The sequence below is a fragment of the Saccopteryx leptura genome, chromosome 2 (assembly GCF_036850995.1).
Source record: "Saccopteryx leptura isolate mSacLep1 chromosome 2, mSacLep1_pri_phased_curated, whole genome shotgun sequence".
Classification (NCBI taxonomy): domain Eukaryota; kingdom Metazoa; phylum Chordata; class Mammalia; order Chiroptera; family Emballonuridae; genus Saccopteryx; species Saccopteryx leptura.
In genome coordinates, this window is record NC_089504.1 from 291,581,956 (window position 1) to 291,643,136 (window position 61,181).

The window sequence follows — 61,181 nt, forward strand, 5'->3', positions numbered from 1 at the left end:
GTTTTGTGATTTACACTAAAAAAAATTAATGCAAATGTTGCTCATCAATACATTGGTATAATATAAAATTTTTTTACTTCATATGAAATGAATATTGTTATTCTAAGAAGACATGCCATGTTCTTCACTTACCCTGGCACACTACTAATTTATCTTGATTTAGAATAGACCAATATTTTTAGATCTAGAACAAAAAGCAACAAAAGCTTACTAAAATTATCACTTACTTTACTTTAAATTCATATTTATAAAACACTGTGCAGTCATCACACAAGATAACTGCCTAGTCAGTTTAGTTTTTTATTTTTATTTATTTATTTTCCTCTAGGAAACAAATGGTATTTTATTCCTTGTTGTTGAGGATAATCACAGTAGACAGCAATCCTGTCACACATTTGGTTAGTTGCCATGACAACACCATGGATGGGAAGGGCAGGGTCTGGATTGGCTTTTCTGCTCTTTATGACCTCTGACCTAAATTAATCAAAATGGTTTTTGTGTATAATATTTAAAAAACCTGGTGCTTACAGTATAATTTTCAATTACAAATCAGCTTTTATCTAAGTAATATTTCATTAAAAATATAAATTACTGAGGAGGACAAGATGGCGATGGAGTAGGCAGACATACCAACTTTCACCTCCCAGAACCAAAGTGGATTACAACTTAATTTTAAGAACCATCATCTGTAAAAGCAATGTTGGACTAAACTAAGAGTACTCTTCAACCAAGGAACACTAAAGAAGCCACACTGAGACTGGTAGGAAAAGCGGAAACATGGAGGGGGTTGCCCAGCTCCCTGGAGCAAACGGCAGTCCGGAGAGACTCATGTGGTGGGAAGTGAGTTTAGCAGAGAGGGGAGGGTCCTGAGCCCCAGGAACAAAGCCCCAGCCTGCAGCCCCAGAGCCTAGAAGAGGAATATGGACAGTATTTAGCTGGAAACAAGTCAGGATACTGTTTGTGAGAAAGAGACTGATTTCTCAGACCCAGAGCAGAGTCATTTAGAAGGAGGGAGCATTCGGGACTATAGTATTGCGCGTTAGGGTCTGAACTGTGGTGCCCCCACCCACACGGCTGAGGGCTCACCCGAGGGTGGGTGGCGGCGGGACGGGGAAGCGTGGTTCCGTTGGCAAGGGCGGAAGCTGGCTGGACATAATTGAGGCCCAGTCGTGAGCTCAGTCTTGCCAGACTGGGGCGTAGGGGAAGCAAGAAAGTGGTCAAGCCCAGCTGCGGGCTGCCTGCAATCCAGCCTGCGGGGGAAGGGCAGGAGCCCCGCCCTTGAGCAAGGGCGCAGGAGTGCAGCCTCGCCCAGCCAGTGAAAACTGAGGCTTGTGGCCTGACGCAGGAGCCAGCTCCTCTCGTGGGGATGGAGTGAAAGCCCAGAACAGGCAGTGTCCCACGACTGAGCGAGGGCACACAGCCCTGCCTGGCCAGTGGAGCCAAGGCTTGCAGCCCTCCCAGGAGCGGGCTCCTCCCGCAGGAGCGGGGCAAAAGCCCAGAATCAGGCAGAGACCTGCACCTGAACAAAGGTGCTCACCCCTTCCCTCAGGGCCAAGGTTTGCAGCTGGGCGCAGCGCATAACCCCACCCGCAGGGGCGGAACAAAGGCCAAGGCCACCAAGGCTTGTGCACCCGAGCACGTAATCACAGCCCCTCCTGTGAAGTAGAGGCAGAAACCACAGCAACAGCCCCAGTGGGCTGGCACCAGCAACCCCCATACCCAAATGCCTCAGGCAGCAGCAGCAGAGTGGGTGGTGGGCCTGCAGACAGACCACACCTAGGGAACACAGAGGCCACACCCAGTGGACTCCAGTGGCCAAAACCTTCTTTTACACAGACAGAATGGGAAGGCAGAGAAATGCAATGAAAAATAAATCAAGAGAAATCCCCAGAAAAGGATCTGAATGAATCAGATATAACCAAATTACCAGATGCAGAGTTTAAAATAATGATTGTTAGGATGCTCAAAGATCTTAGAACAATAGATGGTCACTACGAACACCTAAATAAAAAGATAGTAAATATAAAAAAGGACACTGAAATCATAAAAAAGAATCAGTCAGAAATGACAAATACAATATCAGAAATAAAGAACAAAATGGTAGGAATTAAAAGTAGGATAGATGAAGCTGAGAATTGAATTAGTGAGTTAGAGGACAAGATAAATGAAGGCATGGAAGCAGAGCAGAAAAAAGAAAAGACACTCAAAAAGTCTGAGGAAACTCTAAGAGAGTTCTGTGACAACATGAAGAGAAATAACATCTGCATCATAGGGGTTCCTGAAGAAGAGAAAGAAGAAGGGATAGAGACTTTGTTCAAACATATCATAGCTGAAAACTTCCCTAAATTAAGGCAGGAAAACATCTCACAAGCTCAAGAAGCACAGAGAACTCCATTAAAGAGAAACCCAAGGAAATCTACACCAAGACACATCATAATTAAAATGCCAAAGCTAAGTGATGAGAAAATATTAAAAGTTGCTAGAGAAAAAAAGGCTATCACCTACAAAGGAGTCCCCATAAGGATGACTTCCAACTTCTCAACAGAAACACTTGAGGCTAGAGGCGAATGGCAAGAAATATTCAAAGTAATGCAGAACAAGAGCCTACAACCAAGACTACTTTATCCAGCAAGGCTATCATTTAAAATTGAAGGAGAAATAAAAGGCTTTCCAGACCAAAAAAAAAACAAAAAAAAAAAAACCTCAAGGAATTCACTACAACCAAACCAATACTGCAGGAAATGCTAAGGGGCCTGTTGGAAACAGATCGAAGGGGAAAAAGAATATAGCAAAAGAGGAATACAGTTTTAAAGAATAAAATGGCAATAAACAACTATATATTAATAATAACCTTAAATATAAATGGATTAAATGATCCGATCAAAAGACATAGGGAGCTGTGTGGATAAGAAAACAGGACCCATAAATATGCTGTCTACAAGAGACACACCTTAAAACAAAAGATGCACAGAGACGGAAGATAAAAGGATGGAAAAAAAATATTTTACGCAAATGGAAATGAAAAAAAAAGCTGGGGTAGCAATACTCATATCAGACAAAATGGACTTTAAAAGAAAGGCTATAGGTAAGAGATAAAGAAGGTCATTATATAATGATAAAGGGAACAATCCAACAGGAAGATATAAACCTTTATAAATATCTACACACCTAAATATATAAAACAGACTTTGATGGATTTAAAGGGCAAGATCAACAGCAATACTCTAATAGTAGGGGATTTCAGTACCCCACTAACATCACTAGATAGATCCTCAAGAAAAAAAATTAACAGAGAAACAGCAGACTTAAAGGACACACTAGATCAACTCGATTTAATAGATATCTTCAGAACCTTTCACCCCGAAGCAGCAGAATATACATTCTTTTCAAGTGCTCATGGCACATTCTCTAGGATAGACCACATGTTAGGGCACAAAAGCGGTCCCAACAAATTGAAGAAGATTGAAATCATATTGAGCACTTTCTCTGATCACAATGGCATGAAACTAGAATGAAACCACAACAGAAAAACTGAAAAATACTCAAACACTTGGAAACTAAATAGCATGTTATTAAATAACAAATGGGTTAACAATGAGATCAAAGAAGAAATAAAAGAAATTCCTAGAAACAAATGATAATGAGCATACATCAACTCAAAATTTATGGGACAAAGCAAAAGCAGTCCTGAGAGGGAAATTTATAGCATTATAGGCATACCTTAAGAAGCAAGAAAAAGCTCAAATAAACAACTTGACCCTGCATCTAAAAGAACTAGAAAAAGAACAGCAAGTAAAGCCCAGAGGTAGTAGAAGGAAGGAAATAATAAAGATCAGAGAGAAAATAAATGACACAGAGGCTAAAGAAACAATACAGAGGATCAATGAAACCAGGAGCTGGTACTTTGAAAAGGTAAACAAGATTGATGAACCTTTAACCGGACTCACCAAGAAAAAAAGAGAGAGGACTCAAATAAATAAAATGAGAAATCAGAGTGGAGAAATAACTGACACAACAGAAATACAAAATATTGTAAGAAAATATTATGAAGAACTGTATGCCAAAAAACTAGACAACCTAGATGAAATGGACAAGTTCCTTGATACATATAATGTTCCAAAAATTAATCTGGAAGAATCAGAAAACTTAAACCAACCGATTACAACAAATGAGATCGAAACAGTTATCAAAAAACTCCCCCTCCCCAAAAAAAGTCCTGGGCCTGATGGCTTCACAAGTGAATTCTACCAAATATTCAAAGAAGAACTAACTCCTATCCTTCTAAAGCTATTTCAAAACATTCAAAGAGGAAGGAAGACTTCCAAGCTCCTTTTATGAGGCGACCATAATTCTGATTCCAAAACCAGGCAAAGACAACACAAAGAAAGAAAATTATAGGCCAATATCCCTGATGAATTTAGATGCGAAAATCCTCAACAAATTATTAGCGAACCAGATCCAGCAATATATGAAAAAAATCATACACCATGATCAAGTGGGATTTATTCTTGGGAGGCAAGGCTGGTATAATATTCACAAATCAATCAATGTGATTCATCACATAAACAAAAAGGAAGGAGAAAAACCACATGATAATTTCAACAGATGTAGAAAAAGCATTTGATAAAATCCAGCACCCATTCATTATCAAAACTCTCAGCAAAGTGGGAATACAGGGAACATATCTCAACATGATAAAAGCCATCTATGAGTAACCCACAGCCAACATCATACTCAATGGGCAAAAATTAAAAGCAATCCCCTTAAGATCAGGAACAAGGCAAGGGTGCCCCTTTCACCATTCTTATTCAACATAGTTCTGGAAGTCCTAGCCACAGCAATCAGACAAGAAAAAGAAATAAAAGGCATCCAAATTGGAAAAGAAGAAGTAAAACTATCATTATTTTCAGATGATATGATATTGTATTATAGAAAACCCTAAAGTCTCAGTCAAAAACTACTGGACCTGATAAATGAATTCAGCAAGGTGGCAGGATATAAAATTAATACTCAGAAATCAGAGGCATTTTTATACACTAACAGTGAACTGTCAGAAAGAGAAATTAAAAGAAGCAATCCCCTTCACCATTGCAACCAAAAAAATAAAGTACCTAGGAATAAATTTAACCAGGGAGCTTAAAGACTTGTACTCCGAAAGTTATAAAGGAAGAATAAAGTGGGAGGTATCACACTTTTGGATATCAAGGTATAGTACAAGGCCATTGTACTCAAAACAGCTTGGTACTGGCATAAGAACAGGCATATAGATCAATGGAACAGCACAGAAAACCCAGAAATAAACCCACACCTTTATGGACAACTGATATTTGACAAAGGAGGTAAGAGCATACAATGGAGTAAAGACAGCCTCTTCAACAAACGGTGTTGGGAAAATTGGACAGCTACCTGCAAAAAAATGAAATTAGACCACCAACTTACACCATTCACAAAAATAAACTCAAAATGGATAAAAGATTTAAATGTAAGCCATAAAACCATAAGCATCTTAGAAGAAAACATAGGCAGTAAGCTCTCTGACATCTCTCACAGCAGTATATTTGCCAATTTATCTCCACAGGCAAGTGAAATAAAAGATAGGATAAACAAATGGGACTATATCAAACTAAAAAGCTTTTGCGCAGCTAAAGACAATAAGAACAGAATAAAAAGACAAACTACACAATGGGAGAACATATGTGACAATGTGTCTGATAAAAGGTTAATAACCAAAATTTATAAAGAACTTGTAAAATTCAATACCAAGAAGACAAACAATCCAATCAAAAATTGGGTGAAAGAAATGAATATACACTTCTCCAAAGAGGACATACAGATGGCCAAGAGGCATATGAAAAAATGCTCAACATCACTAATCATTAGAGAAATGCAAATTAAAACCACAATGAGATATCACCTCACACCAGTCAGAAAGGCACTCATCAACAAAACAACACAGAATAAGTGCTGGTGAGAATGTGTAGAAAAGAGAACCCTCCTGCACTGCTGGTGGGAATGCAGAATGGTGCAGCCACTGTGGAAAACAGTATGGAGATTCCTCAAAAAATTAAAATTGAACTGCCTTTTGACCCAGCTATCCCACTGTTAGGAATATACCCCAAGAACACCATAGCACTGTTTCAAATGGGAAAATGCACCCCCATGTTTATGGCAGCATTGTTCACAATAGCGAAGATCTGGAAACAGCCCAAGTGTCCATCAGTGGATGAGTGGATTAAAAAGCTTTGGTACATATATACTATGGAATACTACTCAGCTATAAGAAATGATGACATCGGATCATTTACAACAACATGGATGGACCTTGATAATATTATACTGAGCGAAATAAGGAAATCAGAAAAAACTAAGAACTATATGATTTTATAGATAGGTGGGACATAAAAATGAGACTCAGAGACATGGACAAGAGTGTGGTGGTTACAGGGGGGGGTGAGGAGAGGAGGAGGTTGGGGGGAGGGGAGGGGCACAAAGAAAACCAGTTAGAAGGTGACAGAAGACAAATGGACTTTGGGTGATGGGAAAGCAGCATAATCAAATGTCAGAATAACCTAGAGATGTTTTCTCTCAACATATGTACCCTGATTTATCAATGTCACCCCATTAAAATTAATTTAAAAAATATATAAATTACTTTTATGAACTGAGTAATTGTTCAGAATTACTGCTTAAATGTCATTGTTTCATACTTTGTATGTATGTATTCCAACTTGTGAATAGAGAAGATACTAAAAAAAAAAGACATTTGTAGTGTCCCTATCTTGTCCTGAATATGCTTATGTTTATGGGCCATTTTTTATTCTGATTTTAAAATCTAACTGGCATTATTCATAGCTAAATTCCTTCTTTGTTCATCAGATTTTCTTTCAATAATTTCCATTTGTAATAAATCTCCAATCTATACATTTCTAATGAATAAATCAATTAAAGATTCAATCTTAATCATATTTTTGTAGTCACCACAAAGAGCCCCCCTTTTTTTGTTGTCAACAGCTTTGTTTTTATTCAAACTTGATTCATTTTTTCCTCACTGATCTTGATGCTACTCTTTAACTACAAATGTGAAGTTTTTTTCCTATTACTGACTCTGTAACAGTATTTAGTAATTATTAACTGAATGAGGATCTTTAGTTAGTATCTTCTTCAAATTTTAAAGAAAACATGGTAATTTACAATCAAGTTATTTCCAATCCCTGCTTAGGATTCTAAGTTCATTCACTCAGGCAAAAATATATTTAAATATCTCCTATTCTGGTAATTGTGTACCAGAAATACTGAGATATGTAAGCCTCTGCCCAAAATAGATGCCAGTCTAGTAGTTTCCAAAAGAGACATTTAAATATACAGATATAAGTCCTTTGAACATTTTCTATGAAATATACCTAATCACACTCTTAAAATCAAAATCATTTTCTTCTAGCATACATAATATTACCTACCTGTGGAAAGGTAATGCAGAACATTACTTTAAAAGACACTAAGCTCTAAATGTGAAAGAATACATATTTAAGCCACAAAATACAAATACAGTTGCAAATGAATCCTAATAAATATCTCATTCAAAAAATCTATGCATTAAATATAAATGCATTTTAATTAACAATATAATCTTTTCAAAGTATGGAACTTATGAAAACACTGGTCTGAAAAAAGGCCTTTTCTGTATACTTGTATTTATTAAGAAGAGCAAGATAGAAACTATGCAAAGATAAATCCAAGTGTCCCAAGGAGAAAGAGTTGAGCCAAAGTAAACTAAAACAAAAGCATAACTGAAATTCAGTTATAGAAAGAGAAAGAACTTGAAATCTTCATTTACTACTTGACAATGTACCATATTTTTTGCTCCATAAGATGTACTCCCGCCCCCCAAAAGTGGAGAGGAAAATGCCCATGCATCTTATGGAGCAAAAAATACGGTTTTTACAGAGACAAAGAGAGAGTCAGAGAGAGGGACAGATAGGGACAGACAGGAATGGAAAGAGATGAGAAGCATCAATTATTAGTTTTTCGTTGCGACACCTTAGTTGTTCATTGATTGCTTGCTCATATATGCCTTGATCGTGGGCCTTCAGCAGACTGAGTGACCCCTTGCTTGAGCCAGTGACCTTGGGTCCAAGCTGGTGAGCTTCTGCTCAAACCAGATGAGCCCGTGCTCAAGCTGGCGACTTCGGGGTCTTGAACCTGGGTCCTTCCGTATCCCAGTCCGATGCTCTATCCACTGCGCCACCACCTGGTCAGGCATGGTACATTTTTTAAAAAGATGTTTTTAGAAGGTAGTGCTTTTGTGGTTTTAGCAAGGTATCATGTAACAAAACAAATTAAGTAAACATTATGAGAGTTTTGCCCTAAAATAATTCCTATTACTTCAAGTAACTCCATCCTAAATATATGACATATAAAATGAAAGCTATAAGTCAGATCTGTTTTTTAATCTTTAGGTAAAAGTAACCAATAAATTTATCCTTCCATAGTATTCTTTCTATAAACTATCAGTTATTGACTGTTTTAAAACTGGCAGCTTAATTTAGGGTACGATCTCCGAAGACTCACTTACAGTGTTTTTGTTTGTTTGGGTAGAAGAATTCATGAAAGTGGAGAGATGTTGCCTGATGTTTTGGTTAATAAATTGGATCAAGTCACATTTTTAGCCCAGAATTTTTGTGGTTCATACTTTCAGAGAAAACATGCCAAAACATAAGTTTTGCGGTTATAAAAGTATTTACTACATTTTGAATATAATTTTTAGTACTATCTTAATACTAGATATAGAATGCAGAATATGCCTTTACATTTGACTTTCTTAAAAGAGATATGCTTTAGTAATGCTTAATTTGCTCAATATTGGCTCAGAAATTTAAAAGGGGATTTTACTTAACGTTAATTGTTTTTGTAACTATAAGCTCATAATTTCAACATTTGGCTTTTCTGTTATACTATTTCTGAATAGTAACAAAACACTATACTATTTCATTTGGATGATACTGATATACTTAACCAAGAAAATTTCAAATCAACCCACTACCAACCATGAACTCAAATGCATAGGCATTTTTTGATGATCACTTGTATTATACTAAAATACTCAATAACTGTTACTTGCACATTACATGAAAATTTAATTTTTAACAAAACTTTATTTAAAGCATTAGGAAAATCATATTCAAAACACAGAAACAATCAGACTGTAACAATGCTGCATAGATACAAGTTCCCTGATGCTTAGTGACCTCTTCCTAAAACTTCGGTTTTCAAGTCACCAGAGAGAAAGTGGTAGAGAAATTATTTCATCTCTCTGAGGTTGGAATAATGGCTTTAATGGTGGGAAGTGACACCATTTAAACAAAGATTAGGTTATTCCCCAATTTAATTATATTCCCTTCTTATTTCCCACAGATAAAAATTCAGGATGTAAGGATTACCAGAAGGAAATAGGAGGTATATTACCTCTTAGAAAATACCGTGGTCAGTGCTTGCTTTCATCATATAAAACACTGAATTAAGTTTTAAAAATTACAACCACACCATTATGCTTAAAATTAATATGAATACATTTTTACATAATACATGTATACAAGAAAAAAAGATGACCTGTTTCCAATCCTTTCACCTTCAGTTAAAAAAAAACTGTTAACGGAGATTTGAAAAATAATGTTCATTGTGGAACTTTAGAACTTGAACATTATAGAGATTAAAATAATTTCTGAATACTGAAAATAGTCTAATTCAAGAAATTGCCAAATTTACAAGATTGCTTTTCTTTTTTATTTTACTTAAGTGAGAAGCAGGAAATAGGTAGATTCCGCATGTGCCCTGACCAGGATCCACCCGGCAAGTCCCCCTATGGAGCAATGCTCTCTCTACCCATCTGGGGCTTTTGCTCCATTGCTCAGCACTGGAGGAGGAAGACACGGAGCCATCCTCAGTGCCTGGGGCCAACTTGCTCCAACGAGCCATGGCTGGGGGTGAGGGGGAGATAGAGGAGGAAGAGGGGGATGGGTGGAGAAGCAGATGGCCGCTTCTCCTGTGTGCCCTGACTGGAAATTGAACCCGGGGCATCCACACACTGGGTCAATGCTGAGCAAACCAGCCAGGGCCAAGATTACTGTTCAAAAGGGAAGAAAATTTATTTGGAAGAAATTTGTAGCTGAAAACATTGTTCATTAAAAAAAAAAAGTTACCCTGAGACTTTTATATTGCCAGTACTAACAATTCAAGGCCCCTAACAATTCAAGAAGGAGCAACTTTTAGGTTCTAGCCTCATATCGTTACCTGCAGTAAAAAAGTTTTGACCTAAACAGTGATTTGGGCTTCTCTGCTATATTGGTAACAGGTCACAACCAAGACATCTGCATATGAAGGACTATAAGCAAATTCTGCATTCATTTCAGGTAGACTTCTTTATTTCTCTCTTAAAAGAGAGTCTGTAATTCTTCAAATAGTCTTGGACTCAAACCTACTGTTCACAAAAATAATCTTCTGTAAGCAAATTCGTAGTTTTCTTACAATAGTAAACAAATTGGTCTACATCCTCTAATCTATGCCTTGAAAATAAGGCATAAAAAATTCTTCACTGGTTATACTGCAGAGCACAAATATTTTCTTTCTAATGCAAACATTTCTCAAAGTGCACTGTTATTTTAACATCTCTTACGCTTTTACAGTCAGAATTTTTGAATCTCTAGATACTTTTAGTATAAAAGAATAGTTATTCCAAACACCATACATACCATAATTACTTGAGAAAAGACAAAGTTAGAGCAGCTACAGAAGTAGCAGGATATTTTTCACAAATAAAAATGTACAAAAAAAAAAAAGAAAAAGCAAAAGCAAATTAGTGGTAACTGGTAGTATGAACTCTCAATAATATTCTACTTTGGCTTCCAAATTATGATTTGACAAGTTTGAAGCCTTGTCCTGTGTCCAGCACAGTAGGAAGAAACCAACTCATTTTTAATCTCTTCAAGCACCTAAAACAACTTTGGCAGATCCAAAAAAGGTTCAGACCACACAACCAATTTGCCAAATGTACTAGTGGATATGTAATACGAGGAAAGTGTAACATCCAGTGCTTGGCCACATCACTTCCCGTTGGCAAGTGCAGAGTGTAGTCACTCCACTGTTTTGATACACCATATACTGCTTTCACTGTGCGTCCCTTCTCAGTCCAGCAGATGTTATTATTGGAGTTGCAGTTATATTCTACCCAGTCTTTTGTAAAGTCACCCAGCTGTGGTGGGTCAGCTTCTTCAATATCTATTGTCTTAATCATCTCTGCTCCTTGTACTGCTATGTATTGGTCATTGATTTTTCTTACTTCTTTCACCCAAGGGGTTGAATTCTCAGAGTCTAATACAATAATAAGTCGGGAACAGAAGGAACCATTCTTTTCTCTCCACCATTCTAAAAGTGTGTCAAGGCGTAGGATGTCTCCACCTATAAACAAATGAAAAAATTCAATAGAGTAATAATTTCTGAAGCCTCTCAATAAGAATACCCTTTTGTCTTAAGTGTATTTTCTTTAAATTCTTGGAATTAAATGTGTTAATAGAAAAATAGAGCCTTCCTTTCAAAATATCTTTTCAGAAGGTTTTTAATAAAACAAACTTTCAACTTCAGGTAAATAGAATATAACAAAACCAATTAACCTTGGTACTCACAAAAAATGAGGTATATTGCCCTGACCAGTTGGCTTAGCAGTACCATCGACTAGCGTGTGGCGTGTGGAAATCCTGGTTCAATTCCCAGTCAGGGCACATAGGATAAGTGACCATCCGCTTCTCCATGATTTCCCCACCTCTCCCCCCCGCAGCCATGGCTCATTCGAGCAAGTTGGCCCCTGGCGCTAAGGATGGCACCTGGCCTTGCCTCAGGCGCTAAAATGGCTCAGTTGCCGAGCAAGAGTGCAACACCCCAAATGGGCAAATATCACCCCCTAGTGGGGCTTGCTGGGTGGATACTGGACAGAAAGTATGCAGGAGTCTCTCCACCTCTCCACCTCTCACTTAAAAAAGAAAAAAGATACTATAATAAATTAAAATAGTTTTATATGCTTAAATTTGATGAAACAAAATTATGAAGGAAAGCTTATATTTTACATCAAAAGTAGCAAATATGGCTGATGGTCTAAGTCCAGCCCATTACCTATTATAGTATAGACTGAAAGCTGATAATTGAAGTTACATTTTTACATGGTTGAAAAACATTTTAAAAAGATATTTTGTGATATGAGAAATTACCATATTTTTTGCTCCATAAGATGCACCCCCCCCCCCAAAGTGGAGAGGAAAAATGCCTGTGTGTCTTATGGAGTGAAAAATATGGTATTTTATTAAATATTTTAACACACCATTGGTTCAGAATATTTTGTTTTCTTATTTTCCTCCTTAAAACCCTAGGTGTGTCTTATGATGAGGTGCGTCTTATGGAGCGAAAAATATGGTATATGAAATTTTATTTCATATCATTGTTTCCATAAATAACACTCATTTGCATTGTCTATGGCTGCTTTCAACTACATTGGCAGAGCTGAGTAGTTGCAACAGGGACATTATGGCCCACAGAGTGAAAATGCCTGGTCCTTTACAGAGGGTCTGTCAACCCTGTTGTACACCACTCGTATATAGATAGCTACTAAGTGTAAAAGAAACTCTTTTTTGCTAAGAATGAGTTTACAATAAATTTATTTTTAAATCAGTTTTATCCCTGAAAAACAACAAAGAATTAAAAATAGTTTACTGAAAAAGGTGTAAAGTAAATAAATTTAACCTTAAAACCTGTCTTATAGCTAAGAGGCTTTCCATCTGGTTCTTTGTGGGTAGTTTTTGCATTAATTTTAATTTTTAAATATGCTACATTAAAATATTATCTTGATTATTTGATTTTTGGTAAGTGGACGAGACAAGTGCCATCACCTCACCCCAGTCGTGGCTCTGTCTCAATGGTACACTGTATCAATTGTCCCAATTCTAGATATTTATCCTAAGGAAAGAGCAAATATTGGGGCAAAAAATTACATAGAAAGATCTTTTCTCTGCTAAGAGAGTATAAAATCTGAAACAATCAGTTAACAAACAATAAATTATGGTAAAACCTTATGAAGGAGCTTTATAGTATAGTGATATTTATAAAGAAATTTTAATAATAAGAGAATTATTTATGAAATGAGGAACAAGTATGACATAGAAGTGTTAAAAATAACAACTGGTTATTGCTGAGTGTTTAGATTTCAGGTGGTTTTTATATTTTCCAAGTTTTTTAAATTGAGTATGTTACTTTTAGAATTAGGAAAACATTTTAATATGCTACAATTTACTAGCACAAGATCCAAAACTTAACTTCAAAACATACATTTATAACAAGAGCAACCATCCTCTTTTCTAAACTATCAAAATGACAATACTAGAGTGAGAAAGAATCCTTTATAGTTCACATCCTATTAGTAATATAACCTCTGAAGCCAGGGTATATTACATTCTTTATGAATAATTAATTTTTTTATTCATTAGCTCTGACAATGAAAAACTTGCTTTATGAGTTGGTCTTACACATGCATATCATTTCAGAGACATTATTTCAACACATGGCCTCCACACATTACTAGTGTTTTGCATCACAGATACTTTCTGATATTTACCTTTGCAAAAATGGTGACATAACTTCATTATTGCCAATTCTATTACATTTCTCTAGAGATCAGAGGATGACATAAATTACATCTATTATACAAATTCCATCTACCACAAAACATCACTACCTAACTTGCCTTCTACAACTATTTGAATAAATATTCTTCAGCATATTCTACACTAATTATCTCATATATATGCTCTTCAGATATTATCAAGACTTAAAGCAGCATTAAAACCTTTTAATTTATCTTCTCTTATTTTGTTTTGCTCTGCTTTCTCCTATGAACTGGAGAAAATTCATTTTTGGCCCAGATACAACGTACTACATTTACCTTAGGTAACAGCCATTTCATGCAGTTCAAGTAATTGAGATTGCATTTTAAAGGCTTTGTTAGTCTGTGATAAAGTGCTTTACAGATTGTCTACATATTTTTCATTTACAAAGTGGGGCACAAGTACGTTTTCAGTTGTTCCTATGGAAAATAATACAATAATTAAGAAAATAATAAAAGAATAAACTTTTTTGTGTATTCACAACTGTAAACCTACTTTTGTCCCACGCTGTATTTCTCTCATCATTACCTCAAAAAAAGAGTAAAAAATACCAGATTCCATATTATAAAACCCCACAAATGTAAGAAGACTACTACATATTCTAAGTAGTACTATTAGTAAAGGTATGGGATAAAGGGCCAATAGAGATTCTCTTTCTCACAGTGATATTTAGCTCTGGACCTGCTCCTAATTTGTTAACTCAAGAAAAATCCAGTGATGATATTTCTTGTTTTAAAGATTTTTAGAAAGGTAACTATTAAAAAATTCTTAGACCTTAGCTGGACCAGTCGAGCACTGACCTGGGGCACTGAGGTCCCAGGTTAAAAAACCCGAGATCGGGCCCTGGCCGGTTGACTCAGTGGTAGAGCGTTGGCCTGGAGTGTGGAAGTCCTGTGTTCGATTCCCGGTCAGGGCACACAGGAGAAGTGCCCATCTGCTTCTCCACCCTTCCCCCTCTATCTCTCTCTTCCCCTCCCACAGCCAAGGCTCCATTGGATCAAAGTTGGCCCGGGCGCTGAGGACGGCTCCATGGCCTCCGCCTCAGGTGCTAGAATGGCTCCGGCCGCAATGGAGCAATGCCCCAGATGGGCAGAGCATCACCCCCTGGTGGGCATGCCAGGTGGATCCTGGTCAGGTGCATGCAGGAGTCTGACTGCCTCCCTGCTTCTAACTTCAGAGAAATACAAAAAAAAAAAAAAACCCCAATAAATAAAACAACAGAAAACCTGAGATTGCCTGGCTTGAGCACAGGCTTATCTGGCTTAAGTGTGGGGTTGGCAGCTTGAGTGTGGGATCATAGACATGACCCCATGGTCACTGGCTGAAGCCGAAGGTCACCAGCTTGAGCCCAAGGTCGCTGGCTCGAGCAAGCAGTCACTGGCTCCACTGGAGCCTCCCATCAAGGTATACATGAGAAGCAATTAATGAACAACTAAAGTGATGCAACTACGGGTTGATGCTTCTCACCTCTCTCCTGTCCTGTCTCTAAAAAAAAAAAAAATTCTCAGAGCTTAGAGCTCTTTGTCACTTGCTTTATAATGGATTAAAGCATCTTCTTCAGAGAACGGGTATCCAATATTATATCTGAGGTAGAATCAGCCATTGAGGGCTATGTCTGGAGCAGGCTAGGGCAAGAACTGAATGCACAGAGCGCTCAGCCTCTAGGCCTGGTGCAACCTAATTACCAGCAAGTGGGCCAGATGCCTCAAGCTGTGAGAGTATGCAGTTGCTGAATTCTGGACAAAACCTACCCCTCTTTAGGGCTGTGTCAAGCCATGTCTCTCCATTGTTACCCTTTCTTTTTTGCTTTTGATAATAAAGTCTCTGACATGCAGAGTAATACATGTAGGAATAAATCTTCTTGGCTAACAGGGGAAATCCATAATGGAAAACTTAGTGGTGATATACTTCAAAAAAATTATAAAGATAATGTTCCAGAATGTAATTGCTAGACAGTTACTTAAAATAAACCCCTACATTAGAGTTCTTAAGTTTTCACAAATTACTCCTGATAGTGAATAAAAATTTAACAAGATCGATATACCATATTTCCCCATGTATAAGACACACCTTTTCCCAAAAAAATTCAGGGTCTAACAACTGGGTATGTCTTATACAGTGGTTGTAGATTTTGTTACTTGCACTTCCCGCTTTTTTGTGTGGATGAGGAATTGTATGAATTTTACGATGAATAAAACTTGAGTTCAATAACTTTATGTAATTAATTTTTTTTTTAAATTTTGGGCCCCAAAATTAAGGTGCGTCTTATACATGGGGAAATACGGTATACAGTATTTATTTTGGTGTCTATTTACTTTTCCTAGAAAAAAAGTTGATATAAGTAACTAGGGTCTGGCCTAGTGGCTCAGTTAATAAAGTGTTGTCCAGTACACTGATGTTGCAGGTTTGATCCCTGTTCAGGGCACATAGGAGAAACAATCAATGGGTGTACAGCTAAGTGGAGCTAGGTGAAACAGCCAGTTGATGCTTCTCTCTCCCTTTTCCTGCTTCTCTTCCTCTATCAATTAAAAAATTAAAAATATATATATATTAGTAAAATGATCATCTAAAATTTATTTCTGAAGTCATCTTTTTTCTATTCTTTTTTTAAGAGAGAGGAGGGGAGATAGTGAGATGGACTCCCGTATGCGCCCTGACTGGAATCCACCTGGCAACCTGTCTGGGGATCAATCCATCTGGGGTTGATGCTGAAATCAACTAACCTATTTTTAGTGTCTGAGGCTGACTTGCTGGGATCAACCACCAACCAAGCTATCCTCAGTGCCCTGGGGTGATGCTCGAACCAATTGAGCCCACTGGCTGCAGGATGGGAAGAGGTAGAGAAGGGAGAGATGATGGGGTATAGAAGCAAATGATTGCTTCTCTTGTGTGATCTGACTGGAAATCAAACCTAAGACGTCCATATGTCGGGCCGATGCTCTATCCACTAGGCGACCAGCCAGCGCCTCAAGCAGTTTTTAAGTTGACTACCTTCTACATTCTAATGTTTTGAAAACAGATCAATCATGCTAACAAAAACATCTACAAGCCAGAATATGCCATTTCCCTATCTTCATGTTTTTTGCCTTTGGAGGCAACTTGGTACACTGGGGAAAAAATACACTTTAGGAGTCAGGCTTATCTGAGCTTGAATCATGGTTCCTCACTAGCAGTAGTATGAGCAATAGATAAGTGATGTAACCACTTTCAGCTTTCATTTTCTCCTTTGAAAAATGGGAATGACAGAGCTGACAGTATTTACCTCAAAGGATATCAGGTAAAGATTAACTCTAGTGTGTACAAAATACCAAGGACAGTAGCTGTGCTACATTAAAATATTATCTTGATTATTTGAGGGACAAATACATATATATGGTGACAGAAAATGATTTGACTTTGGGTGACGGGTATACAACATTATCAACAGTTCAAATGCTATAGAAACTGAGTTACCGCTGAGCTACCTGAAACCTATGCACTTTTTTTTTTTACAGAGACAGAGTCAGAGAGAGGGACAGACAGGGACAGACAGATAGGAACAGACAGACAGGAATGGAGATGAGAAGCATCAATCATCAGTTTTTCGTTGTGACACCTTAGCTGTTCATTGATTACTTTCTAATATGTGCCTTGACCGTGGGGCTACAGCAGACCGAGTAACCCCTTGCTCAAGCCAGTGACCTTGGGTCCAAGCTGGTGAGCTTTGCTCAAACCGGATGAGCCTGCGCTCAAGCTGGCGACCTCGGGGTCTCGAACCTGGGTCCTCCGCATCCCAGTCTGACGCTCTATCCACTGCGCCACCACCTGGTCAGGCCCTATGTACTCTTATTGATCAATGTCACCCTGTTAATTTTCTAAATTAAGAAAAAAAAAGTAGCTGTGCTTTAAATGTGCCCAGTAAACGTTAGCTCACCGTCATTCCTAATCAGCCATTAATTTGTTCAATATTTACTCACAGAAACAATATATTACAAAAATATTTTTCTTTATTATAAAGCCCTGGTTACACATCTGGCATGAAATTACTAAGACCATGGTTGTTTAAAATCATGTCTACATAACCATAAAGTTTATTTCCTTCCTTCTGGAACTTGTATATTGGCAACTCTGCCTCTGTCCTTCTCTACTTCTGTTTATATTTTTCTTATCTGAATATCTATTTCTACTATTTTATGTTTTGTATGTGTCCTTGGTATAAATGTAAGATTTTATGAAAAAAAGCAAGATATAATTATACCAAAAAGATGTATTTCTAATTTAAAATAAGAAAATTACCCTTTTTAATGATTCATCTGATGATTTTATCCATCTACTAATTATTTATGGGTCCTCTACTATGTGCCAGACTCTGTTCTAGGTGCTAAGCAAGTAATTAATAAACAAAGCCCTTAACTTACAGAATGTCTTATTCTAGTTGATGAGAGCAACACATTTACATATAATATACAGAGAGATCTCATTTCTCCCTTGGGAGGTGGCTTTAACATTACCCCTTCATTTTACAGAAGAGAGAACTGAAGCCAAGAAAAGTTAACTTGCCTAAAATAACACTATTGTTACAAATTAGGACCCAAACCAAGGTCTCCTGACCTAAGTGTTTATCATATTACATCATCTTCTGTTTAAAATTCTGTTGAGGGCCCTGGCCGGTTGGCTCAATGGTAGAGCATCGGCCAGGTGTATGAACGTCACAGGTTCGATTCCTAGCCAGGGCACACAGGAGAAGCACCCACCTGCTTCTCCACCCTTTTCCCTCTCCTTTCTCTCTGTCTCTCTCTTCCCTTCCCACAGCCAAAGCTCCACTGGAGCAAAGTTGGCCTGGGTGCTGAGGATAGCTCCATGGCCACTGCCTCAGGCACTAAAGGCACTAGAATGGCTCCGATTGCAGTCCCAGACGGGCAGAACATCACCCCCAGTGGGCTTGCCGGGTGTCCTGGTTGGGCACATGTGGGAGTCTGTCTCTCTGCCTCCCTGCTTCTCACTTCAGCAAATACAAATAAACAAATTTCTGTTGAGCATTCTAAATTAAATAAAATTGAATGTGTAAAATACTATTAAAGTCAGCATCTATAACACTGAAGGACTTAAAAGCACTAGTCAAATTAATCAGCTTCTGAAAACTGTTACTGTATTTAATAATTCTGAAAATACTTTAAAGGGAAAATGATTATCAAAGTCTAAAATCAGTTCAATTTTTTTCTTTCAATAAATATAAGACATAATTCTCAAAACCTTTGGAGATTACTAAAATTATGCTATATAGGTAAGCTAGAGCAGTGGTCCCCAACCTTTTTTTGGCCACAGACCGGTTTAATGTTAGAAAATATTTTCATGGACTGGCCTTTAGGGTGGGATGGATAAATGTATCACGTGACTGAGACAAGCGTCAAGAATGAGTCCTAGACGGATGTAACAGAGGGAATCTGGTCATTTTTTAAAAATAAAACATCGTTCAGACTTAAATATATATAAATAAAACCAAAATAATGTAAATTATTTATTTTTTCTCTGCGGACTGGTACCAAATGGCCCACAGACCAGTACCGGTCCCCGGCCCAAGGTTTGGGGACCACTGAGCTAGAGAAAAGAAAAAAAGTCATATGTATACTTGGTGAACATAAAGTAGAAAATTGAGAACTTTGACAATTTAATGTTTCAGTGTGGACAGATTTCTATATCAAGTGCATTTTCACAACTTTGAAATTGCCAAGAAGTGACTTTACCTGCAAGAGCCCACTCTCCAGTGCTATGGGTGTGCCCACTGTAATACAGAACATAAGTATCATGTCTAGGTCCATCCACAGTCCGAAGTTCAAGAAAAGCTTTCAGTTTGGAATGTAGAGTATCAAAAGACAGTCCACTTGTGGAATAGTCACATCCATAGGTCTCAATCATATGATACGCGAAAAATCTTTGGATAGCATTGAGCATGCCAGTAGACCTCAAATTTAACTCCTGTACATGTTCCGGCGGAAGAAGTGTTGGCTGGCCATCAGGACTGAAGAAAGAGAAAAAAAGATTATTTTGGGATTTAAGAAGTATTCATTTTTTCTCATATTGATAATTACTTAAAAATCCTAATAGTTGCTAACTAAATGGCAGCATTTTGAGAAAAAGCCATCTTTTCTGAAATTCTGGATGCTAAGAACTAAGCTTTCAAAATCAAAGCCTAGTTTCTAAAAATTATATTTCTTATCAATAAAGCAATAAACAAACATAAAGGTAGGAGAATAGTATCTCCAAATGCAGTCAAGAAACTCTATGTTCTTTACTCAGATATTCTCATCAAAAAATTAGTATTGAGCCCTGGCCGGTTGGCTCAGCGGTAGAGCGTCGGCCTAGCGTGCGGAGGACTCGGGTTCGATTCCCGGCCAGGGCACACAGGAGAAGCGCCCATTTGCTTCTCTTTCCCTCTCTGTCTCTCTCTTCCCCTCCCGCAGCCAAGGCTCCATTGGAGCAAAGATGGCCCGGGCGCTGGGGATGGCTCTGTGGCCTCTGCCTCAGGCGCTAGAGTGGCTCTGGTCGCAACATGGCGATGCCCAGGATGGGCAGAGCATCGCCCCCTGGTGGGCAGAGCGTCGCCCCTGGTGGGCGTGCCGGGTGGATCCCGGTCGGGTGCATGCGGGAGTCTGTCTGACTGTCTCTCCCTGTTTCCAGCTTCAGAAAAATGAAAAAAAAAAAAAAATTAGTATTGAACAAGACATTTTAAAAACAAAATTATACTGCCCTGGCCAGTTAGCTCCGTCGTTAGAGCGTCATAGCAAAATGGCAAAGTTGTGGGTTTGATCCCTAGTCAGGGCACATACAGGAAGCAAGCAATGAATGCACAACTAAGTGGAACAATGAATGAATGCTTCTCTCTCTCTCCCCTGCCCTTCTGTGTCTGTGAAACACTTAACAATAACAGTTATATAAAAATTAAAAGCAAATTATACTAATTTTACCGTCAATGGGTTTCAAAAACAGATGTGAGACTATTATGAAAACTTTTCTTTCTTGAGGAAAAAAAAAGTATGAAAACAATATTTTAAATCATATATTTCATTTTTATATTTAAAAGGAGTCTTTACAAATCAAGTTTTACTAAAATAAGGTGCATAAATTACAGAAAAAAATTACCTATTAGTAAATGCCATTTTAAAACAATTATTAAAATATAGATCCATTGCCATATCCTACTGAACACCAATTGAGGAACCAGATCAGCCCCTGAAACAACTGTAAAGTGATACTCTAGTAAACATGATAAATCAAGTCCTGCAACTAGCAGAATCAAAATATTATTGATATAGAGGGGTGGGGGGTGGGACGGTGGGAATCATCAATCCTATCCAGAAAAGAAATTTCTACCAGAAGTTTTGAAAACTTTACATTTTGCTTCATAAATATTGTAACTTCAAATAAGATTTTAGTTTTTATTACAAGAATTAAACATTTGATTCCATACTTATATCATTTAACAGTCATAAAAAAGTAAAAAAAAAAAAAAAAGCATAAACAAAAATGATAATGGAATAAAAACCTAACCATGCAAATTGCTTTTTCCACACACTCTTTCTGCAGAGTTATCACATCTCACTTTATGGGACCCTTCTAAATCTATTTTACTTCTCATGAGAATCTCCAACTTTTATTAAGCCTTTAACATGGAGAAAAATATTTAATATAAATAATCCATTTGGTGTTTTGGGGTTTTAAGAGTTTTTTAAAAAATATTTTATTTCCTGGGTGCTAAGGACAGCTCTATGGCCTCTGCCTCAGGCACTAAGAAGAGCTCGACTGCCGAGCAATGGAGCAACACCCCAGATGGACAGAGCATTGCCCCCTGGTGGGCTTGCTAGGTAGATCCCAGTTGGGGCACGGGTGGGAGTCTGTCTCTACCTCCCCTCCTCTAACTGAATTAAAATAAAAATAAAAAGATTTTATTTTTATTGATGTTTTTAGAGAGTAGAGAAACAGAGAGAAAGAGGCAGAGAGGATAAGTAGAAAACAACAATTCTTAGTAGCTGCTTCCCATATGTGCCTTGACCGGGCAAACCTAGGGTTTCAAACTGGTGACCTCAGCATTCCAGGTCGATGCTTAATCCACTGCACTACCATAGGTCAGACAGTCTGTTTGGTGTTTTTACATGAAATATTTGAAATCAGATAAAAACTTTTTGATTTCAAGTTTCCCTCACTCCAAGGCAAGTACGGTACTTGCCTATCAGAATTAATTAATGGCAAAGAACTAATTTTTTATTTACAGATTCAGACAGGTATACCACATACTTAGGATAAAAAATGTTTTAAAATAAAACTACAATCAAATATATATATTTATATTCATACCAAATGTCTATTTACATATATACATATACACTGACAATCTTTTGAATTCCTGGTACTATATTTGTATGACATTTTCCAGTGGAAGAGTATTTTTATATTCATATTCTCATTAGCTCTTCATAACATTCCTTTGAGATGGGTGAATGGGTATTGCCATTTGCACTTTAGATACAGACACTAAAGTTCGTAGAAGTTATGATGTGCCTAAGGTGACAGCTATGGATAGGACTTAGTACTCCCAGGTTCAGTACACATTCTATTCTATTTTACCATGTTGTTTCACAGGACATTTTCTTAAACAAGATATCCCTTTCTAAAGAAAGTATAGGATGTTTCCTAAGAAAATTCATCCATATTTTCTGATTTCTGGCTAAAATATAAGTTAATCACATTTATTAAAAAAATTTAAATAGAACCTTGAAAACTATATTACTGAGTGTAAATACTTTTAAACATTTGGGATAAAAATTGTATATTTAACAAAATGTTAGTTTTGAAAAAATGAGCTATATTTTATATTTATTGTCACACAAATATTAAGAAAATGTTAAAAAGAGTCAAATATATAGTTACTACTAATTACTATATTCTAGATTACTGTACCTGCAGAAGTTGGTAGGAATAACAATAGCATATCCAACAGATGTTCCTCCTAAACAATTACCCAATTCATGGAAGAGCCCATGAGCCATGGATTCCAATGGCAAAACAATTAGAAACATGCTCAAGAAGATTCCATTTGTTGGCTAAAAGAAATTTAAAACATTATGTTTATATAGTGTGACTGCATTTATGTGTGCATATGTATATGTACATACACACATATTTACTTACATTTTTGGCCACTACTTCCAAAAAGAAAAGGATAATTAAATGATCTAAAAACAATTATAAGCTGGAGCAGACAAGAATATGTGGATGAGCAACAAATCCTATACCATACTTACCTCTAAGGTTTGTGGCAATTGTGGCAAAGCAAATACAGCACATATTTTTTTGTCAGATAACATTCTACTTAAAGTAAAAAAAACCAAACCAGAACAAAAATATAACCAGTTTTGACTCTGGCCGGTTGGCTCAGTGGTCAGCCAGGTATGTGGAAGTTCCTGCGTCCAATTCCCGGCCAGGGCACACAGGAAAAGCACCCATCTGCTTCTCTACCCCTCCCCCTCTCCTTCCTTTCTGTTTCTCTCTTCCCTTCCTGCAGCCAAGGCTCCATTGGAGCCGAGTTGGCCCGGGCACTGAGGATGGCTCCATGGCCTCTGCCTCACTCACTAGAATGGCTCTGGTTGCAAACCGGAGCAACGCCCCAGATGGGCAGAACACCACCTAGCGGGCTTGCCAGGTGGATCCTGGTTGGGTGCATGCGGGAGTCTGTCTCTCTTCTGCCTCCCCGCTTCTCACTTTACAAAGAAAAAAAACCAAACAGAAAAACTCACAAGAACATAACCAGTTTTAATATAACTGAGAAAAAGTCAGAAAACAAATCCTTTTCTGTTAAAACCCACATGCTCTAAATTATTTTTCACATAACACACTCGTTTACTTTATCAGAAAAAATATTTTAGGAAGTGTTCTTTTTATGAAGTCCAGAAATTAAAAAAACAAAATTTTAAAGATCGTTAAGTCTATCAAAATGAATTCAATCCTTATATTTAATTAAACTATTAATAGTTTTCCTTTGAAAAGCTTTACTCTCTATGAACTAAATTTAAAACCGTAATAAATAAATAAATAAATAAATGAAAAACATATACACATCCCAAAAACAAAACAGAAAAAAAAATTTGCCTGATCAGGCGGTGGCACAGTGGATAGAGCGTCGAACTGGGATGCCAAGGACCCAGGTTCGAGACCCCGAGGTCACCAGCTTGAGCGTGGGTCATCTGGTTTGAGCAAAAGCTCACCAGCTTGGATCCAAGGTCACTGGCTCCAGCAAGGGGTTACTCAGTCTGCTGAAGGCCAGTAGTCAAGGCACATATGAGAAAGCAATCATTGAACAACTAAGGTGCCTCAATGAAAAACTGATGATAGATGCTTCTCATCTCTGCCTGCCCTATCTATCCCTCTCTCTCTCTGTCTCTGTAAAAAAAAAAAAAAAAAAAAAAAAAAAAAAAAAAAAAAAAAAAAAAAAAAAGGAGGAGACAAGATTAGGTAGTAACTGCAAAAAAGGAGAATAAAATAAAATTAAAGGACCCATTTAAGTGAAAAGAAATGTAGGAATGACAGTCCTGATCCTTCCACTACTGACACTATTGCATAGTGTGTTATTAGGCACATAATACACAGTCATGTGCTTATGTGCGTGAACACACATTTTTCTAACACTATATGGTGGTTCATTTGATCAGAATTCAGCAAAACAGAAAAAGAAAAGAAAGCTGATTCTCATAATGGAAAAATAAACATAATGCCAGTTACATAGATAATATAGTATATGCTCAATTTAGAAACATTAATAAAATACAAATAAGTAAAAAAGATGTCATTAAAATTATTCCAAGTACCATCAATAATACAGTTTCTAACTTTTAAAAATATTTCCACATTTCATGCACTATATTCTCAAATATAAATATATATATTTTTTACTTAAGTGGGCTTATATAATGTTCAATTTAAAACATACTGTAAGCCGATTAGCATAACTCTAAAAATCATTTGAGACCAAATGGCATTCCTGTCATCTGATAAAATCTTAATTAGCTGATTACCTATTATTGCTATTTAAGATTCCTTTTCATACATTCATTGATTGTTTCTTTTATGTGCCCTGACCAGGAATCGAACCTGCAACCTTTAGAGTATTGGGACAATGCTCTAATGGTTACCAACTAACTAGCTGCTGGACCAGGGCCAGGGCTAACATTATTATTGACTTACAAGTTTGTTTTTCTTTTAACATGTTTTAGATAAAAGTCTTCTGTTGGTTGTATTGTATATACAGTCATAACAAATTGTATTGTGCTTCGCTTTACTGTGCTTTCCAGATACTGTTTGTTTTTTTTACAAATTGAAAGCTTATGGCAACCTTACAGTTGAGCAAGTCTATCAGTGCCATTTTTTAAATAAAATTTCAGAGCACATTTACTAAAGCTGAGGACAGTGAAACAAGGAAGGGATTAGGACAGAGCCTAAGTGGGGCTGCTCTGGCTCCTCAGAAATGGTCCAGGGAAGAAATGCCTAGGCGGTGTCGCTTTGGCTTACTGGAATGTCAGATAAGGGGGCCTTGGAGACAGGTTCAGCAGGCTGGCTCAGAGAGAGCTGCTACTCCCCTGGTTGTAAGACTCATGGGGACCCTTAGAGTTCAGGAGACGCACAGAGGGAAGAAAGGTGTGCTCCCAGGAGGGAGAGTGCTTCCGAGCCTTTTTTTTTTTTTTTGTATTTTTCTGAAGCTGGAAACGGTGAGAGACAGACAGACTCCCGCATGCGCCCAACCGGGATCCACCCGGCACGCCCACCAGGGGCGACGCTCTGCCCACCAGGGGGCGATGCTCTGCCCCTCCGGGGCATCGCTCTGCCGCGACCAGAGCCACTCTAGCGCCTGGGGCAGAGGCCAAGGAGCCATCCCCAGCGCCTGGGCCATCTTTGCTCCAATGGAGCCTTAGCTGCGGGAGGGGAAGAGAGAGACAGAGAGGAAGGAGGGGGGGATGGAGAAGTAAATGGGCGCCTCTCCTATGTGCCCTGGCCGGGAATCGAACCCGGGTCCCCCGCACGCCAGGCCGATGCTCTACCGCTGAGCCAACCGGCCAGGGCCAAGCCTTTTTTTCTAACAGTATTTGCTCACTTCATGTCTCTGTAGGTAATTCTCAGAATATTTCCAACTTTTTCAATATCTCTATATTTCCTATCCTGCTCTGTGATAAATGAACTTTGATGTTACTATTTTAATTGTTTTTTGGGGGGCCATAGACTGTACCCATATAAAACGGTGAACTTAATAAATGTCGTTTTGACTGTTCCTCCATCTCTCTCCTCCCCTAGGGCCTCCTATTCTCTCTGATACAATACTGAAATTAGCTCAATTAATAACCCTACAATGGCCTCCCTCCAAGTGTTTCAGTGAAAAGAAGAGTAGTGTGTTTTCCACTTTAAATCAAAAGCTAAAAATGATTCATGCTCAGTGAGGAAGGCATAGTAAAAGCAAAAATAGGCAAAAGCTAGGCCGCTTGTGCCAAACAGCCTAATCCAGATGAAGGCCCGAACTTTCCTCAATTCAGTGAAGGCTGAGAGATGAAGAAGCTGAAAAAAAAAAAAGCTGCTAGCAGAAGCTGGTTTGTGAGATTTAAGGAAAGGAGCCATTTTCATAACATCCACGAGCAAGATGAAGCAGCAAGTGCTGATGCAGAAGTTGCAGCAGGCTATCCAGCGATCTGGCTAAGATAATGAAGGTGGCCACACTACACAGCAGATTTTCAATGTAGAAGAAACAACCTCTCATATTGGAAGATACCACTCAGGACTTTCATTGCTAGGGAGAAGTTAATTCCTGGCTTCGAAGAATTCTCGTTAGGGCTGACTTTAAGTGGACATAAGTGCTCATTTTCCACCCTTCAAATCCTAGAAACTTCAAGAATTGTGTTAAATCTATTTTGCCTGTGCTCTATAACTGAAACAACAGAGCCTGGATGATAGCACACCTGTTTACAACATGAATTTCTGAATGTTTTAAGCCCACTGTTGAGACCTATTGCTCAGAAAAAACAATCCTTTCAAAACATTACTGCTCATTGGCATGTACCTGGTCACTCAAGAGCTCTAATGGAGCTGTACAATGAAATAAATATTGTTTTCATGCCTGCTAATACAACATCCATTCTGCAGCTCATGACTCAAGGAGTAATTTCAGCTGTTAAAACTTACTATTTATGAAATAAATTTTCTAAGACTATAGTGGCTATTGATAGTGATTCCTCAGATGAATCCAAAGTAGATTAAAAACCTTCTAAAAAGGATTTACCATTCTAGATGCCTTTAAGAAAACTCATGGAAAGAGGTAAAAATATCAGCGTTAACAAGAATCAAAAGAATTGATTCTAACCTTCATGAACAACTTTGAGGGATTCAAGACTACAGTGGAGGCAAAACTAAAACAAGTAATTCAAAAATTTATATAGAACCACAAAAGACCCAGAATAGCTACAACAATCTTAGGGAAAAAACCAAACAAACCAAAGAACAGAGTTAGAAGTATCATGCCACCTGATATCAAACTATAACACAAAGCCATAGTAATCAAAACAGCATGACATTGGCATAAAAACAGACATAGATCAATGAAACAGAAGAGAGAGTCCAGAAATAAACCCACACTTAATGGTCAACTAATATATGACAAAAGAGGCAAGAACATACAATGGGATAGAGACAGTCTCTTCAATAAATGGTGTTGGGCTCTTTCTGCCATCCTGGGTCATGTGGAGGCCTGCTGGGAACAAGACTTCTACAACAAGTATGCCTGGAACGCTGTGGTGCAAGGCCCTATTTGCTGGCTATGACCGGGGACTCTGGAACCAGAGGGAACACACAGATTTTCTTAAAATTGAAGATGTGTACCTGTGAGAATGGATGTTCTCAACAAGTCAAGTAGTAGTAAGTGTTGAAAAGGTTGTAGCGAAAAAGGAACCCTCATTCACTGCTGAGGGGAATGTAAATAGGTACAGCCACTATGAAAAACACTATGGAGGTTCCTCAAGAAATTAAGAATAGAGTTACCATATATAATCCAGAAACCCCTCTTCTGTGTATTTATCAAACAAAATTGAAAACATTAATTTGCAAAAATATGTATATGTACTCTATGTTCATTGCAGCATTACTCACAGTGGCTAAGACATGGAAACAACCAAAGTGTTGTTCAATACATGATAGGATAAAGAAGGTGTGATACATAAATACTATGGAATACTTCTCAGCCATTAGAAAAGATAAAAACTGCCATTTGCAACAACAGATGGACCTTGAGAATATTATGCTAAGCAAAATAAGTCAGAAAAAGTTAAAAACCATATGATTTCACTCACATATAGGGTATAAAACTCAAAGTAACAATTTAACAAACAAAAAAACCCAACCGAACAAAAACTTATAGAGACAGACAACAGTGTGATGGTTATCAGAGTGAAGGTGTGGGGGAATAGTAAAGGGTAAAGAGGGTCAAATATATGGTGACAGAAGATGATTTGACTTTGAGTGGAAGAAACACAATGCAATACATAAATCATGTTATCACAGAAATGTACACTTGAAACCTATATAATCATATAATTCATTTTTTAAAAAAAGATTTTATTTATTCTTTAGACAGAGAGGAAGAGAGAGAAAAAGAGAGACAGGGGAAAGTACAGGAAGCATCAACTCCCATGTGCCTTGACCAGGCAAGTCCAGGGTTTCGAAACAGTGACCTCAGAGTTCCAGGTCCACACTTTATCCACTGTGCCACCACCACTGGTCAGACTGAAACCTGTATTATCTTACTAACCGATGTTGCCCCTATAAATTTAATTTTAAAAAATTGGCCCTATCCAGTTGGCTCAGTGGTAGAGCATTGACCCAACATGTGGATTCCTGGGTTTGATTCCTGGCCAGGGCACACAGAAGAAGCACCCATCTGCTTCTCCACCCCTCCCCTTCTCACTTCTCTCTCTCTCTCTTCCTCTCCTGTAGCCATGGCTCCATTGGAGCGAGCTGATCCCGGGTGCTGAGGATGGCTCCTAGGCTTCAGCTTCAGGTGCTAAGAAGAGCTCGGTTGTGAGCACGGCCCCAGATTGGTAGAGCATCGCTCCCTAGTGGGCTTCCCGGGTGGATCCTGGTTGGGGCGCATGTGGGAGTCTGTCTCTGCCTCCCCTCCTGTCACTGAATAAAAATAAAAAAAATTGAAGGTGTTTATGTTTGAGATGAAACTACATTCTATTTAGGCAAGAGATGTGATTATGCACACATAGCAAAGAACAAAACAGTGACACCTGGTGGCAAAATGAACAAAACCAGAGTAATCTGGGGAAAAGGTATCTGGAAAAAGGTAATGGGCTCTCAAGTAAACAGTGGCCTGGTTCATGACAAATTCTTTATAAAGCAAACTTCCAGCTAAGGCCACAGGACACAGAATCTGTGTAATGCAGTACCCCTCAAGGACTTAAATTAATTGGAAATAAATACAAATGGCTCAGTTCACCTATAAAACATTTTCTTCCCCCAGCCAGTGGACAGAACATCGGCTTGGTGTGCGGATATCCTGGGTTTGATCCATGGTCAGGGCACACATAAGAAGTAACCATCTGCTTCTCTTCCCTTTCCTCTCCCCTTTTTCTCCCCCATCTCTCTCTCTTCCCCTCTCATAGCCAGTGGCTCGATTGGCCCTAGCTCCGGCCTCAAGCGCTGAGAATAACTCGGTTAATACTGTAATAACTATGTATGGTGCCAGATGAGTACTGGAAATATCAGGGTGAATACTTTGTAAAGTATATAACTGTATAACCACTATGCTATATACCAGAGAGTAATTCAAAATAATATTGAATGCAAACTGTAATTGAAAAATAAAATTAGAGAAAAAGACATCGTTGGAGGAAGTAACTGAAGTGTAGATACAGACAGCTAGAATCAAAGTGGAGCCTGAAGACGTGACTCAACTGCTGCAATCACATGATAAAACTTGAATGAAGAGTTCCTTCTCATAAATGAACAAAGAAAGTGGTTTCTTGATATGAAATCTACTACAGGAAAAGGTGCAGTGAAAACTGTTGAAATACGAATAACAACAAAGAATTAGAATTTACATAAACTTAGGTGATAGCCCTCGTCAGGTAGTTCAATTGGTTGAGTGTCATCCCGATATACCAAGAGTTGGGAACCTATGGCTCACGAGCCATATGCGGCTCTTTTGATAGCTGCATCTGGCTTGCAGACAAATCTTTAATAAAAATAATAATGTTAAAAATATAAAATATTCTCATGTATTACAATCTATTCATTTCCTACCACTCTATGTTCATGGTTGCAAGTGGCTGGAGCCAATCACAGCTGTCCTCTGAGACAACACCAAGTTTTTATTGGATAATGCGTAAAGTACACGGGTCGTTGTGAGGTCAGGAAGTAAACATCCCTCCTTTTAATCAAGTAGTCAGCTAGCTAATTGCAGAAACCCTTTTGACGAAGAAGATGGCCAAAAGAAAAAAAGATGAGGAGTACTGTACTTTTCAGCAGGAATGAACAGAGGAATTCGCCTTTGTAGAGAGAGCAGGTTTTGCAGTGTCTAATATGCAATGATAAAATTGCATATTAGACAAATATAAAGTCAAATATAAAGTGGCACTTTGACACACGCCATACTACATTTGCATAGAAATATCCAGCAGGGGACAGCAGAAAGAAAGCATGTCAAGAGCTACTGTGCAGAGTGCAAGCTAGTCAGCAGCAACTCCATGTTTAGACCCAACAAAATGACTGGAATTCGGCTAGCTTTGCTGGTGCTTTAGCAATTGTGAGAAACGGGAAGCCATTCACAGATGGGGAGTATGCCAAAACATTCATGCTTGATGTTGCCAATGAACTTTTTGATGACTTTTCGGATAAAGACAAGATAATCAAACGAATAAAAGACATGCCTCTGTCGGCAAGAACTGTTCACGATCGTACCATCATGATAGCAAATCAAATTGAGGCAACACAAGTGAAAAACATAAATGCAACACCATTCTTTTCTCTCGCTTTGGATGAGTCAACAGATGTAAGCCATTTATCCCAGTTCAGCGTGATTGCAAGGTATGCTGTCGGTGCCACACTATGTGAGGAAAGTCTTGCTGTTTTGCCTATGAAAGAGACAACAAGAGGGGAGGATTTATTCAAGTCTTTCACTGAGTTCGCTAAAGAAAAAAAATCTACCAATGGATAAACTTATTTTGGTGTGCACTGATGGTGCTCTGTGCATGGTGGGGAAAAACAGGATTCGTAGTGCTTCTTCGTGAACATGAAAAGAGACCCATCCTAAGTTTTCACTGCATCCTACATCAGAAGGCGCTTTGTGCTCAGATGTGTGGCGAGCAGCTTGGTGAGGTGATGTCGCTGGTCATTCGGGTGGTCAACTTTATTGTTGCCCAAGCTTTAAATGATCGCCAGTTTAAAACACTGCTGGATGAAGTTGGAAATAATTATCCTGGTCTGCTTCTTCACAACAATGTGCGTTGGTTGTCAAGAGGGAAGGTGCTCAGCCGTTTCGCGGCTTGTCTGAGCGAAATCGGACTTTTCTTGAAATAAAATATGTCGAGCATCCTGAATTAGCTGACACTGAGTGGCTCCTGAAGTTCTACTATCTTGTGGACACGACTGAACATCTGAACCAGCTCAATGTGAAAATGCAAGGCATTGGAAATACAGTCTTATCCGTTCAACAAGCAGTGTTTGCAATTAAAAACAAGCTGGAACTCTTCATCGCCGACATTGAAACAGGTCATTTACTACACTTGGAAAAACTGGGAGAGTTTAAAGATGCATGCACAGCAAGTAACCCTGCTCAACATCTTGATCTCCAGCAGCTAGAGGGCTTCACATCTAATCTCCTGCAGTCATTCAAAGTGCGCTTTGGAAAATTTCATGAGGGCACTCGTCTTTTTAAGTTCATCACCCATCCACATGAGTGTGCAGTGGACAACACCGACCTGAGTTACATCCCCGGTGTCTCTGTCAGAGATTTTGAGCTACAAGCTGCTGACCTGAAGGCCTCAGACAGGTGGGTGAATAAGTTCAAGTCACGGAATGAAGATTTGGAAAGACTTGTATGACAGCAAGCAGAGTTGGTGAGCAAACACAAGTGGGGAGAAATGAAAAAACTTCAACCCGCGGACCAGCTGATTGTCAAAACTTGGAACGCGTTTCCTGTCACATACCACACACTGCATCGTGTGAGTATTGCTGTACTGACAATGTTTGGCTCTACGTATGCATGTGAGCAGTCTTTCTCACATCTAAAGAATGTTAAGACCAACCTATGATCACGTTTTACGGATGAAAGTCTCAACGCCTGCATGAAGCTTAACCTCACCATGTATCAATCAGATTACAAAGCCATCAGCAAAACCATGCAGCACCAGAAATTGCATTAATGGTAAGAAGTACTTTATTCATCACTGGTTAGCAACAGCATAACAATGTTATTAAAAAGAATTCAGAGACTTATTACACTTTAAAAGTGTTGGTCTTACATAAAATGCACACACTTACTTGTATTTTAGTATTAAACATATTGTATGGCTCTCTCAGCCAAAAAGGTTCCTGACCCCTGTGATACACCAAGGTTATGGGTTCAACCTCCAGTCAGGGCACAAAGAATCAACCAATGAATGCACGAATAAGTGGAACAACAAAGCAATGTTTGTTTTTCTCACCCCCCCCCACTTCTCTTTCTGTAAAATTGATTTTAAAAAAAGTTCTACCTTGAGTAAAATGCTATCAAAGAGCATTGCATGCTACAGAGAAATCATTTGTGAAAAGAGGTCAATCATTGTGGCGGCTAAAGAACTGGGAAACAAAAAAATTTGTATGGCTAACTTTATTGTGATAGTTTATTGCAGTAGTCTGGAACCAAACCCATGATATCCTCAAGGTATGCCTGTACTTTCCCCCTCTGTGACTCCTGTAATGCTGTTTTTTTGTTGTTCTTTAATATAAGTTTCTAAATGTAATGCAGTTATCTGTGTCATAAAGAAATTTTCCTCCACTCAAAAAGTTGTTTTACAGTATTCTCTAACACAGTGGTTTTCAACCTTTTTACACTTGGGGACCAACAAAAATAGATTTAATTTGAGGACCACTAAGGCAGAACTCACTCTGAGGATAAACGAATTCAACTAAGATCATGGGGTCTATAATCTTCATACAACATCAGGGTGGTTAACTGTTTTGTGGATTGGCATGAAATTTTGGGTGCACCAGTCCATGGACTAGCTGTTGAAAAACACTGCTCTAAAGACCTGTTTGTTTTTTCCTTCATTTAGGTCTATAATCCAAATATAACTGATATTTATGATAATAGTCTGATTTCATTTTTTCTATATGAACATCCAATTTCCAATTATTAAAAGTATCAACTACTCTGTATCACTTTGTCATAAATTAAGTATTCAGAGATCTGATTTTGTACTCTCTTCTGTCCCAATGTTCTATTTGTATATCCTTTCACATATTTACTATGGTCTTTTTTCCTGGGAAACCTATAAAACACAGATGATATCTTTTCAGTACATCCTCTTTAAATCTTACCCTTTCCTTCTGTGTAGTATGATATTTTCCCTATTTCTTTTCTCTTCTGTGCTCCTTCTTATAGAGTGTCTTCTGACCTGTGCCTTCCATATCACTAATGCTTACTTCAGCTTTACCTAATCTGTTAAGCTTGCACGCTCAATTTCAGGCACTTTATTTTCTGATTATAAAACTTCTGTTTGGTTCTTTTTCCAAGTTTGCCTCGCCACATTTTTACAGTTTCCAACTTTCTACCATTATATACTATCTTTGCTTTTATTTCTATCAACTCAGTAAGTATGATGGTCTTCTCTGATAACTGCAATATCTCTCCTTATTGTTGGCTTCTGCTGCTTCTTGCTCTGGTACCACGTGTTTGTATACCTAGTTATATTAATGAGCTAAACACTGTACATTAAAAAATTATCATAAGGCTAACTGCAGGCCTAGGATAATGATACTTTCTCCAAAAGGACTTCTGTTTGTTTCTTCTAGGGAACTGGGGCATTACCACTCTACTTATCTTAACCCAGGTTTGACCACTTAATCCATATAGATTAAATAATAACAGAACACAAGGTCAGCATGCAGGTTCATGAGAGAACTGTAATATGCATGGCTTGACAATTTTCCTTTGGTATGTTACTTTAAAATGAGAAGTAATTTACCAGAAATCCCCTCTGAAGGCTTCTAGCTTTGACATTTTGCTCATCTTGACAGCATGAGAACTGCAGCTCAGCTCTGAAAACTGTCTCTATACTAACAAGTGTCCTCACAGTACATTCTTGAGTCTTTCTTTCTCAGAAGGTCTGTTGTATTTTTCCATTTCTTCATGTCTTCTTTTATGACCTTCAGTGGAGTTTTATAGTGTTTCTTTATAAAAATTTCATGAGTTTCTTTTAAACTTTATTTCTAGTTTGTTCTGTGTTTCTATATTTGTTTCCGTTCCATGAATAAAATAATTCCTATAAATGAAGTCATTTCCATTATATTTTCTGATTACTAGAAAATTGGTAATATTTCCAGAATATTGGTTTTTGTATACTTACATGTTATTATTTGCCACCTAAATAGTGTCAAAATATATTTTCAAAGAGTTATGTCAGCATCATGGCAAAGTGAGGTGATGTGTTTGGGGCTATCCTTAAATTTACAAGTTGGAGGTCTATAATCCAACAAAGGTTCTGTTCAACACATAAACATGTCTGAGCAATCCACAAATAGGTACATCTGAAGATGGGTATATTGGAACACATAGGGGAATCAGGATAAGGGGAAGGACACACACACAGTATCAACAGACACAATTCAGTGCCTGCCATGACCCCAGCTAATGGGTGGTGATGGAGAGTTGGGCTTCAGACCCACATTACACTTGGTAGAGGGTAAGAGAGCCATATGAATCATCAGTGCCTGAGAATCTGGCAAGCTCCCTCACCATGACAGCGAAACATAGGAATAGCAGTAAAGAAGTATCTAAATTATTCAGGCTATTTCCTGACCCATGGTGACACAGTGGATAAAGTTAAAGCATTGAACTGGAATGTGGAAGTCGCCAGTTCAAAACCCCAGGCTTGCCCAGTCAAGGTGCATATGAGAAGCAACTACTACTGTGAGTTGATGCTTCCTGCTCCCCACCCCACCTCTCTCTCTCTCTCTCACCTCTCTCTAAAAGTCAAATAAAATCTTAAAAAATAAATTCCTCAGGTTACAACACCACTGTAGAAGCTGTGCTGAAGATTTACAAACCAAGTACCCCACCACCTGCCTAATCCCCCTTTAATAGTGGTGGTGCCATGAGACCTAGGGGACCAAGACACAGTAGGCACAACCATCAACCTGGTCACCCAGGAGTTAATTTTGATGACGGAAGCTACCACCCCCACCCATCAAGAGCCCCAGAAGCACAGGTAGTCCAGATAAGAGAAAAATATTTGTGCTATAGCATCACGAACTGGAAGACAAAAAAAAGACCTCTACTCATAAATCTGCTGATTTAAGATCAAAATGGTCTCTGCATAAGAAAAGAGTTCACTATCTTAAATGCACCGGCAGAGAAACAATGCAAGTACCATGAACAACCAAGGTACACACACAGAAAATGACAATCTCCAGAAACTAAACTCAAGCCATGAAGAACTCATTTAAATGACAGAGAATTTAAGACTGCAGTTATGAAGAAACTCAACAAGTCACAAGAAAACTCAGAGAAGCAGTTCAATGAGCTCAGAACAACAAAAAACTTTACCAAAGAGACAAACTATAAAAAACCCACATATTCTGTGCTAAGAAACTCAATAAATGAGATGAAGAATGCATTAAGAAGCACTGGAAAAAGAGCAGACCAAATGGAAGAGAGAATTAGCAAGCTCAAAAATAGAAATCTAGCCCTGGCCGGTTGGCTCAGCGGTAGACCGTCGGCCTGGGGTGCGGGGGACCTGGGTTCGATTCCCGGCCAGGGCACATAGGAGAAGCGCCCATTTGCTTCTCCACCCCCACCCCTCCTTCCTCTCTGTCTCTCTCTTCCCCTCCCGCAGCCAAGGCTCCGTTGGAGCAAAGATGGCCCGGGCACTGAGGATGGCTCCTTGGCCTCTGCCCCAGGCGCTAGAGTGGCTCTGGTCGCGGCAGAGTGACGCCCCGGAGGGGCAGAGCATCGCCCCCTGGTGGGCAGAGCGTAGCCCCTGGTGGGCGTGCCGGGTGGATCCCGGTCGGGCGCATAAGGGAGTCTGACTGTCTCTCCCCATTTCCAGCTTCAGGAAAAAAATAGAAATCTAGAAATGATTCAGGTAGGAGAGAGTGTGAAGAGTTAAAAAAATAAAAGAACTCGACCAGAATTTTCTGTGTCCATTAGAAACATTAATAAGTATCCCAAAGAGAAGGGAAAAAGAGAGCCTATTCAAAGAAATAATTGATGAGAAAATCCCAATCTTAGGAAATAGGCTGGACATTCAAATAAAAAAAAAACTAACAGAATACCTTATTATCTTAATGCAAAAAAATCTTTTCTAAGATACATTGTATTAAAACTTTCAAAAGCTAATGATAAAGAATTCTTGGCCCTGGCCGGTTGGCTCAGCGGTAGAGCGTCGGCCTAGCGTGTGGAGGACCCGGGTTTGATTCCCGGCCAGGGCACACAGGAGAAGCGCCCATTTGCTTCTCCACCCCTCCGCCGCGCTTTCCTCTCTGTCTCTCTCTTCCCCTCCCGCAGCCAAGGCTCCATTGGAGCAAAAATGGCCCGGGCGCTGGGGATGGCTCTGTGGCCTCTGCCTCAGGCGCTAGAGTGGCTCTGGTCGCAACATGGCGATGCCCAGGATGGGCAGAGCATCGCCCCCTGGTGGGCAGAGCGTCGCCCCTGGTGGGCGTACCGGGTGGATCCCGGTCAGGCGCATGCGGGAGTCTGTCAGACTGTCTCTCCCTGTTTCCAGCTTCAGAAAAATTAAAAAAAAAAAAAAAAAGAATTCTTGGCCCTGGCCAGTTGGCTCAGTGGTAGAGCGTCGGCCTGGTGTGCGGAAGTCCTGGGTTCAATTCCCGGCCAGGGCACACAGGAGAAGCGCCCATCTGCTTCTCCGTCCCTGCCCCTCTCCTTCCTCTCTGTCTCTCTCTTCCCCTCCCACAGCCAAGGCTCCACTGGAGCAAAGATGGCCCAGGCGCTGAGGATGGCTCCATGGCCTCTGCCTCAGACGCTAGACTGGCTCCGGTCGCAACAGAGCGACGCCCCTGATGGGCAGAGCATGGCCCCCTGGTGGGCGTGCCGGGTGGATCCCGGTCAGGCGCATGTGGGAGTATGTCTGACTGCCTCTCCGTTTCCAGCTTCAGAAAAATACCAAAAAAAAAAAAATTTTTTTTTAAATTAATTTTTACTAGGGTGACATCAATAAATCAAGGTACATATGTTCAAAGAAAACATGTCCAGGTTATCTTGTCAATCAATTATGTTGCATACCCATCACCCAAAGTCAGATTGTCCTCTGTCACCTTCTATCTAGTTTTCTTTGTGACCCCCCCCATAACCACCACACTCTTATCAATGTCTCTTAGTCTCGTTTTTATGTCCCACCTACGTATGGAATAATACAGTTCTTGTTTTTTTCTGATTTACTTATTTCACTTAGTATAATGTTATCAAGATCCCACCATTTTGTTGTAAATGATCCGATGTCATCATTTCTTATGGCTGAGTAGTATTCCATAGTGTATATGTGCCACATCTTCTTTATCCAGTCTTCCATTGAAGGGCTTTTTGGTTGTTTCCATGTCTTGGCCACTGTGAACAATGTTGCAATGTACATGGGGCTGCATTTGTCTTTACTTATCAATGTTTCTGAGTTTTGGGGGTATATACCCAGTAGAGGAATTGCTGGGTCATAAGGTAGTTCTATTTGCAGTTTTTTGAGGAACTACCATACTTTCTTCCATAATGGTTGTACTACTTTACATTCCCACCAACAGTGAATGAGGGTTCCTTTTTCTCCACAGCCTCTCCAACATTTGCTATTACCTGTCTTGTTAATAATAGCTAATCTAACAGGTGTGAGGTGGTATCTCATTGCAGTTTTCATTTGCATTTCTCTAATGACTAATGAAGATGAACATCTTTTCATATATCTGTTGGCCATTTGTATTTCTTCCTGGGAGAAGTGTCTGTTCATGTCCTCTTCCCATTTTTTTTACTGGATTGTTTGTTTGTTGTTGAGTTTTATGAGTTCTTTGTATATTTTGGATATTAGGCCCTTATCTGAGCTGTTGTTTGAAAATATCATTTCCCATTTAGTTGGCTGTTTATTTTGTTGTCAGTTTCTCTTGCTGAGCAAAAACTTCTTAGTCTGATATAGTTCCATTCATTTATTTTTGCCTTCACTTCTCTTGCCTTTGGAGTCAAATTCATAAAATGCTCTTTAAAACCAAGGTCTATGAGTTTAGAACCTATGTCTTCTTCTATGTACTTTATTGTTTCAGGTCTTATATTTAGGTCTTTGATCCATTTTGAATTAATTTTAGTACAAGGGGACAAACTGTAGTTGAGTTTCATTCTTTTGCATGTGGCTTTCCAGTTTTCCCAGCACCATTTGTTGAAGAGGCTTTCTTTTCTCCATTGTGTGTTGTTGGCCCCTTTATCAAAAAGGGCCACATATATATATTTGATCATATATATGTGGTTTTATTTCTGGACTATCTATTCTGTTCCATTAGTCTGAGTGTTTATTTTTCTGCCAATACCATGCTGTTTTGATTGTCGTGGCTCTATAATATAGTTTGAAGTCAGGTATTGTAATGCCCCCAGCTTCGTTCTTTTTCTTTAGGATTGCTTTGGCTATTCGGGGTTTTTTATAGCTCCATATAAATCTGATGATTTTTTGTTCCATTTCTTTAAAAAATGTCATTGGAATTTTGATGGGAATTGCATTCAATTTATAAATTGCTTTGGGTAATATGGCCATCTTGATTATATTTATTCTTCCTATCCAAGAACAAGGAATATTCTTCCATCTCATTGTATCTTTTTCGATTTCCCTTAACAATGGTTTGTAGTTTTCATTATATAAGTCCTTTACATTCTTTGTTATGTTTATTCCTAGGTATTTTTGTTGTTGTTGCAATCATGAAGGGGATTTTTTTTGAGTTCGTTCTCAAATGTTTCATTGTTGGCATATAGAAAGGCTATGGACTTTTGTATGTTAATTTTGTATCCTGCGACCTTAATGTATTGGCTTATTGTTTCTAGTAGTCTTTTTGTAGATTCTTTGAGATTTTCGATGTATAGGATCATATCATCTGCAAAAAGTGATACCTTTACTTCTTCTTTTCCAATATGGATGCCTTTTATTTCTTTGTCTTGTCTGATTGCTCTGGCTAGAACCTCTAGCACCACATTAAATAAGAGTGGAGAGAGTGGACAACCCTGTCTTGTTCCTGATTTAAGGGGGAAAGCCTTCACTTTTGTGCCTTTTAATATGATGTTAGCTGATGGTTTATCATATATGGTCTTTATCATGTTGAGATATTTTCATTCTATACCCATTTTGTTGAGAGTCTTAAACATAAAATTGTGTTGTATTTATCGAATGCCTTTTCTGCATCTATTGATAAGATCATGTGGTTTTTGTTCTTTGTCTTGTTGATATGGTGTATTACCTTAACCGTTTTATTTATGTTGAACCATCCTTGAGATTCTGGGATGAATCCCACTTGATCGTGATGTATTATTTTTTTAATTTGTTGTATTCGATTGCTAGTGTTTTGTTTAGTATTTTAGCATCTGTATTCATTAGAGATATTGGTTTGTAGTTTTCTTTTTTTGTGCTGTCCTTGCCCGGTTTTTGTATGAGGGTTATGTTGGCCTCGTAAAATGTGTTTGGAAGTATTGCTTATTCTTCAATTTTTTTGGAAGACTTTGAGTAGAATAGGAACTAAGTCTTCTTTGAATGTTTGATAGAATTTGCTAGTATAACCGTCTGGACCTGGACTTTTATTTTTGGGGAGATTTTTAATAGTTTTTTCTATTTCTTCCCTACTAATTGGTCTGTTTAGGCTTTCTGCTTCATCTTGACTCAGTCTAGGAAGGTTGTATTGTTCTAAGAATTTATTCATTTCTTGTTGATTGTTCAATTTAGTGGCATAAAGTTTTTCATAGTATTCTATAATAATTCTTTGTATATCTATGATGTCCGTGGTGATTTCTCCTCTAAAGAAAGAATTCTTAAGGCAGCCAAAAAAAAGATGACTGTAACCTAAAAAGGGAACCTAATTAGATTATCATAAGATTTCTATGAAGAAACCCTACAGGCCAGGCCAAAGTAGAATAGTATATTTAAAATACTGAGAGAATGCAGCAGCCAAGAATAACATATTCAGCAAAGTTATCTTTTATATATGAAGGAGAAAATAAAGACTTTCCAAGACAAACAAAAGCTGAGGAAATTTACCAATATAAGACCTGCATTACAAGAAATAATGGAATTAGCTCTGCAACCTGAAACAGAGAGATAAAAATATACAAAACTCCAAGTATGGTGACAGATAGACAGAAGTAGGAAATTGCAACTCTATTTCACAACAGAGTATTAAACAATCATAACACAAAGGTTAAAAGAAATAAGCATTAAAAGTAACTACAACTATTACAATTTGTTAACAAGTGCACAACATAAAAAGGCATAATTTATGGCAACAATAAAACGGGAAGAGGAAAAACAACTGAACTTCTATAGGTGAATGAAGATGGTATCAAAAGAAAAAACTATTTTAGCTGAGACATTTTATGTAAATCTCACAGTGACCATAAAACAAAAATCGACAGCTGAGACACAAAACATAAAATAAATGAAAACAGAAAATCATAATAGCAATCCAAAATTGCAGAAACACAAGGGAAAAGAAATAATGGGGATACAGAGCAACCAGAAAAAAGATAAAATGACTGTAGTAAATCCTCATGTATCAATATTAACCTGAATGTAAGCAGACTGAACTCACCAACCAAAAAGCAGAGAGTAGCTGGATTAGAAAATAAGACTTGGCCCTGTCCAGTTGGCTCAGTGGTTGAGTGTCAGCCTGGCATGTAGAAGTCCCGGGTTCAATTCCCAGCCAGGGCACACAGAAGAAGTGCCCATCTGCTTCTCCACCTTTCTCTCTCTCCTTTCTCTCTCTCTCTCTCATTCCCTTCCACAGCCAAGGCTCCACTGGAGCAAAGCTGGCCCGGGCGCTGAGGATGGCCTCCACCTCAGGCGCTAGAATGGCTCAGATTGCAGTGGAGCAAGCCCCAGAAGGGCTGAGCACCGCCCCCTGGTGGGATAGCCAAGTGGATTACTGTCAGGTGCGTGCGGGAGTCTGTCTGTCTGCCACCCCGCTTCTCACTTTGGAAAAATATAAAATAAATAAAACAAACCCCCCCCCCAAGACTTAACTATATACTACTTTCAGGAGATCTATTCAGCTCAAAGTGAAGGGGTTGAACATGACACTCCATGTAAATGTTAACCACAGAAAAGTGGATGTAGTCATACTTACACAAAATAGATTTCAAGACAGAAAAGGTAATGAGACAAAAATGATCATTGTATAATATAATGATAAAAAGGACAATCCATCAAGAAGACATGACACATTAATAGATATACACTCAACCTAAGAGCACCAAAACATATGAACAAGTTGTTAACATATGTAAAGGGAAAAATTGACAGTTTAACAATAGTAAGGGGCTTTAATACAACACTACATCAATTGGTAGGTCATCCAGACACAGTTAACTAGGATACACTAACCTTAAATGACACATTAGACCTCATAGCATTAATAGATACAAATAGAACTTTTCATCCCTAAACAACAGAATACACATCCTACTGAAGTGCATGTGGAACATTCTCAATGGCAGACAACATGTTCAGATACAAAACAAGTCTCAGTAAACTTAACAAGACTGAAATCATAGTAAGCATCTATTCTAGCAACAACAGTGTGAAAGCAGAAATCGACTATAAGAACAACACTAGAAAAGATCAAATATGAGCAGATTAAACACGTTACTTGAACAACTATTGGGTCAAAGAAGAAAATTCAATGAAGAAAGAAATCAAAAGATATGTGGAGAAAAATGAAAATAAAAATACCAGATACCAAAATTTTTGGAATGCAGCAAAAGCAGTACTAAGAGGAAAGTTTATAGTAATACAGGCCTACCTGAAGAAACAAGAAATAACTCAAATAAACAATCTAACATTCCATTTGAAGGGACCACCAAAAAAAAAAAAAGAAAGAAAAGAAAAAAAAAGAAAAACAAATGAGCCCAAAGCAAGTAGTGAAATGTACAAAAGAAAGACTCTTAGCCTAAGTAACTTTTGGCAGAACTTACTTTCTCTAAAACAAAGAGACTTTCAGTAGAACTTACTTGTTTCTAAAAAACTCCCTACCCCTGGCCTTGAGGCTAGTTTCCCAGGCTGTGGCCTTGGGATAGTTCTGCAAGATGCAGATGTTCCCAGAATGTTTCTCCCTGAATTAATCTTATAGATAAACATTGTAAAAGAGCTTGTTTCACTGTTTTGTTTTGCTGCTAGGCTTCCCGTCCTCCCATTCCCCAGTGTGTAATTTTGTCTTTTAAAGCTAACCTCAAACTGTATTCAGGGCTGCACGATTTGAATGACTTAGGTCTCCGTGTGGTCCCAGCTTTAAAATAAAGACTCCTTAATTTGGCTACTTAATTGTGTGCCAAAACATCTGTTTCTCACTGTTCTGATACAACAGTAGAAGAAAGAAAATAAAAATCAGAGAGAAAAGAAAAGTGAATTAAGAAAAGACAATTTAAAAATGATTGAAATAAAAAGCTGGTTCTTTGAAAACATAAACAAAATTGACAAACCTCCAGCTAGGCTCAGTAAAAATAAGAAAGAGATGATTCAAATAAATAAAATCAGAAATAAAAAAATATTACAAGGGATAACTTGTATACACAGAATATAAAAATTATTTAAGAATACTATGAAAAGCTATTATATGCCACCAAATTGACAACCTAGCAGAAGTGGACAAATTCTCAGAACCTTCCTAGACTGAATTATGAAGAGTTGGAAAACTTGAATAGGCAAATTACTACTAGTAAGGCTACTGAAAAAAGTCTAATCAAAAACCTTCTAATAAATAGAAGTCCAGGACTAGATGGCTGCACTGGTGAATTCTATCAAACATTTAAAGACGATTTAATGCTCTGGCTGGTTGGCTCAGCGGTAGAGCGTCGGCTTAGCGTGCGGAGGACCCGGGTTCGATTCCCGGCCAGGGCACACAGGAGAAGTGCCCATTTGCTTCTCCACCCCTCCGCCGTGCTTTCCTCTCTGTCTCTCTCTTCCCCTCCCGCAGCCAAGGATCCATTGGAGCAAAGATGGCCAGGGCGCTGGGGATGGCTCCTTGGCCTCTGCCCCAGGCGCTAGAGTGGCTCTGGTCGCAACATGGCGATGCCCAAGATGGGCAGAGCATTGCCCCCTGGTGGGCAGAGCGTCGCCCCTGGTGGGCGTGCCGGGTGGATCCCGGTCGGGCGCATGCGGGAGTCTGTCTGACTGTCTATCCCTGTTTCCAGCTTCAGAAAAATGAAAAAAAAAAAAAAAGACGATTTAATACCTATCTTTCTCAAATACTTCCAAAAAATTGAAGAAGAATGAATGCTTTCTAATTGATTTTACGAGGCCAACATTATCAATACCAAAACCAGGCAAGGAGATCACAACAACAAAAATCATAGGCTAATATCTATGATAAAACTAGATGCAAGAATACTCAATAAATTACTAGTTAATGGAATACAACCCAACATTAAAAGGATCATGCACCACAATCAAGATATCCAAGTATGGTTCAACATCTGCAAATCAAATCAATCAATGTAACCTACCACATTAACAAAATAAGAAAAAAAAACCATGATTATCTCAATAGATGTAGAAAAAAAGCCTTTGACAAGATATATCATGCATAATAACTTTCAATAAAATGAGTACAAATATTGACTTACGACCTATGCAACTTACAACCATTCGACTTGATGACCACAATCGCTAGCCTTGACTGCTCTGTCTGGCAGCACAAGCGCCCAGTTGGGTGTACAACAGTGTGGACCCGCTTCTGGCAGCACTACCATCTCCACGTGCACCATTTCAATTGTTATCCCAGACTTGGTACAGCAATTTGTGTTTTGTGTCTTGGATATTTTTCATCAAACCCCTCCCAAGATGTCTACCAAGAGAAAATTGTGTTTGCAAATATTAAACCAGTTGTACTGGTAATGCAGTGTTTTACTTAAACCTGACGAATGTAAAAATAAGAAACAAAATGGTGTAGAGATGATACAAATGGCATAAAATGAACAAAGAAAATTATGATATATAACAATAATGAAAGAAAATTATGATAAAATATGACTTAAAGATTTTTATAACATCATTTCACAGTACTGTACATATAGCCTACTCAATTTACGACCAAATCATGTTACGACCGGTCTGTCAGAACCAATCGTGGTTGTAAGTTGAGCACTAGCTGTATAGAAGAAAAGTACCTCAAAATTGAGGCCATATATGACAAACCCTCATCTAATATCATACACAACAGTGAAAAATTGAAAGTGTTCCCTCTAAGATAAGGAACAAGAGGATGACCAAGGATGCCCAGTCTTGACACTTATTCTTTTTTTTTTTTTAAGTGAGAGGAGGGGAGATAGTAAAACAGACTCCCGCATGTGCCCCTACTGGGATCCATCTAGCAACTCCCAGGAAAGCCATCTAGGGCCGATGCTCGAGTACTGAGCTATTTTTAGTGCCTGAGGATAACACTCTGGCTAACTGAGCCATCCTCAACACCCTGGGCCACACTGGAACCAATCGAGCCACTGGCTGCGGGAGGTAAAAAGGGATAGAAGGGGGAGAGGGAGGGGGAAAGAAGCAGATGGTCACTTCTCTTGTGTGCCCTGATTGAGAATCAAACCTGGGATGTCCATACACAGGGCCAATGCTCTTTCCACTAAGCCACCAGCCAGGGCCGACACTATTATTCAAAATAGTACTGGAAATTATAGCCAGAGCAATTAGGCAAGAAAAAATAAAAGGCATCCAATTAGAAAAGCACAAGTAAATTTATCGCTATTTACAGATAACATGATTTTATACAGAGAAAAAACTATTAAAGGCTCCACCAAAAAAACTTAGACATAATAAATGAATACGGTAATGTTGCAGCGTACAAAATCAATATATAAAAATATGTTGCATTTCTATATATTAACAACAAAATATCGGAAAGATAAAGAAAATCCCATTTATAATCTCAATATAAAGAATAACTTCCTTAGGAATAAACTTAACAAAGAATTTAAAAGACCTGTACACTGAAAAATACCAGACATTGATGAAAGAAATTGAAGAACACACAAGGGAATGAAAAAATATTCCATGATCATCAACCAGAAGAATTAACATCGTTAAAATGTCCGTAATACGAAAACTAGTCTATAGATTCAATGCAATCCTATCAAAATCCCAATGACATTTTCCACAGAAATAAAACAAATCTTCATTTGTATGGAAACAGAAAAGACCCTGAATTTTCAAAGCAATTCAGAGAAGAAAGAAAAAAACCAAAGTTATCGCACGCCCTGATTTCAAACTATACTACAAAGTTACAATAATCAAAACAGCATGGTATTGGCAGAAAAAAGACCAAGGAACAGAACTGAGAGCTTTAACAAACTCCACACATATATAGGCAACTATTTTACAACAATGGAGTCAACACTATATAATAGAGAAAGAAAAATCTCTACAATAAAGGGTGTTAAAAAGAACTGACAGCCATATGCAAAAGAATAAAAATAAACTGCTACCTTAGAACATATACAAAAATTAAGTCAAAATGGATTAAAGACTTGAATGCATGATCTGGAACAATTAAATACAAGGTGGGGCAAAGTAGGCTTACAGTTGTTCATATGGAAAGTAATATAATAATTAATAAATAATACAAGAATAAACTGTGTTTTACTCACAATTGTAAACCTACTTTTGCCCCACCCTATATATAGTAAAAAACATAGGCACCAACCTTCTGGACATTGGTTTCAAAGTGTTTTTGTAAATTTGACTCCAAAGGCAAGAGAAACAATAGCAAAAATAAATAAATGGGACTACTTCTAAATAAAATGCTCTGCACAGCAAAAGAAGCCATCAATGAAAACAAAAAGGCAACTAACCGATCCAAAGAAGATATTTACAAACAACACCTCCAATAAGGGGTTAATATCCAAAATATATAAAGAACTCATATAACAACAAAAAACACAATCTGATTTAAAATGAACAGTGAATCTGAATAGACATCATTCTAAGGAAGACATACAAATGACAAAGTGGTATATGAAAAGATGTTCAACATTACTAGTTATTACAGAAATGCAAATCAAAACCACTGAGCTATCAACTCACACCTGTCAGAATGGGTATTAATGAAATGAAATGTGTTAGAGAGGACGTGGAGAAACAGAACCCTCCTATATATTGTTGGTAGGACTGTAAATTGCTACAGCCACTCTAGAGAACAGTATGAAGTTTCCTCAAAAAATTAAGACTAGAACTACCACATGATTCAACAATTCCTCTTATGAGTATTTACCCCCCCAAATATTATATTAATTTGAAAAGATATTATGCTGCATTATTTACAATAGCCTAAATCTGAAAACACCCAAACTGCCCACTGACTGATGAATGGACAATAAAAATGTGGTAGACCTATAATGGAATATTACTACTCAGCCATAAAAAAGATGAATGAAATATTGCCATTTGGAACACATGGATGGATTGAGATTACTATAGTAAGCGAAGTAAGTCAGACAGAAAAGGACAAATAATAACAACAAAACCACGATTTCATTTACATGTAAAATAAAACAAAAAAACTAATGAAAACAAAACCAAATTCATAGATACAGACAACAGAATGTTGGTTACCAGAGGGGAAGGTGAGTGGCAGAGGGTGACTTGGACAAATAAAAAATAAATGTATGAAACAAACAGGAAATAATATATACATATATATTTTCACTACAAGCACCTTTTGTATTATATCTTCTTTTACAACTTATATGAGTGCACAAAAATTTACAGTTTTTATACTGTATCAATGAGCAAAAATAACCTTTTACAATATAGCTATTAACTTTAAAGATGCAACATAATTCTTACAACTATTACAGTAGTTTTCAATTGGTTTTTCACTTAACTCTGAGGTTTGTCAGATAATCATTTATAAACATTGATAATTTTCTTACTTTCTTTTCAATTTCTATAACTTTTATTGCATGTTGCTCCATTATGATAAAAATACTTTGCTCAATTAAACCTCTATTCACATAAAAGTATTACTTTCAAATTATGTCAGCTATTCATATAACAAATACTAAAATAAATAGCATGACCGATACACAATAACTTTATTATTTCTACCTTTAACTATACTTAGCTAAGTACATTTCTGATCAATATAAGAAAACTAAGTAATTTACCATTTTATAATTTAAAGTGAGTGTCACAAATTCAGATGCCTTGAGGAGCCAGAAAAGCAGATATGTGAAGAGCTGTGGAAGTTAAAACAGTCATAAGAATTGTAAAGAAAAGTGCATTGCTACCCAAAGTGCATTTAAAAAAAATGTCAGGCCAAACAAAATTGGTCTATTCAATAATCTTACAGGCATACCTATTTATTTTGCTCTACAGACATAAGTATAGGATTTAAGAAAATAGAATTACAAGGAAATAGTATCCTCTTTAGAAAACCATCTCTGCACACTAATCCTAAAATTAAGATAGTTTTAGAAGAGTGAGAAGTTCAGGCAGGTAAACAACCTTTTTGTATGAACAGTTACTGCCCAGATGGGCAGATCATCGCCCTCTAGTGGGTAGGCCGGGTGGATCCCACTCGGGCACATGCAAGAGTCTGTCTCTCTGCCTCCCTGCTTCTCACTTCAGAAAAATACAAAAAAATTTTAAATAATAAATAAATAAATAATATTGTGATAACTATATATGGTGTCAGCTGGGTACTAGATTTATTGGGGTGATCACTTTGTAAGTTATATAAATGTCCAATTACTATCAGGCACGCTCGACGCAGCCCATAACACTTTGCTCAGCCACACCCCCACGGGAAACAGCAGTGATAAAAATTAAGCCATGAATGAAAGTTCGACTAAGCCATGCTAATATAGGGTTGGTAAATTTCGTGCCAGCCACCGCGGTCGTACGATTAACCCAAATTAATAGCTATCGGCGTAAGGCGTGTTTAAGATAATAACCCAAAACAAAGTTAAACCCTGACTAAGCCGTAAAAAGCCCTAGTCTCTGTAAAATAACCCACGAAAGTGACTTTAATAGCCTGAATACACTGCAGCTAAGATCCAAACTGGGATTAGATACCCCACTATGCTTAGCCCCAAACCTAAGAAGTTAAACTAACAAAACTGCTCGCCAGAGTACTACTAGCCACAGCTTAAAACTCAAAGGACTTGGCGGTGCTTTATATTCATCTAGAGGAGCCTGTTCTGTAATCGATACACCCCGATAAACCTCACCAACCCTTGCCAAATCAGTCTATATACCGCCATCTTCAGCAAACCCTAAAAAGGATTTTAAGTAAGCACAAACATTACACATAAAAACGTTAGGTCAAGGTGTAACATGGGTTGGGAAGAAATGGGCTACATTCCCTATAAAAGGTCATAATTAAAATTTTTTATTTATTTATTTTTTACAGAGACAGAGAGTGAGTCAGAGAGAGGGATAAACAGGGACAGACAGACAGGAACGGAGAGAGATGAGAAGCATCAATCATTAGTTTTTCATTGCGCATTGCAACACCTTAGTTGTTCATTGATTGCTTTCTCATATGTGCCTTGACCGTGGGCCTTCAGTAGACCGAGTAACCCCTTGCTGGAGCCAGTGACTTTGGGTTCAAGCTGGTAGGCTTTTGCTCAAACCAGATGAGCCCACGCTCAAGCTGGCGACCTTGGGGTCTTGAACCTGGGTACTCTGCATCCCAGTCCGACACTCTATCCACTGCGCCACTGCTTGGTCAGGCTAAAAGGTCATAATTAATATAAACGGATGCTATAATGAAATATATAGCTGAAGGTGGATTTAGCAGTAAATTAAGAATAGAGCGCTTAATTGAATATAGGCCATGAAGCACGCACACACCGCCCGTCACCCTCCTCAAACAATACCAATCTAAAATAACCATATTTAAAAGATTCCACTTGCAAGAGGAGATAAGTCGTAACAAGGTAAGTGTACCTGAAAGTGCACTTGGATAACTCAAAGCATAGCTTAATCATAAAGCACCCGGCCTACACCCGGGAGATACTACGACTACTGAGTTGCTTTGAACTAATTCTAGCTCGAACCTGCAAAACTCAACTAACACCTACAATTAAAACAAAACATTTACACAAATAAAAGTATAGGAGATAGAAATTATATTCGACGCTATAGAAAAAGTACTGCAAGGGAACCATAATTTAAAAGTAAAAAAAAGCAAAGCTTACCCCTTTTACCTTTTGCATAATGATTTAACTAGAAAAATTTTAGCAAAGAGAACTGAAGCTAAATACTCCGAAACCAGACGAGCTATCTAAGGACAGCCCAAAGGGGCAAACTCATCTATGTAGCAAAATAGTGAGAAGATCCTTAGATAGAGGCGACAAACCAACCGAGCCTGGTGATAGCTGTACACCCAAAACTAATATAATATTGTAAGTCAACTGTAATTTTTTAATGGAAAAATTAAAAATTTTAAAGCATCTTTTCCAACCAAAATTGTATGAAACTAAAAATCAATACCATATAAAAACTGGAAAAAACAAACAGATGGAAGCTAAACGACTTGTTTATAAATAATCAATGGTTTAAGGAGGAAATTAAAAAAAAAAAACTCCAGATAAATGAAAATGGCTCCAAAATTTATGGAACACAGGAAAAGCAGTTCCGAGAAGGAAATTTATTCAATACAGGCCTATCTCAAGAAACAAGAAATATCTAAATAAACAATCTTATCTTATACCAACAGGAACTAGAAAAAGAACATAGCCCAAAGTTAGTAGAAGAAAGGAAAGTAGGTAAAGACCAAAGTAGAAATAAATAAAATAAAGAGTAAAAATTAATAGAAAAGATCAATGGAAACTAAGAGCTTATTCTTTATAAATATAAACAAAATGTATAAACCTTTAGCTATAGACTCATCAAGATAACAAGGAATAAAATAAACTTAGAAATTATACATATAATTAACATCACAGAAATACAAAGAATCATAAGTGAATATTATAAATTATACACTAGCAAACTGGCCAATCTAGAAGAAACAGATAAATTACTAGAAATATATAATTTTCCAATCCTGAATCAGGAAGAAACAAAAGTCTGAGCAGACCAATTACTAGTAACAGCATTGAATTAGTAATAAAAAAACTTCCAACAAATAGAAGTCTAGGACCAGGTGGCTTCACAGGTGAAGTATATCAAATATTTTAGAAAAATTAATACCTACCCTTCTCAAAATATTCCAAAAAATTGAAGAGAAAGAAATACTTACAACTTATTCTACAAAGGCCAATGTCACCCTGATATCAAAACAAGGCAAAGACTACAAAATAACTAAATTACAGGCAAATATTCCTGATGACCATAGATGCAAAAATTCTCAAATATTAGCAAATCAAATTCAACAACACATTAAAAGGATCAAACACTATGATCAAATTTATTCCAGGATTTATTCCAGGAATGCAATAGTTCAATAAATGTAATTCAACACATTAACAAAAGGATAAAAATCATAATGATTTTAATAAGATGTAGAAAAAGCATTTGACAAAATTCAACATCCATTTATAATTAAAACTCTCAAAGTGGAAAAAGAGAAAACATATCTCAACATAATAAAGACCATATACGACATACTCACAGCAATCATCACCTCAATGGTGAAAAGCTAAAAGTTTTTCTACTAAAATCAAGAATAAGGTAAAAATACCAACTCTCACTTTTATTCAAAATATTGGCAGTCCTAGCCACAGCAATCAGACAAGAAAATAAAAGGCATACAAATTGGAAAGGAAGAGGTAAAACTGTCACTATTTGCAGATGATACTATATATAGAAACCCTAAAAGCCTCTACCAAAAGACTGTCATAGTAAATGAATTCAGTAAAATTGCAGCATAAAAAATTAACATACAGAAATCAGTGGTATTTCTAAGCCCTGGCCGGTTGGCTCAGCGGTAGAGCATCGACCCAGCGTGTGGCAGTCTCCTATTTGATTCCCAGTCAGGGCACACAGGAGAAGCGACAATCTGCTTCTCCACCCTTCCCCCTCTTCTTCCTCTCTCTCTCTCTTCCCCTTCCGCAGCCAGGGCTCCATTGGAGCAAAGTTAGCCTGGGCACTGAGGATGGCTCTATGGCCATCACCTCAGGTGCTAGAATGGCTCTAGCAGAGATGAAGTGGTGCCCCATATGGGCAGAGCATCGCCCCTGGTGGGTTTGCCGGGTGGATCCCAGTTGGGTGCATGTGGGAGTCTGTCTGACTGCCTCCCTGCTTCTACCTTTGGAAAAATACAAAAAGAAATCAGTGGTATTTCTATACATAAATAATGAATTACCAAGAAAGAAAAATTAAGGAAACAATTCCATTTACAACTGCATCCAAAACCAACCTACCACCCAATCAACCAACCAACCAACCAATCCTAGGAATAAACTTAAACAAAGAGGCAAAGGAAAACTCTAAGACAATGAAGAAAGAAAATGAAGACAACACAAATGAAAGGATATACCATGCTCAGAGATTAGAAGAATTAATATCGCTCAAATAGCCACACTACCCAAGTAATCTATATATTCAAGAGGAAATAATCCTAAAATTTATATGGAACCACAAAAGTCCACAAGAGTAATCCTGAGAAAGAATATAATTGGAGGTATCACTCTCTCCGATTTCAAGCTATACTAAAAACAGTACAATACTGGCACAATGGAATAGAATATAAAGCCCAGAAATTAACTTCCTGTTATATGGTGAATTAGTCTACCACAAACAAGGCAGCAATATACAGCAAGGAAAAGACAATCTCTTCTATAAGTGGTGTTAGAAAAACTGTACATACATACATAGATGTATGCCAAAAAATAAAGCTGGACCACTTTCTTACATCATGTACAAAAATAAACTCAAAATAAAGACTTATATGTAATATCTGAAACCATTAAACTCTTAGAAGAAAACAGGTAGTAAACTCTGAACGAGGGAGAGGAAGGAGAACTCTTGCTTGAGTTCTGAACATTACCCATCATCATCATCATCATCATCATCATTATCAACATCACCATCCTGATAGTCTGTAGCATGAGCAAGAACGTGAGGAAGACACACGCCAACAACATCTACAATGCTTACATCATTTGGTTGACTCCTACAAAGGCTCCCTGACCTAGCCCACACTGACTAAAAAGCACCAAACTCAGTTAAGTCTTCACACTTCCCTTCAGATATTCACATCTAGAAATCACTCTGCAAATACTCTGCAATAACCAATGAGGGCAAAGCAGAGAACTGCACCAAGCAGAGTTGACCTTCAATTATGCCCTATATCCCAACCTGATGTACTCAAATTATATAATTTTTTGGCCGTAATAATTGTTTGTTTACATGCCTACTTATTCTCCATCCAATTAGAGACTATGTCTGCTTTAAGAACAGAGGCATTCCTTAGCCATCATGAGATCATCAACACAGTACAGTACCTGACATATGGCTCAGTCAATAAATGTCCCTAGAATGGAAGATTGTGTTTATTAATACTCTAGATATAAATTCCAACCACTAGTTTGAATGTCTTTGTCTACAAAGGTCCTCCCCCTTCTTTCTTTTTTTAAACATTCTGTGGATAGCAAATGTATTGTAAAACCCATCTTATTCTTTCTTAGGAGAGCTTTTAATCTGTAATTAAGTACCTGATATGTTATTATATATCTAATCACATTTTTACATTAAATCTTTAGGAAAATAGCTAGGTAAAAGAAATGTGCTGTAGTGAGGAGACCAGTGGACACATAGAAGCTAGGTAACCTGGATGTGGCTATTACCAGTGACTCTGAATATGTCTTCTCTGGCTTTCAGTTTCCTCATGTATAAAAATAAAAGAATAAAGCACAATCTCTAAGCACCCTTCAAATGTTCATCTTCTTTAATCTATTAGTGCTTTAATCTATGAGGACTTCATTAACGAAGAAGTAAAAGGTAGGAGGCATGTACCTCTTTGCTAAAGATCAAACTAAATTATCCTACCAATATTCATTTAGTACTTCAATTCTATAAGCAAAATTAAGTAAGTGCCAAAAAGAGAATCTCCTTTTGAAATCAAGAACTTGACATTTCAATTCTAGTAATTCCACACTAGAAGCAAACATTTCATCACACATCACAGACATTGACATAATAAAATATAAGCTTACCTGCCAGGAAACTGCTCCCAAAACAGCAGTTGCAAGAAGACTAAAAAATACTAACTGCTCTGAAATTAAGCAAAAATGGCGCATCCCTTTGGATGCCATGATCCTATCAAGGCTGTTGTTATCTACCCTGTGGGTAAAATACACTTTATGGCAGTCATTTAACTTGGTATGGAATCCCCAAAGAGTTAAAAGAAATATAATATGGCAAATCATCCAGAAAATTCCAAAAATGGAAAAGCCTGGTATCACAAAATACCAGAGATGAGTGTCTCTAAGTTTAAATGCTGAAAGAATAAAAAATGTAAGCTCAATCATTCCAGTGAAAATGACTGAAAGTCTTCTGCAAATTCTTCCACGGTACAAAAAAGGTTTCCACCTCTCAGTCACTGAAAGCCCACTGAAGTAAATGTCAAGGAAAGGATCAATTACCAAGCAAATAAAAAAACATGCAAAAGCAACTGGATTTTGGGGATTTTCAAATGAGGAGAAAAACAGTAAGACTACAAAAATAACTAAGTTAAAAATAGCTAGGAAAGACTTCATTCTCAGGTCAATAATCAGCATGGCCAAAGCTACAACAAGTAAAATGACACTGAGAGACTTCTCCACCAACATAGTGGTGCTGGCGATGGCAAATCCAACAAGTTCCAGAAACTCAACTGTGGTTAGTAAAGTGGGTCGATGACGGACATAACCAGAAATCCTCTCCACCAAAGCACATAATATCCTTAATACTATAGAACTTAGAAGCAAATATTTGGTTGATTCTTCTTTCACATCATTTTTAAAGAATGAATTATCAAGAAAGCATAAGAGGCCAAGCAAGAATCCAAACCAAAGATTGGAGAGACTTAAACTTGCTGCTTCCATTGAAAAATAATAATAGAGTATGCTGGCAATTCCAAGAACAAAAAGACCAAGAATAAAAATTACCAAAAGTAAAGAATTTGCTGTTTTTTCCCATCTTACATAGAGACCTAAACATATAGCAACCAGTAAATTGATTCTGGCTAAATAGCCAAGATAACGCACTGAAGAATGCATGTTCACTTCTCGGTTTACTTCTTCCAGTCTTGTCATTGCTAAATAGAGACAATGACTAAAGCAATAACGCAGTGATTTACACATGAAATCTGGCAATTTGAGCTTTCTGCCCACGTTACAAAAATTAACTGCTTATAGTTCATCCAGCAAATCCCAGGTATCCGTAACTCCTATTTCAGCATTTTCTCTGGTGGAATTTTTGTTTAGTGATCTAAAAAGAAGAAAAAATATTTCAGTGTTAATTTGATATAATTTACCTTTCACATGTAGCTTCTTTATACAAAATAATGAATAACAGAAATAAAAGTTTCTTCTGTAACCCAGTTTAAAATGTGACTTGCTTATACCTTAATGGTAATTGTCTCTGACTTAAAAATTCAGCAGTTTCTCCAAACCAAAAGGGCTGTGCTCTCTATTCATCATATGCCAGGATTGTATGACTAAATGATCACCAATGAAACTGTTTTCCCAGAAGTGGTGAGGAATTTGCCTAATTAGTTCTTACTCCAATATCTGGTTTTCCAACAACACTCAAATGTGAAATAGTCTACTTAGCTTAGATTGTAGCAGATGGGTTTGGCACAATGAAAACCTACTCAGATCTTCAACAAAATGATTTGAAAAGCACTAGTACTGGCCCTGGCCGGTTGGCTCAGCGGTAGAGCGTCGGCCTGGCGTGCGGGGGACCCGCATTCGATTCCTGGCCAGGGCACATAGGAGAAGCGCCCATTTGCTTCTCCACCCCCCCCCCCTCCTTCCTCTCTGTCTCTCTCTTCCCCTCCGCAGCCAAGGCTCCATTGGAGCAAAGATGGCCCGGGCGCTGGGGATGGCTCCTTGGCCTCTGCCCCAGGCGCTAGAGTGGCTCTGGTCTCCGCAGAGCGACACCCCCCCCCCAGGGGCAGAGCATCGCCCCCTGGTGGGCAGAGCGTCGCCCCTGGTGGGCGTGCCGGGTGGATCCCGGTCGGGCGCATGCGGGAGTCTGTCTGACTGTCTCTCCCCGTTTCCAGCTTCAGAAAAATACAAAAAAAAAAAGAAAGAAAAGCACCAGTACAGTAGTAATGAGCAATCATTACTACTTGCCTAAAATCCTTTACATCTTTTTATAAGGCAACTCTAAAATGCTGCAAAAAAACTTAGTCTTTACATTGTTAAACTAATAAACTTTCTAGAAGCAAAGTTTAACTGTAGTAAAGTTACTCAGTTCCTAACGATGACCCCTAATTCTCCCTGCACTTTACCTCTACAACATTACTTTATCAAATCTACTTTCCAAATCTAAGTACTACCACTGAAACAAACCAATTCCTGACTTTTCTAGGCAAAACTGAAAAGTTGAAATGCTGACCAATAGTTATTATAAATTAAAAACTTAATTTTCTTTTCCATTTTTTTTATTCATTTTTTTTTTTAGAAAGGAGAGAGAGGGAGAGAGAGAGAGAGAGGAGAGAGAGACAGAGAGGGGGAGGAGGAGCAGAAAGCATCAACTCCCATATGTGCCTTGACCAGGCAAGCCCAGGGTTTTGAACCGGCAACCTCAGCATTTCCAGGTCGACGTTTTATCCACTGCGCCACCACAGGTCAGGCTAAAAACTTAATTTTACATTTAAAAAGTAACCACAATTATTTGTTAGAGTACCAGATATTTATTTCAATCTTAAGTGCCCCAGAAGTTCCACTTAAAACATGACAGTGGTCAAAAAATGGTTTAATTATTTACTAGGTAATTCTTCAATTTTTCAGAACTGTTCCATGCAATGGCTTATGATCACACTGAATATCCATGGAGAATTCAACAAGATAGAAATTCAAAAAATAACTAGTTTGTGATCAGCTTATTTATACTCCAATAATGGGACATAAAAATTAAAAACACAACAGGAACATGAGAAACCTGGAATAAATCCTTAATTACCCATTTGGCTGGAGAAGAATGTCACTGGGTAACCTTAGGGTGTCTGGGAGGTTCCAAGTATGTATTATTACTAACTCTATTTCTATATGTACAAGTATTTTTTACAGCCAAATCTATTTAATTAAGAACTGTAAATGGTTTTCCTCAATTATATTTTCATTCAATAATTTCCCAAGATACCACACAACTCTAAAGAAAACATCTTCCATTGGTATATTTTGGTTTTATCTTTTCATTTAAATATGAGAAGCTGATAAAATATAGAGAGCATTGCATTCTTTAACATCACTTCTCTGTGTTAAATTCATTCAACAAATATGTTGAAATATATATCCTCAAAGGGTTGATTGTAGAGTGTGGGCTCAGATAACAGAAGATTGCTGGAGAAAAAAAAAATCAAACACTAAATGATTGCCACTCCACCACAGACATCCTTCTGTGTTTCCCTGGTCAATGCTCTACCCCTTCTGTGATTATCAGAATATGTGATCAGAATGGAGTTCACTTAAGATTCCAACTCCATGATGCTTCCTGTTCCTCCCCCCTTTCTCTCTCTCTCTCTCTCTCTCTCATTCTAACTCTCTCTCCTCCCTAAAATGAATAAATAAAAAAAAAAAATAATAACATTTTATAAAAAAAAAAAAAAAAAAATCCAACTCCACAAACCCACCTTTATGTTTATCTCCTGATGCAAGAAAAGAAGGGTGTCCCCTCCCTGACACTAAATCTTTCAGACATACCAGGTATCCCTTCCCCTCTGCATCTTCCAGAATTTTACACTTCTCTCTCTTCAAAATCCCACTCTTCTCTTTATCCATTAGAATTAACAGCAAAGCTCTTTTCAAAAACAAGAAACAAAACAGGACCAAAAAACCGCACCCAGAACGAAACAGTAATACTCACTCATCCCCATTGTCTCTGTCAAGTTCAATCTTCTGTACTTTTGATAGTTAATATTTGATTGCTTCACTCTTCCCACTACTGAAGTACGGTTTCCACCCCACAACAGTAAACTGCTTTGCCAAGTTAAATTCCTAAATCCAATGAGTACTTCTCACTCGTTAAGCTGTACATTCTTTAAACAATCTATCACACTGTTGACTCCTCTCACCTTCTGAAACCCATCCTTCCTTTAGCTTCCAAAGACCCATCTCTAGATTTTCTTCCTTATTTATTGATCACTCCTTCTGTCTTGCAGGCTGTTCATTCTCAATCCAACCTCTGGATGTTCAATACCAATCCTAGGCTTTTCTCCTACTACATATTTTCTATGACCAATCTCATCAATTTCCATATCTTCAATTATTATCTCCCTCTAAGTATACCTATATATTAATAGAAAAGCACTAGCTCAGTTCTGCATTGTTAATAGACGTAATAATCTAGAAAAAAGTAAATGTCAACATATAAATAAAGCACATCTGCACCGGATGTGAATAACTCTCCTGCCTTGTGAACTTCCTCTTGAACACTGTATTCCAGCCACAGTGATCTTTCAATACTTTCAATGCTATTCCCTCTCCAGGTGTACTCTCTTCCTTCCGCCTTGACCCACCCCAGTCGTGTACTAGCTCACTCCTCCTCTTCAGGTCTCAGCTTAAATCATTTTCTTAGGAAGACCACTTCTGACCCATATACACGATCCCTGTACTTCCTCTATAATAGCAAAATATTGATCATGACTTGTCTGCATTTTTCACTAGATCACAAGGTCTCTGAAAATTTGTCTTTAATGTGATATGCTCAGTGTCTTGCAAAGTCTGGTACCAAGTAGGTATTTTACAAATACTTGAAAAAATAAAGACTAATCCAGAAATAACTATAAAATGTCAATCGTTGTAAAACCCTAATTAATACATAAAGACAATAATCAAGTTGCCTAATATCCCGCAGCTAGTTAAGTAGTAGTAGAGCGAAGGGAGTCCATGAGTTTATGGATTGTTTTCTCTCTTGGCCTTACTCCAGCCTTCACTTAATTCATTTGAATTCCTCTAAATCAGTAAATTCCCTTCCATGCCTTACCTTATAGGGAATGGCTCACTAGGGAGTCCAAGACACCCTATCACTTGCATCGTCCTTCAACTCTAAAACTATTTCCGTTCCATCAGGGGGAATTGTCAAAAGAACCATACTGAGCGGTCGGAGAATTCCAGTGCTGCGGGTCTATAAATTCATTAAACTCTCTAGGTCCATTTCATAAAAGGAGAATGGCGCCCCTAATATTAAATACCTCAGCAACAGGGCAGCTTTAGCAATTCTTGCATTCTGCCTCCTTCCAGCAAGACGGGGAGGCAGGAGGCGCCCGGCAATCCCCAACCACCTCCGCACTGTGGGAGAAGGCGACGCCAACCGGGCGCCCAGCCCAGGGGGGAAATGCTGGGGGACACCACCTTCCATTCTCCACGTCGGCCCTCCGCCCACGAACTTCTCTCCAGCAGGTGTCCTCCCTCGGCCCCGGGAAGTCCGCTGGGCCGAAGCTGGGGCCGGACCACGCGAGCCTGAGAGGTGCCTGTGCCCAGGTCCCGCCGCCCGTTGTTCAGCCCTCAGCCCTACCTGACTCGGCCGCTGCCACCAGCGCTGTGCACTCTCGGAGCCGGCTCTGGGGCAACACAGTAAAGCGGGGACCCTAGGGTTGTGCCCGAGACTCGGGACGGGGGCAGGGGCGGGGTCGGGCCGAGAACAGACCAATCTCTGGAAACTTACTGAGATCCAGGCCCCGCCACAGCCGCCATGTTCCCACTACCAACCACGCTGGTACGGAAGCCGCGGGAGCCAAACCGCGCGGCGCGCTCCTCCAGGAAGCAGCCCCTCCCCCCAAACCCGTGGCTGTCTGATCGCGGGTGTTCCCCACGCCCCGCGAGCACCCAACTAGGGCTAAGCGCGGCCTCCCTTGCCACCGAGACCTGGAATAAGCGGCAGAGAACAGGGAGCGGAAAGACCACGAAGAATCACAGTAGTGTCCATCAAGCGTCTAGGCCACCGCATCGGGCTGGACCGAAACTGGGGCAGGATGGCCCCACGCGGATTGAAAATACTGCAGGAGACGTTGCTGCTCTTTAATACCTTTGGAATAATATATGCCTTTGTGTCCATCGAACAGCTAAAGCCCAAGCTCCTTAGGCTCGTCTTTATAGCTCTTCCTGCTACCTTTTCTGACTCGAGACTCCCTTTAATATACCCCATCCACGGACAACCTCTACTGTCTGTTGCCTTCTCCCAGCTTCCCCGTGTGCCTTACACGTTAAACCAGCTGCAAATCCTGAGGTGTCATCAAACTCCAGGGATGACGTTCATTTGTACTCTGAATGCACAGAATAAATATAGGGATTGTGGAGAGAACAGCTGTTTGTTATATGCTTGCTGCTGGTTTCCCCACTGCAAATACTTGGCAAGTTTAGTGCGAGAATGTGGCAGAAAGCCACGTGTGTGTCTCTATGAAAAGCTATGGGTGCTACTTCAGGGTGGTGATACTCCCAGATCGCTCTCCCACTGAGAGGTGCAGTTCTCTGATTCCTTCAGTGCCTAACTTGAGGGCTGGTATTCCTGATCCTTGCAGTAAGGCCAGGCAGGTTCACGTTGGATTTGGGCAGATGGTAGAGAAACCGCAGAGCTAGAAAGTGTTGGGCCATTTCCATTTACTAGAGTCTCCAAACGGCAGATGAGTAAACTGGCTGGTAAAAAAACCACTTCCGGCATGGCGGGTTGGCTCAGCGGTAGAGCGTCGGCCTGGCGTGCGGGGGACCCGGGTTCGATTCCCGGCCAGGGCACATAGGAGAAGCGCCCATTTGCTTCTCCACCCCCTCCTCCTTCCTCTCTGTCTCTCTCTTCCCCTCCGCAGCCAAGGCTCCATTGGAGCAAAGATGGCCCGGGCGCTGGGGATGGCTCCTTGGCCTCTGCCCCAGGCGCTAGAGTGGCTCTGGTCTCGGCAGAGCGATGCCCCCTGGTGGGCAAAGCGTTGCCCCTGGTGGGCGTGCCGGGTGGGCGCATGCGGGAGTCTGTCTGACTGTCTCTCCCCGTTTCCAGCTTCAGAAAAATACAAAAAAAAACAAAAACAAAAACAAAAACCACTTCTCACAGCAGCAGGTGAACAAACAGCAGAATGAACAGCAAAAATGGCCCCTCACAGTGGCAGGCAAGCAATCTGCAATCTGCCATCCGCTGATGGCAGGCATCAGTTGCCTTACAGAGATTATACATACATGGCGCTGCCACATGCTCACACATTAATCAGGTAAAGTATAAGCGAGCAAGCCTAACACAGCTGTTTTCCAAACACTTGCCCTGCACTGCAAAATCGGATTTTCTTTGCTTATTCCCCTGCCCATCTCTGCGAGCTTCCAATAAATGGGTAATGGCCCAATGCTTTCCAGCTTCTCAGTTCCTACCATCTGCCGGATTTTAATGTGAACCAGCCTGGCCTTGACCACCAGCATTACAGGGATATAATCTGGAGGCAGCGTGTCACAGCAGCCATGGAACAGGACAGTCTTGGGGTTTGAATCCTGGTTCTTCCCCTTCCTGTACGCAACCTACAGTTCTCCATCTAAAAATGATAATGAAACCTTTCTTGCAAAGTTGTTGTGACTAGTTAGTGAAACTATTATTTTTTCTGGCATAAGGTAGGCACCAGAAAGGTATGAATTTTCCTTCCCTCTGTTGGGAAAACGGCTGTGTTAGTCTTGCTCACTTGCACTTTGCTTGATTAGTGTGTGAGCATGCGGCAGAACCACGTGCACATAGCCTGTGTAAGGCTACTGTGCTTTGACTCAGGGTAGATTACAGATGGTTTGCTCACCATTGTGAGAGGTCCTTTTACTGTCCATTCGCCGGCTGCCATGAGAAGTGGTTTGCCCCTGCCTGTTTGTTCCTCTGCTGTTGCAATACTCTATTAAATGGCAATGGTCCAATGCTTCCC

At 38.6% G+C, this 61,181-nt stretch overlaps 1 protein-coding gene, 1 long non-coding RNA gene and 1 pseudogene across 3 annotated transcripts; 2 read left to right on the top strand and 1 right to left on the bottom strand.

Annotated features, from left to right (window-relative positions):
• Positions 1 to 9,128: 9,128 nt before the first annotated feature.
• On the bottom strand, positions 9,129 to 59,020 carry TMEM168 (transmembrane protein 168). 2 transcript variants are annotated; one of them, XM_066362503.1, is made up of 5 exons: positions 58,970 to 59,020; positions 53,311 to 54,565; positions 22,635 to 22,777; positions 19,424 to 19,698; positions 9,129 to 11,451 (listed from the first exon to the last, which is right to left on the bottom strand). In XM_066362503.1, exons 2-5 carry the CDS (start codon positions 54,436 to 54,438, stop codon positions 10,904 to 10,906), a joined length of 2,094 nt encoding a protein of 697 aa, XP_066218600.1. In that variant the 5' UTR covers positions 54,439 to 54,565; positions 58,970 to 59,020; the 3' UTR covers positions 9,129 to 10,903. The 2 variants fall into 2 exon arrangements, with proteins under 2 accessions (XP_066218600.1, XP_066218601.1); XM_066362504.1 differs by lacking the exon at positions 58,970 to 59,020 and adding an exon at positions 58,820 to 58,963.
• LOC136394000 (large ribosomal subunit protein eL33-like) lies at positions 27,486 to 29,170 on the top strand (annotated as a pseudogene).
• On the top strand, positions 48,091 to 49,040 carry LOC136393509 (uncharacterized). The gene is made up of 2 exons (XR_010749096.1): positions 48,091 to 48,519; positions 48,888 to 49,040. It is a non-coding gene; the product is annotated as an uncharacterized lncRNA (long non-coding RNA).
• Positions 59,021 to 61,181: the final 2,161 nt, after the last annotated feature.

What these genes read in the sequence shown, in the direction of transcription:
- TMEM168 (XM_066362503.1), bottom strand. Translation starts at nt 54,438, where the DNA reads ATGTGTAAATCACTGCGTTATTGCTTTAGTCATTGTCTCTATTTAGCA. An exon ending in TGGGAGCAGTTTCCTGGCAG is followed by an intron (nt 22,778 to 53,310) that starts GTAAGCTTATAT and finishes AATTTCTTTTAG; the next exon opens with CCAACAAATGGAATCTTCTT. An exon ending in ATTCCTACCAACTTCTGCAG is followed by an intron (nt 19,699 to 22,634) that starts GTACAGTAATCT and finishes CTCTTTCTTCAG; the next exon opens with TCCTGATGGCCAGCCAACAC.